General features: G+C 38.3%; 5 protein-coding genes across 5 annotated transcripts in view; 1 reads left to right on the top strand and 4 right to left on the bottom strand.

Annotated features, from left to right (window-relative positions):
- Positions 1–22,197, bottom strand: part of map7d1a (MAP7 domain containing 1a) — a 27,802-nt gene extending 5,605 nt beyond the window's left edge. Inside the window, exons 1-11 of the mRNA XM_033981446.2 lie at positions 21,843–22,197; positions 9,796–9,990; positions 6,349–6,417; positions 5,976–5,996; positions 3,945–4,108; positions 3,242–3,353; positions 1,972–2,079; positions 1,106–1,228; positions 887–1,032; positions 666–796; positions 42–256 (exon numbers count right to left, since the gene is read on the bottom strand). Of these exons, the coding sequence (XP_033837337.1) occupies positions 42–256; positions 666–796; positions 887–1,032; positions 1,106–1,228; positions 1,972–2,079; positions 3,242–3,353; positions 3,945–4,108; positions 5,976–5,996; positions 6,349–6,417; positions 9,796–9,990; positions 21,843–21,912 (1,354 nt within the window). The 5' untranslated portion in view covers positions 21,913–22,197. The remainder of the gene's footprint in view (positions 1–41; positions 257–665; positions 797–886; positions 1,033–1,105; positions 1,229–1,971; positions 2,080–3,241; positions 3,354–3,944; positions 4,109–5,975; positions 5,997–6,348; positions 6,418–9,795; positions 9,991–21,842) is intronic.
- Positions 22,198–29,194: 6,997 nt separating this feature from the next.
- On the bottom strand, positions 29,195–50,964 carry si:ch211-1i11.3 (mitogen-activated protein kinase kinase kinase 5). The gene is made up of 28 exons (XM_033980879.2): positions 50,513–50,964; positions 50,277–50,416; positions 49,445–49,632; positions 48,694–48,862; positions 47,577–47,683; positions 47,257–47,427; positions 46,333–46,445; positions 45,733–45,892; positions 44,264–44,414; positions 44,080–44,184; positions 42,903–42,952; positions 42,409–42,504; positions 41,719–41,803; positions 41,105–41,238; positions 40,242–40,369; positions 39,365–39,501; positions 38,957–39,062; positions 38,722–38,879; positions 37,765–37,966; positions 37,519–37,690; positions 35,861–36,026; positions 34,703–34,888; positions 34,504–34,609; positions 33,352–33,568; positions 33,119–33,234; positions 31,915–32,012; positions 31,768–31,844; positions 29,195–30,798 (listed from the first exon to the last, which is right to left on the bottom strand). Exons 1-28 carry the CDS (start codon positions 50,850–50,852, stop codon positions 30,702–30,704), a joined length of 3,975 nt encoding a protein of 1,324 aa, XP_033836770.1. The 5' UTR covers positions 50,853–50,964; the 3' UTR covers positions 29,195–30,701.
- A 1,847-nt stretch (positions 50,965–52,811) lies between these two features.
- snip1 (Smad nuclear interacting protein) lies at positions 52,812–55,661 on the bottom strand. Its single transcript, XM_033981651.2, has 4 exons — positions 55,360–55,661; positions 55,183–55,297; positions 54,185–54,774; positions 52,812–53,499 (listed from the first exon to the last, which is right to left on the bottom strand). The coding sequence occupies exons 1-4, from the start codon at positions 55,518–55,520 to the stop codon at positions 53,217–53,219; spliced, it is 1,149 nt and encodes a 382-aa protein (XP_033837542.1). The 5' UTR covers positions 55,521–55,661; the 3' UTR covers positions 52,812–53,216.
- A 407-nt stretch (positions 55,662–56,068) lies between these two features.
- dnali1 (dynein, axonemal, light intermediate chain 1) lies at positions 56,069–58,527 on the top strand. The gene is made up of 6 exons (XM_033981444.2): positions 56,069–56,185; positions 56,591–56,718; positions 56,809–56,978; positions 57,695–57,873; positions 58,241–58,405; positions 58,486–58,527. The coding sequence occupies exons 1-6, from the start codon at positions 56,105–56,107 to the stop codon at positions 58,525–58,527; spliced, it is 765 nt and encodes a 254-aa protein (XP_033837335.1). The 5' UTR covers positions 56,069–56,104.
- Positions 58,528–58,555: 28 nt separating this feature from the next.
- On the bottom strand, positions 58,556–68,056 carry gnl2 (guanine nucleotide binding protein-like 2 (nucleolar)). The gene is made up of 16 exons (XM_033980883.2): positions 67,828–68,056; positions 67,517–67,601; positions 66,894–66,988; positions 66,644–66,783; positions 66,003–66,187; positions 65,256–65,322; positions 64,452–64,610; positions 64,260–64,373; positions 63,845–63,973; positions 62,578–62,682; positions 62,237–62,395; positions 61,994–62,101; positions 60,319–60,788; positions 59,489–59,577; positions 59,061–59,128; positions 58,556–58,973 (listed from the first exon to the last, which is right to left on the bottom strand). The coding sequence occupies exons 1-16, from the start codon at positions 67,889–67,891 to the stop codon at positions 58,830–58,832; spliced, it is 2,181 nt and encodes a 726-aa protein (XP_033836774.1). The 5' UTR covers positions 67,892–68,056; the 3' UTR covers positions 58,556–58,829.
- Between the last annotated feature and the right edge of the window lie 3,619 nt (positions 68,057–71,675).

Here is a 71,675-nt window from a genome sequence, read left to right as displayed (position 1 = left end):
AATCTGTGTTATTTGGTACTGGAAAGCATCTTGTTACCAACCTCTTCTCTCTGGTGTGGCAGCCCTCCTGGGCTCTCTGACTCTTTGGAGGGGGGCAGGAGAGGAGGTGCGGGGGTCTATTCTTGCAGGAGTCCTGGCTCTCTTTGGCCGACTCTTAGGGGTGGATGGACTTCCCTTTGCTGAAGCAGCAGGGCTGGCCGGTCTGCCTCTGGATGTGGCTGGAGACGAAGGCCTCTGTCTGGATAAAGGACTGGGACTGTAACAGGGAAAGAACTCAATGTAAAGGACAAAACCTCTCTGATGCATCAGGACTAATGGCACATGACAACCTGAGAGACAAGACATTCAGTGCATTCTAAGAAAACGTGACCAGGACCAGTAGGTTCACATCAGACGCTATGTTAAAAACATGACATCATCTGTAAAGTGCACCATTGGTCGGTCTCTGCCATAAAAAGAAGACGCTTTTTGTTCGAGATTGCCTCCAGCACAGAGAGCTCTACTGTGCTCTTATAACCTTTTCTTCATATGTGTCTTTTTTCAGTCCAAGAGTGATGCAATTTCTGACCTCAGGCTCTGGACGTGCCTACACTGTGCAGCAGTCTGACTCTGATTAAAGGGCACATTAGGTCAAAGTTGTGTGTTTAAAAGTGAATCTTATTTACCTTGGGTCTGGCCTGTGTCTCATACTGGGCAAAGACTGTCTTTTCTTCAAAAGTTTTTCTTTACTGAGAGCACTTTTCTCCTTCTCATTCTCTAGCTCCTTGTCCTTCTTCTCTTTTCTGTTTTTATCCATCTGTAGAATATAAAAGACACATTTGAGCTCCTAAAGTATCACAGAACAATAGAATACATTGATGGAGGATAGCACTTCTGAGTGACGTACGGGAGTGGAGCTGCGTCTGCGCTGTGTTTGTAGGATGTCAGGGGTGCTGGACGTGACCCTCCACCGTTCAGAGCAGCGGTGGTGGGCTTGGTGGGAGCAGAGTGTCATAGGACTGGCTGAGGACGAGCGAGGACACAGAGGAGAATCTGAGGAGGAGACACAAGGCTATTATACAACTTTCGATTGCGGAAACATGGCTTTGGGTTTGTCTAAACTTACGTCCATCTTTGTTGCTGCTCAGGACACTGGCAGCACTGCGACTTCGAGCGAGGAATGAGAGAGTGGGAGTCATCAGTCGGTCAACAATGCTGCTCTCCCATGGACTTAGTGCAAGGCTACGATCTGGCAAGAAAAAGGAAACATTAATTTCCAAACAAGCAAAGGTTACCTAATATTCAAAAATAGAAGATTGGATGTTCAAACTGTTGAAGACAAATTCAAAAAAGAAAGATTGCGCACAAGATCAGGATGGCAATCTGTTGCCAAAAAACTGATAGATGGCAAAATTTAGGAATTTACTTAGCTTTTAGAGCCCATGTGTGCCATTTTTCAAAAACATTTTTTATTTTACTATTCCCAAATTGATTTCTCCTGAACAGCACACAAAACCGTTGTACCTGGTGTAAGACATTTTCTGAAAACATAATGTGGTAAAAATGCTCCCTGAATAACTTTACTGTCTTCTCTGACAAAAACCCACAACCTGCTTAAAAATTTATGCAAGATACCAACAGAGTTCCGAGGACAAGCTCAAACCCTTACAAGGTAAACATCAACATTCATGAAGAAAAGGGACCATGTACTTTAGGTAGAACACATCAGACAATGTGAAAATGGCATCACCACAAATGAAATGTATGAAAGTGCAAAGAACTTAAAATATACCCATGCAGAATAAATTACAGCCCAGGCACAATGTCACATGTCACAGTGTTTTGGAAAATGAAAAACAAGATTTCCATCACCAGGCATAAAAGAGGAAATGAAATATGAAAAGGAGGGACAACTCATAAAGACAAGTTCCTGGATTGGGAGAATGATGGACACAGTCATTTTGAGGCGGGACGTCCCACATGTGGTCTTACTTCTGCTGGGGGAGTTCCAAAGTGTGGCCGAGGACTTGGAGAGGCGCTTGTTTATAACAAGTGAGTCCACATGTTTGGGCAGGTTGACCGTAGACACAGAGCATCTGCCTAAAAAGCCAAGAGAGCGCCACACACATGTTTACACACGTCACACAGGGCAGAGACAGGAAAGGGAACTAGTGTGGCTCACAAGTCACACTCAAATGACTCCTCAGTCATACATAAAACTGTGGAGCGATTTAGTAGTCCAGACCATAGCCCTCAGAAACATCCCCCTGGAAAATATGATCGAAGACTATACAATATTAACTACAAACCAGGAAAAAAATGAATATTTTCATGTTGAATATGGTATGCTATACCATCAGCCCCAGTTCTGTTAGCATAATAATTTATGACATGCAATATGCTCTATAAACAAAATTTTATAAGCAATATCGAACAAGCAAATGAACAATTCACATTCAAAATGTTTGAGAAAAACCCAAACCCAAATTCTCCCCACTTGAACTAACGCCATCTCCAGGCAAGATTTGGTACTGTCTCCACAAGAAGCGTACACTAATCTTGTCCAATGGTGCAAAGACCTAGAGCCCTACTTAGAAAATGTTCTTTCTAATGCACTGTGCTTACCCATTCATCAACACTATGGTGGACAGTGTGCTAGTGGCAGAGGAGGCGGGGCACAGATTGCTTTGAGTGTCAATAATTCCCCTGGCATATGGCAGAGGCGATTATGTGGCACAAGATGAGACTAACCACTTTTAACAGCTCCAAGTTGCCAAGACAGATTACAGTGACTGAAGCAGGCACGCATCATCACTGTGCCCTGGTCTGTGCTTCATTGGCAGTAATAACAGAGAGAGTAAATCATTGGCTGCCATGTCAGGACAAATAGCCATTCAAAAAAATGGGTAACAGATCTGATAGGCAATAGTGATAGCAAGTGCAACAGATCATATGTGCAGTGGGCATGTTGTTTTCAATTTGGGATGCTGTCAATAGAATCTATCCTAGTTTACTTTAATTTCCACACTGGTTGTATTTCATGTCACACATTAACACTGTAATCTCTGTTACTACCGGTTTTCATTCTACAACACTCAGACTGGACAACCAAGCTTTTATGTTTGTATTTTACAAGAATTTTCATGTGCATATAAGATTCTTACAAGCTGATAGATATAAGGTTGAAGTTGTGACCCTGCAGTTAGTGAATTCCCCATCAGATGCCCCCAGAATCGAATATACCCAGTTGCAGTGTACTCACTTTCTTTCTGACTTGAGTTTTGGCTCAGCGCTCCAGCCCAAGACCATCTTTGCTGCCGGATTTCTGCCCATGTCTTCTTCCCAGACCTATTGATGGCTGCTTCATAGCGTTCCTATGGGAGAATAGAATGACTTGTGTAAAATGATAGCTGTAATGATACAAAAACAACCATTAACTAAATTAAAATAGCTTTTATGGGGAGATAAAGGTGGTGATGTATCTCTTGTCTCACCATCAGTTTATTCAAAGTAAATATGAATTTATTTTTAAATTTAAGGACCACTACTTGACTTTAAAGATGCACTATGTAACTTTTCTGGTGGGGTCCTCCACAATGGGGGTGCTAATTATTTTGCTGAAATGTTTGCAACGTATGGCATTAAACTTAACTATCTTCCACTTATTCTTCCATTTAATTACAGTTGTTTTCATTGCTCAAAAGAAAACTTGAAAAAACTCTAATTGTTCTTGTGAGTGGCTCGCCTCTCACAGACCTGGCTGGCAACTTGGACAGGTGGCATTGCATGCTTGTCTCCATGGAGATAGACAACTTTAAGGCTGTGATAGACAACAGTGCTGTGCTAGCCACTGTAAGGCCATACAGTGGCTAGCACAGCAATAAAACCTCAAGTACGTGACTGATGCTCAGCCAGAAAAGTTACATAATGCACCTTTAATCACCTTTTATTATAACACTTCTTACTTTGTTCTTCTCTAGTTTTTGTTTCTGCCGCTCCTCCAGGGCAGCTCGCCGTTTTTCCGCCTTCAGTCGCTGTTCCTCCAGCTTCCTACGACGCTCCTCCAGTTGTTGATCCCTCAGCTGCTTTGCCTTTTCCTCTTTCTCCAACCACTGGTTCTTTTTAGATGCTGATAAAAACATGTATGGCATATCAACATATCATAATTTTATGACAAAAACAAAGATGAAAAGGTAAAGGCCTACCTACTATACATTATGTTAGCATCTACTAAGTTTAAGTTTAGTTGCGTTTTAAGAACAGGCCAGTTCATAAAGATACTTTCTGCAGCTGCCCCCCTGTACCTCCTACTCACATTTTCTAAAGCCCCACACTAAAACCTCCATGAAAAATTGAGCTGTAGAGGGAATGGCATCTGTATTCTAAAGCTCTTGGTACAACAAAAGCGATCGGTCTCAGTTGGCGGCGACAGACCGCTGCAGACACTGGGTCACAGATTTATTGAGGCTCACAGTTCAGTTCAGTTTTACTTAGGGGGGAGACTGAAAGCTGAGTTATACCAAAGAGCAGCCTGCCAACACCTTGCGGCAAAAATAATGCGTGCAGCAGTGTGCGGCGTGCCTCAGTTCATCCCTGCACCACAGCAGTGATTTAAGAGAATCCTTGTGTTTATCCTTCTAGTATCAAAGCTTCAGAGATTTCACTCAAAATTCCAATATATAAACAGTGAGTAGTGATAACGCACAGCAAATACATGTCATCCATGTAGTAATAAGTAAAGTAATAGTAAGTAAGTAATAGTAAAAGAAAAATTCTAATCTGAATTTTCCCTTTACTGTTTTGACAAAATGTTTTAGAATTCCAACCCCACCACTGTGACTGTTAATGTACTACTGGCAGTAAACGTAGCCATCTTTTATAGTAACTACAATTACACATTATCACCATTGGCAAAAAGCATTTCCAGGATCGGTCCATAAAGTATTCATGGTACTACAGTGGCACAACGTCTACATATGCCAAACCAAATGCTTCACTTACAATAAATCGATCATAACTCCAATGGGACACAGGTTTTCTTCTCGTGCCTTTAGTAAAACTGAACTGGTAATGCCCGCACTGAAGGTTAATAATCCGTTCCTTCCTGACTCTTTCAAGCTGATATTGTAAACACACGCTTAAGAAGGCTTTCATCTTATATCCAAGTCTGAGGGAGTATTAGATCGTCCCCGGACCATCTGGACATTGTCGTGATCACCCAATTAAAGATATTTCTCTGAATCAAGTGTGCCAAAAAATCTCACTCTGTTCACACAAGAACAGAATATTGCAGTTTTATTGCTCATTGTGTTGTATGTATAATGTAAGATTTAACTATATATTAGCACATAATCTACTAGTAGCAATATAGTAAGAGATTTAGTAGATTAGTAGATTTTTGTTGCGATAAAACTGTATGTCAACATTGACTTTCAGATTATAGTCATCTTGGCTTTGTGGTCAGTTGTGGTTCAAACATGTCATCTACAGAAGCCTTAAGTGTACTGTGACATCTGCAGTCAAAGCTAGGTCATGCCCTGAGCAGCGCTGAAGTCAGTTTATAATGCAGTTACATTTTTGTATTTTGTATGCTCACAATCATTGGATAAGTGATTGATCCATACAAAAATGATTTATTATTTATATGTTTAAAAGCAATATAGTGTCAAAGTTGAAATTGTAAGAAATTGTGTAACATAAGTCATCACAATTTACACACATCTAAATCAGTGTATTCTAAGATTATTTCAGCATTTTAGTGAACTTATTGACCAACAGGAGTAAAGAACTAAACATATGCAAAATGTGCTAACCAAATTTGAAATAACATAAAGGAAAATTGAAATAACATAAAGGAGCATGTTACAGGAATCATAGAATAAACTTTATGAATGTAAACTAAATAATTTTATATAATACAAGCTAAAACAGTAGAGAATGTTTGAAGAGGACTTTGACCATCACCAACACCACATGCAGTGAGGTAAGTCGCTTACCTTGTAACTTGCCAAGCTCTTCTGTGGAGTGAAGGGGTGAGAAAAAAGACAGAAGCAACTGTCAATCATGCAAAGCAGCAATCCAGTGTTTTAGCCATATCAGAGAACCAGCCTTGTGCTTTACAACAGTTAGGACTCATGCAACAGTGACACTCATGTGATCTTATGGTGAGCCTCACATACGAGGGTTAAATATTGTAAGCTAAAGCATCACTCCAGCAACACAATTACTGACTTAGGTTATACTGTGTCTGTACTGCAAATGTATATTCCATAGTATCTGCAGACCATCTAAGTGCCATATGCATGTCAAACTACATCCTAACAGCAGGGGGAGCACTGAAGCCATTTTTCTTACATACAACTTACTTACCCAGATATTTGGCCTTCTCATCTCTTCTCTCCTTGGCAAGCTTTTGCCTCTCTTCTGACTTCATGATGTCTGGAACAACATGGAAGAGAACAAAACAGAAGTCATTCATTTTCAAACAACCAAACAACACAGGTAGTCAGAAGTAGTTACACAGTATTCATTTTCACAAATCAATACAAAGAAACAATATAACAAAAACACAACATTACAGTTAATCACAATGTACTACTATCAGCCTAAAAGTTTAATAATAAACAAAACCATGAAATTGTAATTGTAAGTGTAACCCGTGTCAAATAATGTCCCGCTTCCGGTGAGGAGTTGGTTGTGGCGGGACAATTTCCTTTATTAGCGGTGACGTCAGACGCCAAGATCTGTCTCATGCTGCTCCTGCTGTGGCTGATTGTGGCTGATTCTGGCTGTTTCTTTTGGCAATTTCATGGAAGAAAATACATAAAACTACATTTGGACTCGACAGATACTTACCGCTATCACTATCCGCTCAACGGTCAGGTTTTTTTCCCCTGCACTGAATCCCACGACAACCTCACAATAACCTGGATGGCGAGCTACCCTTTTCCTTCATAGACTGGTAGGAACAAACGAACCTTTTCATTTTCCTGCTTCTTGGATCATAACAAGTTTTGGATCATAAAGACATTACACATTGAACACAACCTTTGGAACAAATACTCGAACCTGGAACTGGAACGGGACTTTTTTTTTTGGGTTCTGTTGCATTGCATTTTGTGTTTTGTATTAATCATATATAAAGTAATTTCATATTTATAATTCATTGTGTATATATATATATATTATTATTGCATACCTGCCTAAATGACTAATATTGAACTTAATATATATATTTTTTGACTAAGATTCCGTGTTGATGTATTTATTCACACACACTGGCTCCCTACCGTACCTACATCTGGTCACATTGCAGTCAGGTCCTAATTAGCCCCTAGTTGCGTTACATAAGACACATTTTGTTTTTATAGTGGTTGAAAATATTTCTGGTCATTGCTTTGTCTCATTTGTATTGACGTCACATTTGACAATTATCTCAGATCATGTCTGTGACTGCATAATTATTTAGTCTGAGCCAGTGCAGAGGTGGCTTTCAACTTCCACAACAAGGGACTGCATAGTGCATACCATAAAACAATGACAGGAAACAGAGACTATTTGCACTGTTTGTGACCAAAAAGAAGCCTGTTGAGTTTTCTGCAAAGCTGAAGCATGTGGCTCTCATTCTGCTCCACCATCTGGATATGGTGCTTTGCTGACTGTTAGAAATAAAGTAGAAGATGGATGCACTTTTTTACATACATCCACATATTTCTCCTTTTTTGAATCCTCTTTTTGCTCCCATAAGGCCTTCCCTTTTCAGACCTCAGTGGAGAGACACCCCAGAGGTAGAGGAATGCATGTAAAAACTGAAGCTGCACCTTACATGAATCTGCTGCATTCCTGAACGTTATGTTGGCGAAAGGAGAGAACTACATTGACATATGTATAGATGTAATATAAAGTGGATTAAAATGTAACCAGTAGTGGCCCATAGCTCAGGATTGCCGATCGTACTGTGCTCAAACATTTGCTAATGGGACCCAGTAAGTCTATTTAGAGTATGTGTGAATAATAGATATGGGCGCTCTGTCTTTTAGTCTGGCAGAGAGTAACCTGTATTTAATATTTATGGCGCATAGAGTATTTTTAGATCTGTATTAAAATGCCTATAAATGTCTGAAGAATATCATGACAAATCATGTATTATTTAGGTTGGATAGTTACTTTTTAATATGAAATAAGGAATTGTAGGAATGTTAGAGAATTTGTCACTTCATTGTCAAAGTGGTATGATCTTAGACAGACAGCACGATAGCTAGTAACTTAAATGTAGCTAGCATGGTTGATGGTATGTTATTCTATTTTCTTTTTTTCTTTTTTTTTTGTTAATCAAACAATGAAAAAGTCATTGGTCAGTAAACACAGTTCACAGGAAACATACAAATACATTACTGTGTGAAAGCATCTCCTGGGCTTACACTGTCCTTTTTGGCAAGGAAATCACTTACCCTTTTTAATGTCAATATTTTGTCCATGTGATTGACTATCGTCAATGAAAAGAAATTAACAGTAACTTTTGTTCATGTCTTTTCTTAATCTAGCATACCCAATGATCCCGTGTTTTGCTACTAGCCTGCTAGTGTTTTGTATTACAACAGTGTATGTAAAACAGTTTTGCAGCAAGTCCTTGAGTACTGGCAATATGTGGGTGAAATATTGCCAAAAGTAGATTGTCCTTTCTTTCATTCTTCCTTCCCAGCATCACTATCTTAATTAAGGATCTGGCCCATTAAGTGCACTTTTATTCATCCGGCTACTCTGTGACGTACAAAACTCCAATGTATTAGCATTTACGACCCTGTGGTGAGAGAACTAATTTGGAGTCACGAGACAGCACATAAACAGACTTGAAGCAGATACGTAGCAAAGTTGTAATAATAAACACAATGAGGTTTGACTGCTACTATACTGAAATAAGGCCCAGGTCACAGTAAATGGATTAATGGATAAAGAATAAAGTGGGAGAAAAGAGGCTTAAGCTCCCAAAACCCACAACATGTTCCTTTGAGTTTACATGGATAGTTAGCCAGTGCAATGAGATAGAGTTGTCAAAAGATACTAATCAATACTAAGACTAGTATCGAAACTAGATTCTGGTTTCAGATACCGATATTAAAAACATTCACAGGACAAAAGTGAACCTTTCCTGAATTTAGAATTATCTTAAGTTGTGTCAGAACAAGTATAAGACAACACAGACTAATATACATCCAGGGGCCGCTATGGAACACACCGGGATGACTGAGGAATTACATAAATATAACACCATGTGGTACTATAAAAGAAAATACTATTATTTAATGTTAAAAAGTGTGTTTTTTATTACCATCGTGGTGTCAGAATCAGTATCGACTATCACGGGTATTCCTTGTAGTTTTCAAAATTGTTGTATCATGAAAACACAACAATGAGTTATGTGCTACATTATTGACAATGCCAATATGGTCAAGGTCAATATTAACTATGATTTTAGGAATCTCCAAAGGTAAATGTGCTAATTATACCTCTATTAGATACTTACCTGGCTGTGACAAACATAATAATAGGGCTAGTAGTAGTCCATACTACTTGTATATATTTTCTTACATATCAAATTTTTCCTAAACCTTTAAGCCAGCTGCCTTCTCACATTGCAGTTAATGTTCCAATACTTCACACTGATTGGATTTAGCCTCACTTCTGTGGTCACTATATTTCCAATACACTAGCATCATGTTGCCTTGGGAGGGCTACCCTTACCAGACCAGCCCTTCCATTTCACATTCCATTAGTTGATTTTCCTTTAGGCATTCCAGATACAACAAGACGTCTTACCTTTTTTAGATCTGGAGGCAGGTGATGCAGGAGACCGAGGAGACTGGGAGATGACATCTGCTTTGGTAGGTGTCTCCAGCCTGGGGTCCTTCTTAGTGGGGGTCTCCATTCTGGGGGTGCTTTCTGTAGTGGGGGGGCTGCTCTCCCCCTCAGGGTCCGGCCTGGTCTGGTCCACAGCCAGTTCTGGGACAGGAGCTGGTAGAGGGAGCAGACAGAGAAGTAATGAGTAAGAAACTGGAAACAAAGTAACAAAACACGGAGGTGACTCTCAACCAGTTGGGTGTCATTCCTGTGATGTGTCAGTGAAGTGAGATATGACGTCAACTTCCTCCAGACTACGTTTGGATGATGGGTGGAGACGGTGAGACACTTCAGTTTCTCATTCATGTTGCTGTTATTATCTAATATAGGATTTCATGATTTGCCCGAGAGCAGCAACTCTATACCATGAATCAGTTCAGTTCAGTTTCATGAAGCCAACATGAAGAAGAAATGACAATAAATAGCTATATCCATTTATACATACAGTCTATGATTGTAACATAACATCAACGGCAATTTGTAATAATTTAATAAGAATAATCATACAAATTTGCTTGATGGATTGACAGCTCTGCCAAACATAACCTGTATCTCCATTACCAGTTGGCTACTGCTAGACTGTGTTATTGACAGACCCAGCAAATACAGACCTCCTGGCCCACCGTAGCACTCAAATCATTTTGGCATTCTACAATAAAATGCAAAATCAGCATCTCATAAAGTAGGCAGGCATCATTTGGAAGAAACGTTGCGTCACCTGCCACATTTGCACATTTGTATTCTGAAAGATGGTGATGTAATTGCAGGCCTTCTGGTAAGCAGTTCCATCTCTGAATCTTGCCGTATTTTGGCCATGCTTGGACAGAGGGACAAAGAAACTTGTGGGTGGTTCATTAAGCTAAGTCCTTTCTTCTTTATTCCCTTGTGGAACCATTTTGAATCCCAATTTCTCCTGCTTTACATGTGAAGATATAAACGTGGGGCTACATGGCGTAAATTACCCAGGCTTTTGGCTAAAACAACATCAGCCGTAGGGAGCCGTCGCAGCAATAGAGCAATTGCATAGAAGATTTACTCTGCAAACATTGTCCTATTGAAGACCTTGCACAGAGGAGCACTGAAGAGAAGCGAGACCAATCTGGTGACACTTCAAAGGCCACTGATTATAGCTGTCTATGGAGTGTGTAACTGTATGCCAGGCTCCCCGAGTCATAAACACCATGGATCCAAGCTATAGTCTTTTCCCAAGCTGTCCTCTAGGCTCAAGTTCAATAAATAAAACTTGCAGACAAAGATCACAAAGAATAGCTGTCAAAGCGGGTGAGACTAAAACTCTTGTAACATTTGGTGGCATTGTGCTATGTTAAGCCTCATGGAAAAGATATAGCGACCCAGGCTAGACAGAGAAAAAAAATTGAAAATCTATGAAGTATGTTTGGTAGACAAGATTTTGTGCTTCCACTGTCAAAGAATGCCACTATTAAACAGGCATTCCTCGGGCAGCGATGCACTCCGACAGAGAAGGGGCCATTGTTGTGGTTCATGCATGGCAACGGGATGGCTGCCAGGACCCTGCAATGACAGGATCTGCTACAGAGAGATGGAAGTGAGTGAGATCAACCCAAGCCAGACTGTTGTTATTGGAACAAATGAACAATGACAAACCACTGTGGAATTATCATTGTTGTTTTACATGAGTCCACTTTAGCATCACTTTCAATGACCATCAACAAAAGCAGTACAATATTTAGGACTTAGCCAACACCCCTAAAATGCTATATAGTAAAATGTAAATCTGGTTGTCTCACATGGGCCACAAAAGTAAAAAAGACATAATGCTTTGGTCTACATCTACATGCTTGTGTTTGGGTTATACAAGAGTTGAGTTGTGTTGTGTAGTGTTGTGTTTGTTTGCACATTTTAAAAAGGTCCATGAGTCATTACATTTGAAAAAAGACTAAAAAAGGAGCTGCTGAACTAAACTAAACCCATGTTTTTTTAAGAGATGTCTAACTTTGGAGGAAGAAATTTGAGGTTTATTGTTTGAAGGCTAAAATATTCATACACAAAAAAGTGCACAAAGTAATTTTAAGTGCCTTTTGGTTAAAGAGCTAGTCTTTAACTAACTAATACCCCCACTTCAGAGCATGCTCTAATCTTAAAAAACAAGTTAAATGTCAATGTATTTGTATTTTATTTAGAAGTACAGTCCCAAGAACAATCTGCACACCCATCTAGACAGACAATATCTAACATGTAAATGATCTATGTAACGAGGCCCCTCATTAACAGCAGCAAGCACCATAAATTTTTCATTACAAAATTAAGTTTTATTGCTGAACTCTACTACAGCACTCATATAGTTTCTCACTCCAGGCGTTCAATCACAGGTAAAATATCACTCAACCTTTTCTGTCTAAATTCATTACTTACGAATTTCCCTCTGCTCCCTCAGGGCAAATAAGACACAGTGAGAGGAGGGTGATTTTACAGTTTGCCTTTGACAGACAGGTATTGTGTGTCATTTAGTTCATACTGTGTGATACTTTTATCCACCTGGGAACTGGAGCCTGCCGTGACTGAGAGGGTCAGGGTAGATAACCACAGCGATGTATGCAGCTGATGATGGAGGGGACGAGAATGGAGTGTCGTGTGGGATGTAGGTGACAGTGACAGTGAATACCAATGGAACCTGAAGCTCTCTGAGAGGCAGGACGAGCGCAGAGCGAGAGGGCGGCTGCAGCACGGCAGGGGACTGGAACAAGGACTGATTGATGGAGAGAGGATACGCCAATAGACTACTAAGAGAGTTTGCACGGCCAATGTCAGTGGCAAATTAGGAAATGACTAAAATTAATGCATGTCATCACTGGTGGGTAGAGGTGGCTGAGGCGATTATCACCTTGAATATATTATGGAAATTCAGCAAAAATACTAAAACATGCCTGTAAATGTCTTGGTTGAGGGTCAAGTATCGCACAAAATGTGAATGGTCTTTAAAATTACAATCATATTATTTTTATACTTGTTTTAAAATTTATAAGACGTTTGTTTTATGTATTTATTTTTTATCAGCTCTTTCTATAGTCTTTTATAGACAATACACTCAATATTTAAATTTAGCATACAGTATCTCCATAACAACAATTGCAATATTATCAGCTTTTCAATATATTGTCATCTTCTACTGCTGAAATACAGCAAAGACTTGAAAGGCTGATAGAAGTTGGATTCTAGCCAAATTGGCTCTGGCATTAGTCAATGTTGTTTCATTGTAGGTGTCTGAATGTGTGTTGCAAAAGTTTTATCATCTGAACTCATGGTGCCCTTACTCGTTCAGTGACACATGACTGCTTCTTTCTGCATATTTACACTGCAGCACCTTACCAGTGCCAAACCCAGAGATACCTCCAGCCAAAAGCCATTAGACTGTTTCCCTATTCTGACATCACATCTACATTATTCAAATGGGCAATCAATGCACCCCAACTTACAGAGTACTGCAGGAGTCTGCACTGTGCCGGGACATGGAAAATCGCTTTTATGCAGACTATTATTGGAAAAGAGAAGTCCTAACAGTTTGCATATCTCAACTAGGTTCCGTCTAAAAGTCCACTACAAGCCAACTACAACAAAATACAGACTAAATCGAACAATGGGAAAGTAAACAAATGAAGTCCATCTGCCACATGAATGCTATGCTAACAGAGCAATGCATTCCTTGTGAACACAACTTGACCGCAGAACGATCCGGTGATGGTTTATGGGCTAAAAAGCTGTATAGGACAAATCCAGATTTTTTACTGTAATGCAACAATTTGGGCAAAATGTGAATGGAGCATTTTTAAGATCTGAGACAGCTTTGGATTAATGGATTAATGAAACAAGTGTGAATGAAGCAGCTAGCTTGTGAATGAATACAAGCGTGAATGAATACAACTCCAGGTATGTATTTGTTGATGGGACAATATAATGTTTAAGAAGAATATAATGTTTAACAGCTATAATACATATGTGTCCTTCCAGTCACAAAACAATTTCACCATTTTAAAAATCTGATGTGAATATTTTGTCAGCTTGCAATCAACAATAATGCAAGTTGAGGTTGCTTGCATGCGGTGTATAGTTGGGACTGTTTAAAATTGGGTCATCATGGGAGGTTCAGGAATCCATGGCATCCCGATGTGATGACTGGTTTAACATGCCGTCACCACTGTTTAGCAGGCCCCTTCCTGTGTGTCCATGGGGCCTCTAGCTCCAGGTGTTACTAAAAGCCCAGGGTACTGAGCTTAATGCTAACAAAGAAAGAAGATACCACCTGAAAGTCAACTCTAAAGGGTATGGGCTGTCCTTCAGAACTGATTGCATGGATGAGCACAGTGTGGGAAGAGAAGGCAGGAGGAGAAGCAGCAGGTCACAGCGATTTCACAGTCAGAGACAGGTTGGACAGAAATAAAGCCAACCTGTTTCATGTACTATTTTAGAAGTGTATGACATAAACAGAGGCTAAAAACTGGGTCAACAGCTGCTAAATGGACAAAAAAATGGCTTAGTAGAAATTGTGTCCATGATGAGTCACTAAGTATCAGAAAAGCTTTAAATGGGTCTCCCGTATTGTTTTTCTGGTAGGGGTGGGCGTTATTAGCCATGCCAGCAAGATGAATTCTTATGATTTTTGTGAGTTAACAAACTCTTGAGAATCGGTCTTGATCAGGTCCAACTGGAACGTTTGCATGTGATAGGTCCTGACCAATCACAGGACATCAATGTGGTTTGGGCGGAAGCCAGTGGCAAATAAACCAAAACAAACATGTCGACGCCGGCAGACATACTTCAGCCTATTTTAGCAGAAAAACAGACTATTTAGTTTGTGAAAAACGTGTAGAGAGAAGCGCTTTGTGTGACGGGTAAGACACATGCTTTTTTCTCAACTGGATTTACCAAAAGTTAGATTGTTTCCTCTTGTTCCTCTGTTGTGGCGCTTTGAACAATCAACATGAAGTATTTGTTTGAGCGCATCCCCCAGATTGATGTGTAGAACCTTTTTCAAAGAGCCACATATATCCATCTGGCAAGAGTCAGATTAGGGCAATATGCCAGCCAAATGAAAAAAAAAACACTCTTTACAATTTTCTAAAGCCAATATCACAATTTCAGTTTTCATCACGATTCAAGCAGTTAGCAATGAAGCATATAATACGTTATTAAGAAGTAAATGAAGTGAGAGTTCGCACTTTACACTGACCAGATTATAACAGAGCCTGACCAATAGGGAGGGGATGGTCATCATTACTTGCAGATAAGGTTTCAACAATGGTCATCTTCTCTATTTTTGCACCAACAAATTGAAAATGGTTACATCTACATTGAACCACTCCTGGATGGATGAGGCATTACATCATATCATTATACTTTTTATACAACATTTGAGCTATGTATATTTTCTATAGATTGCTGCCCTGGTGCCAAAAATAGTGCAATGCAATTCAGCTGAGATAAATGTAGATAAATTGTGCATAACACAGATGTCTTTCTACCTGTTCATGAACGTCACAACTTGTGTTTACTCTTGAGTCTTTTCCAACTCAGCACATGATTCACTGTGATGCAACCTGCAAAGAATGACAGGCGGCCAAAACATTCTTCAGTCTTTGTTTACATATTAATAGCCCCAAGTGCGATACTTCTGAGCTGCAGACACGTAGCAATGCGTATAAAAAGCCAGATTGTAAGGGCCATGAAGCGGCTAGTCAGTATGATTACAGCAGTTTGTTTTGAATGCAACATCTGCACTTGTCGAGCCCGTATAGCAGCAGTGTGAAAATATAGGGCAAGGCATGGAATATTTATGACCAAGTATAACCCTTTTTATTCACCGCAAATGTTGAAAATGAGATGTGACCAAGTGTGCCAAACCACCACCATCACACTAAATGGTGGCAAAGACACAACACTACATTAAAAGGATTGAGATAAAAATAGGCAGCAAAGACAAAAAAGTACAAGTTGAAAAGGATTACCTCATCCTCAGAGTAACAGAGGCTAATGAGCTACCTCACTGCTAGCTTGCACCCCCATCCCGTAACCCATCGGCCCTTCACCAAATTCTGTCCCCCATCATACCGCCAATGAGCTGATGTAAGAGGACAAGAGGGGCCCAGACACACAGGAAGTGCAGAGTAAACAACTGGATACTGACTCCACGCCAGACCGGGTCCCATGTGGGTGGGAGTGTTTGTCAAAGATCAATATTACAAATATAAACAACAGCAGGTAATAACCTTGAACTAGAAAGTCTGTGATATATTTTTGCAATCCATTAGGGATCTGTTTAAAATGATCATGATCTGAGGTTTTAACCATGTAACAGTGCTATCAGTGTTACCTAATCATCACGTTGATTCATGAATATTGAAGTAATCTTATATATACATTTATATATATGCAGTGGCCAAAATGTGACCAAATGTAAAATTTATGCAGGTTTATTACAAAAAATGCATAATATAAAATAGCCTTCTTTAAATGTATTGCACAAAAATAACTACAAGAGATATCACTGTACAGATCTTTTACTGAATTAAAAAAGATTTGAGGCAGGCATATGAGCCCCTGTTGATGGATTCATCATGTGTCCACAGCAGCAGTTAAAGCTTCTACAGGAGACAGTAGTCGTCTGTGGCATGTCAAGTTGCCTGTGAATACCGGTGTCTGTAGTACTCTCATCACCTGGCCCGAGCTGTGGACAATGTCTTCATTTAGCTGCAGCCACACTGCCTGCTGCACTGATTAAATGAGTGTGGGATGAGAGTCTGCATATCTGCTCTTACATCACTGCAGTGCATCAGACGTTAGACTGGATACAGCTGTGTCTGAACTGTCAGTGGGTAATATTAACAAAAATACATACTGAAATTTAGGGGAAGCGCTATTCAAATCATATGCTTGCAATGTTTCAAAAATGTGCTATCGAACATGTATCTTGTAGTTTAGGTAGAGTTCAGTAGTTAATTGTAATAAAAATCAATATTTACTTATCTCTAATTGTTAATTGCATACTTGTGTCTTTTTAAATGTAGAAGTGGTATTTTGTGTTAAAAATGAACAAAACCTAAAGATACACACTGCAGGATAATTAGCCAGACCAAGCTCACACAAAAAGTGGACTACAAAATTAAAAACAAAACTGAAATTAAATTACCGGTACTATGAATTGTGGTTTAGAGGATTGTGTGTTCTTTTGGAATCTTTTTCTTGTTTTTGACGTCAATCCTTCCCTCTCTTGCTAACTGGCATGACAGATTCAGGCTCATGATGAGACAAAAGAACAGCACCAGTTTCTGGATGCCAAAAGTTGTCATTCATAAATGGATGTGTACACGCATGCTTTTCTGTTGCTCCTGACAACCCATACATGATAACCCAATGGGGGGCAGGGAAGAGAAAGCATGACATCATCCACACTGCAAGCAGAGAAACGTGTATCATATGTTGCATCCATATACGCTTTTGGTTTTCTGTCAGTCTCATGTGCTTTTAGATACTGAATGAATTCCCTCACCTATGTGGTTTATGAACACACAATATGGACACTATATGAATGCATAAATCATTTAATTTCCATAGGCCTTTTGTTGTCTTTTTTTCCCCCCGAACCACTCCTTGGTCAAACAATTATAATTTAAACGATCAAGAAATTGAGACTTTTTTGCAACAACGTATAATAAACAAATGTATGAATGCTCTTAGCAAACAAGCTCTACGGCTTTTCAGCACTGGTGTAATCACAATACTGATATTTCCAACAAAGTTTCTTTTTTCTGATAATGCAGTGTAATATATATTTTTGTAATACAACATTTTAGTTAAGTATTTAATATTGTTACATTCATCTTAAAGTAGATCATGTCCATTCTAAAACTATTCTGGAAAGGTCAGTATTTGTAGAGAGACTAAAGAATAGAGACTAGAAACTAGAGAAAATGTAGCAGATAGAACAATTAGAGCCCTGCACTTAAAATACAAAATCAGTCATCCACCCAAGCAGAAAAATATCACTTTACCCTACTTATCAGTCCTTTACCCCTTAAATGATTTCCAAATGTCCTTTTCCACAGCAGTTCAGGGACTAATCAATAGAGGAGGGTAATAGACCAGGACTCATTTTATCAGGACAGTCGTGTTGACATTCTGCTGTAGCTCTGATCATGTGTGACCTTGCCTGAATCAAACAACCACAGCACCACACCACACTCTGTCTGTCGTCGTCATCATATTTGCACAAACAGTAGCTAAAACCAGTCATAAACCAAGTCTTGAACATACAATTACCTGCAGTTTCGTCATTCAGCACAAAAGATCTTGTTTTTAAAAGCATCCAGGCTCTAGTTTGGGTTTCATAATAAGTAAGTTAATAATTATTTTTTTTTAAAAGTTTGCACAGATGTAAACTACAGGGTTGACAGTTTTTATGCAGAATAAGATGGGATATTTTGTTGTTTGTGGAGGAAACTATGGTATTTGGCTACAAAAATTGCAGAGATTTTGTAATTGCAATTTCGATTTGATCACAATTCATTTTGCAGCTTTGGTTTACATGCAAAGAAATGTGTGTATACAATGTAGGTTGACATAGAAACTACAGTTGTGGCCTTCACGTGGTCTAATATTAGTTACCGGTCTGGTGACTGGAGCGTTTTGATGAGTGTGAACTGCTCAGCCGACTGTCTGAGATATTTTCAGCCATGGAACAAACCGGCTGCTCCAAATCACTTCCCTTGCCATGTCCTTCCGTAGTGTCCCAGAAGCAGAGGTGTACCGGTGATAAAGTAGACCGGCATTCTGTGGCATTAACCTCCTTGTGTCTGGTGACACCCTGTTTTTACTGTGAGGAGATTCACTGTGAATGAGAATATTTTGTTTGGGCAAAATAAACAGTAAAAGTCCAAAGATGTTTCATAGCTGGAGTGCTGTTCAACTGTCATGTAAACTCCAATCTGCAAACTATCCTAGAGCCACCTTGTTTGTCTTTTACTCATAAGAACACAATGCTCTCGGCACAGTAAGGCCGAGAGCATTGTGTTTAACACAAACTATAGCTCTACTTTAGAACTGACCTATTTTGCATCATTTTATTCCAAGAGTCAGAAAACTAAGATCTAGATCATATATCAAAGACTACTCCTTGAATTTAGCCTCAGACCTGGAAGACAGGGATTACACAGTTAGCTTCAAGGAAGAAAAAAAGTGAAGCCCCTTCAAAAATCAATTTTTAAAGTCAGGTACATTTTTACTGTAGAGAAATTTTGGGGATCTATTCATAGCGCCACTGCAATTTAAATTAATATAAGACTAATGCATTCTAAAGCATCACAAAAAAGTACATGGCTTACGCACATCTTGTCAGTGTTGAACAGACATTATGTGTTAAAAATACTGAAGATTACGACTGCCAATCTTCAAGTAAATTATGTGTATCATAAAACTGAATACAACAGACACCTCATGAGCAATTGAACTTCCTGTACAGCACATTAGACAGAATAGATTGTGAGAAGCGGTTAATGGAGTTGCTTTTCCATCTTGAGATGCTAGCTTGGAGCTGTTTGCATTCTCCAGTGACCACATGCACAGTGATTGAATGGTGAGAATTACACCATCCTGGTGGGCAAGCATAATGTACTGTGTGGGAAGTGAATCTAGTCATCCATTTTTGGATTGTATGTCCAAAAATGCCCACACATAAACCTGTAATAGACCTTCAATGAACTATCAGTATCTGTATTTTACTACTCTTAATTAACCAAACAGGTCTGACAATGAGTCTATACAATAAGGTGGAGCTGAAACAATACCAAATGTGCCCCTGTTCAAGGCTGCGCTGCAGAAAAAAAGCTGGCATGAGTTCAGACGGACCCTTTGTGAGTCAGATACTCCTGATGTCTTGTTCTCAAACTTCACAGTGTTCTTCAACTTGGCCTTAGGAGCAAGAACAACCAAAGCCATTGGATGTCAGATCAGTAACGCAAGAGGAATTAACCTCTGTCTGATCGTTTTAGCAAGACAATCAGTTTGCAGAGTAATGTCAGATGTAACAAGAAATAAGCCCTTAGTGTTTTCATTATGAAAAAAAAACTTTTTTAGCACAAAAAATGCTAATCAGTCATTACTAATCAATCTTTTGCTCATTTCAAAATATAAAGGAGTTGGATCCATACCTGGTGGCGGAGTTATTGTGTGAATTCCCCCATATTACACAAATGATTATATTATCACAGCAGAATAATCTTGTTTTGTTTTGGGGTTTTTTGTCACACTAAAACTAGTTCCACCATTTGTTATTTTAAGTGAATAGAACTGTGGTGAAAACCTCATTTCCATTTTATACTGTTTGCATAGTGTCTAAATGGCCAAGTTCAAGTATAATCCCAGTAGAAGATCTGGTTTTCCCAGTTTGTATTTGGCCATATACATTTTGGGTGGAGTTTTGTCAGAACAAAGCACATAGCTATTTGCAAAATTTGGTGAATTAATAGTCTGAAGAGTAGCAGGTTCAAACTAACAGGGTTCAAACCTTTTGTGCTTCTTAGCTGATCCAGACAGCTGTTTAGTTAAAGAGGTTGAAGTGCATGACCACACAGGCCAACAGAGCAACATAGCAACGTATCCCCCAATAAGGAGAGCCAGAATAAAAGAGGGATTAAGATCACCTCACAAAGAATTTCTTAGCCAATTCCCAAATCATAGAAATTAATATTTAACTTTGACAATACTACTTTTTTATTTACTGTTTTATCATATATGTCCTGCTTTATGCATGGCAAAATCTTGTCCAAATCTTGCTGAAGAATCAAACATTTGCGTCAATCACCTCCTTTGTTTTGATTGGTAAGCCCTTAGTTATCTTGCAGTGTTTCACCCTTGTATTGGTCCCACTGACTAACACAATATAAACAAAGTATTACCATGGTGCTTTTGGAAAGCATGGAGGAAGTTGTCACTTGTCATATGGAGGTCAGGTCATTCAGTGTGAGTGTCCATCTATTTTAGAACACGGTGTGCTCATAAAGCTTTGACAACATCACACCAGGGGCTTCAAGATGACCGCTTAACTTACATTTGTTCACACAATCTGCCATGGATTCCGACACAAGCATTTTGGAATCCATTTTTTCCGGTCAGACCACATCACTGCAGTCATAAATCAGTTTCAAAGACACGATGTCCGCTTCACAGCTCACTGAAGTATCTATTTTTGTATACACCTGCAAGAAGGAAGGAGCAAAACATCCTCTGGCAAAGCAGCTTCTAGAGCGGAGATAGGAAACCCCTGCACAACATCTGACCGCATGATGTTAGTGGTGGGCTAAACGTAACAGTAAGGGGGATGGGTCCGGCAACAAGACCTCATCTAGCAGAAATTGTGTTATCTCAAGCCAGGAGATGGGCTGTGTGCTAAAAAAGCAATCAGCTGATAAAAGCCAGCATCAAGTGAGCAGTGCCAACCTGTGCTGAGTAAATTATTGATGATTGTGTCACATCAGCATCAACACGGAGGATAATTGCATGAGATTGACTTCTTCAAGTTCTTGCAATGTGTCAAGTCAATTGTCAATCCTTGCAGACAAATGATCAAACTGAGAATATGGCCTGCTTGAAAAATACAGCAGAAAAACAGGAAGGATGGGGAGCCATTCTCAAGTGCAATGACACAGGCTACCAAAGAATGAAGTTCAGCCAGTGTTGTAGAGTTAGACCACTTCCAAAACAGAAGTAGCATAAGATCTTTACCTTTGCAGTTAATGCATAAATGCGCAACAACTCAGAAAACAAGCCAAGAGCATTGCAAGGTCCCTACAAAGAATAGGCCATTTGGAAGCCAATGAAAATGAACTGGGCTTGGTTAGTACGTTGGTATTACGTGGTTGTAGACTTGATGGCCGAAATTGTGAAAGACTTCGATGACAAAGCGTTAAAAACCATGCGTAATGTTGAGTCAAACTTACATGGTGATCCCGGTAGAGTCGGTTCCTCCATGGCGAATGCAGTCTCCTCTCCTTCAGCGCCTTTGTTCATTCAAACCAGGAGCGAGTTGGGGCTCTTCCTCCCTCCGGCACTGCTTTCATTCCTCAGGCACAATGTGGAAAAACTTCACTCCACTCCACTTGGCAGATTCCTCTCGACTTGTGCGTAAAACACGACGAATATGACTCCCGCAGTGCGCCACGCTGGGTTTAAATAGGGGTCCGGGTATCCGTCGTGGGTCTAACGAAACTACGAATGAAAGACTACACTTAAAATGTGAAGATCAAATCAAAGGGAGAGCGGTAAGTGCGTCCCCTCTCGTCTCACCGAGTACACAGCTGATGCTGGGCTGGCGCGGATGCTCACACACTCCGGACTCAGGGTCGGACTGTACCATTATCACAAAGGGGTCCGTACGTGCGCGTTTCTTATTGTATCGTGAAAAAAACAACACATTTGAGGACTTTGTGCTATTAAACGCTATATATAAATGCGTGGATATCAATGGCGCACGATTGAATGTATTTTCTACATCTTTATAGTTGGAGTCCCCCACCTTTATCAATGGTTTATCCCCAAAACTATTGCCTGGAAACTGCAGCTGCCTGTCTACAGTTTGTCTGTCTATTATTGCTTTTAATATTTTGGCACTTTTCACAGGTTACCCTAAGCTATTTAACGCAACTAAACATTATTTTGCATTTTAAACAGGTGTATTTTGCATATTGAGGTATTTACACATTTTAAAGCAACTTGGATAGATTTATGTGTAAAGAATATATATATATATATATATATATATATATATATATATATATATATATATATATATATATATATATATATATATATATATATATATATATATATATATATATATATATATATATATATATATATATATATATATATATATTGCAAATTGCCAGTTCCCTATCAGTTGGTTAGTTTCACTCAATAAGATGAGTAGGTATTGGTAAGACAATAGGGCAATTTAAAAGCACTCAGGGGCAGGAGTGCTCATCTGCATAATAAATGATGTGAGTTCACAGTATCTTGAAATGTAAATATCTGGGCTGAAGAAGTTAAAAATAAGTTTCACTCTTAGAGACACTATTACAATCCTTGAGCAATTGATTTGTGTAATTTTAATGTCCTTCTTATTCTGTAAAGCACTTTTAATTACTTTGTGTACGAATTGTGCTGTACAAATAAACTTGCCTTGCCTTCTGTGCTCTCAGTTTACAATATGAGTCTTCCACATTATTACCACCTGTAAGCATTGTTGCACATAAGCTGTTGATCAGTCTTATCTGTGGGGGTGGGGCCTGGGGGTCGGCACGCTTAAGGGGGGACTCCCTCAGTGGGTTCCTTTGTGCAGCTGTTGAGTGGTGTTCACCCCGTCCCCAAGAGCCACCTGTCACTGCAACTGGAAAGTGGGGGTTTCATGTGAGGGGGGAGGGTGCACAGCCTTAATTTAAAAGTGAATATACACACTAATGGATATTATCATGTGCTTACAATGATTTATTACATAAGAGGTACACAATATTTTTAAAAGTCATGGTGTACTAGCAATTAATAGTGGAATTATTAGCTAAATATGGTTGCAAATTATTCAGTTAATTGAATAAAAGTGAAATACAAAAACACACACACAAAAAAGAAACCTCGCAAAACAGATTACATTTATGTGCAAATAAAAACAATTATTGTAATTTTTATTAATATATTTATTTATTTAAAAGAGAACAGGGACTTTTTATATATGGCATTTTAAATCAAATGCTGAAAGTGTAAAATGTCTCAGTATTATAAACAGGTGGTTGTGTTGTTGAGTTGTTCCTTTGTCAGGGTGCATTCAAAGCTACTTCTCCTTGAGCCTTAAGTCTTTTTCTTTCTTTCTTTCTTGTTCTCTTATCTCTATAGAAAAAACTCACTTGGCTGGCTGAAGAGAACATATGTGCACAACCCACTCATCCAAAGACACTCAGACTTAAAGGTGAAACAAAAGATTAAAAAGAGGCCTCTGAATATGAAAAAGTACTAGACGTTTTGTAGCCTCTAGGAGAAAGTTGAGTTGTAATTCATGATTTATTTTCATATTTCTTTTGATTTCTATATAATTCTCTATTTTTTGGCACAATCAGAGTCGCTCCCTTTGGGTGTTAAATATGCATGATGTAATAATGCATGAGGTAACTTAGAGACGCTGTGTTTTGAAGCTGGTAACGTCTGTTTACAAAAGAAATAGTGCTCTGAGAAAGAAAAGAAAGCACAAGAAGGTATTGCTCAATGGAAGCAGAAGCAAGAAGCAGGGATTTAACCATTGGCCTATCCTTTACGTGGCAATCATCTGTATATGCTTAAATTTATTCAGCAATATATTTTCAGCCTGACTTAATATGTACTTATATATGTAACAACTCTTAAACACCACATATCCACCGCAGCAGCAGAACAATTTGTCACCTCAACCTCTCAAACTCCTCCTCTTCACCACCATATTTAAGCTGCCTCACCCCTCATTTGTACCTGTCCAGAGCTTAGCATTTGAGTTACATAATTTGGTGTAGTATTGACTGCATCTCACTTATTTGCCTGTTTAAGTTTTTCGTGTTTAAATTATTTCTGCTTTTCTAACCCTTTGCTCACTCATCCTTGTGAGGAGCCCTGTAGTTTGAGAGCAGAGGTCATGTACAGTGAAAGGCGGGGTAACCTCAGCCTGGTAATGCAGTAACAATAGAAAGAATGTCCACAATGTGCCCAGAACATAGACTGTCATATAGAAATACTCCATGGCCTATGTTTGTTTTTTGTAAAGGGCAGTATTTAAGACAGAGGGTGGAGTCATGAGAGGAAGGGTGGATATAGGCTCTAATCACAACAAGGGAGCTGAAACAGTACGTGGTAATAATAGGCCTGGGAAAATCAGTATTCCACTACTTCCCCTCACTAAAACACACACATAAAAAGAAAATTTGATGATAATAATTTGCAAAATGTGCATTAAAATGTCCATTGCAAATAAAAGCATTAAAGCATTCATCAATACAAAAAACAAGTATTTATTTATTCAAACTGTATTTTTTGCTTGTGTAGTCTTTTGTATGTTGTGATGGATGTGCCGCGACTCCTAAGCACACGTCAGAGTGTAAAAATGCACGTGTAATGGGTGCAAGCGCGGGGTAAGGGGGGAGATAGAGTGTGGGAGAGAGGCTTGTGTCTTTGTACGCTTCTCCTCGGGGAGCTGGGAAAAGAACCACTGTTTCTACTAAATCATCCGGATTTGCCTTCAGCTCGCTTTGTGCCTCGCTGTAGTGCAGTTAAAAGGGTTTGTCTGTATTAAAGAGTAACATTCAACAGACGAGTAATTGCTGGGGTTGGTGTGTGCTGTTTAAGTTCAGCAAAAATACAAAACAAAGTCATTTATAATAACCGCTAACTGCATAACATGAATAGGCCTGCGAGATTAATCACCCAATGAGGAAAACGCAAAAAAAATGCAGTTATTTAAGTGATATAAGTTGCTCTGTCATCAACAAAATATCCCACTAAAACCTGCTGCCCTTTAGACCTCTATAATGTGTTCTGGGATGGATTTGATTCTTCTATGAAACATAATTTGGACAAAAACTGGACAGAATATTTTGTCTAGTTAACAGATTTTATATTTTTCTTTTGCTATGGATCAGACCTGGACAACTGAAGGATTACACAGATATTTGCAAATGCATATAAATGTCTGTTTACAAATCAATCCCCCCCCCCCAAAATTGTTCAGTCCTAGTGTTAAATATGTAAACCCAGTATAGAATATTTGTGGTGCTTAAACAATGCTGGTCTGGAAGCAAAGGGTGTACTCAAAATCAAGATATGCATGCAAAATATTCAAACATATAATATGCAACTTTTCTAGCGGTGGGACAGCGGTCTTCTTGTGTCCATGGAGATTTTATTGCTCTGCCTGAATGTTCCATGCAGTACAATATAACTGTGGTGTCACCTCTCCAAAGATCTGGCTTGTAATTGTAACTGTAATAACCTGGTTGCACATTACCTTGTCCCTGTGTATATGGATACATTTAATGTCGCAATATGCAGCAATCTGTCTACTGAGACAAGCAGATGACCTTCCCTCCACCAGAAGTTACACAGTGCACCTTAAAGAAGATGTATTATAAAACAGTAAAATGCAAATATTTCACGCCCTGGCCTTAAAACCCTGCAAGAAAACTCTCTGCCTATTGGAAGCTGATAAACCTTAGCAACAGCCTCAATTTACAGTCAATCAATACCAGTAATCAGTTTGCTTTGAGTGTTTTGCCATGTCTATTTTTAGCCCCAATTACATAACTGTCTTGCTCATATGTCATCCTTTTCTCGCGCCGGTAAACAAAGTCACGTGATGTAGCTACTCCAACAACAGGTGTCTTTACTGCTGGCTACTTTCAGTCTCACCATCCCCTTCCTCCCATTCTGCTGCAGTGTGGGAGAATGAATGAAAGATCCCCGCCTGGCATACCATGATGTAATGCGTTAAAACGTGTGCTTATACATCCAACCATGGCTCAAACACGTGGTCCTATCCCTGCGGGCCCCCTTTTACTATTCTCTTCTATCCCCTTCTGCTCCAGTGCGTCCCCTGTTTACGCACGCACCATTGCACCAAACTATAATAGACCCTCCCTCCTCCTGCTTTAATTACCATGACAACCCACAGAAAAGAGGGGGAAATAGCCAAGCAGGAAAAACGTGAATGAGATGGGGAGTTCCTTTCCTTGACCTCCGGTTTTATTTGTGACTGAGAGGAAAAGTTTCGATTAAGAGGCCTGGGGTTAAACTGACCGATCTGAAAAGTGCCACTATAAGACACTGCAGCCAATAGTAGTACAACTCTACACTTGTTAATGCCATAGAGACCAAGTTGTCAGAATTAGAGAAGGTTAACACAATGTTTTGTTTCTGCAATCAGCTGCATTTTTATTTTTTTTACTTGGAATGGCAGTATCTGTGGTAGAAGTGCACTATGGGAAAGTTGGCAGATAAATTCCTTATAGATCTTACCAATATATGTTTGAGCAAGACACTTGTGGCTATAGATGATGTGTAACTTAAAGAAATTTGAAGAAAAAAAAAGCAGAAAAAATAAGTGTATGAGTAGCTTATGAGAATAGTGTGACCTTTGACCTAATCATTTTATTGCTTCAGACATCTGTATGAAAATGTGTTAACATTAGCATATTAATAGTTCTAGATGAGATTTATGATGTTACAAACATTTTGACCTGTGAACCCAAACCTTATGGTGTAAAAATGACCATATATATTTTGGAGGATTCAGTGCATTCATTAGAGCAGTTGAACAGTTGTTAGATGACAATTCATTTTTCACTTTGACATGTTGAAACTGATTTATTATGGAGGCCCAAAATGGCAAAATAGTAAAATACATAATAGACAAAACTACAAATGTAAAAATGAAAAAAAAAAAAAAATAATAAAATAAAATAATAAGTTCACATATTTTTTTAAACAATATGGATCTTTCAAAAATTTAGCTAAAATGTAGACAAGTGTCAACAATTTTATGTATTATATTGTATCTCCTCCAAAGATATACTGCTGTCTGTATCAACCATAAACTGTAAACACCCCAGACTTCACCATGTCTATATAGCGCTTGGGATTCTGTCATTATACCTGAATTTTCAGTTAGCCTAATGTTTAATTAGTTTAGATTTTAAGATGCCAATTCATTCATTCAAAGGCACTTGGACTCTACAGTGTGATACATTATTACTATTACTATTGACCCATCATTTTATAGGGTTGTTCCATGACTCTATTGTTTACTTTTACTGTTACTGTAATACTGTTTTAGCTAATGGATGTTTGTCTTGCCTATGGCAGATTTTGTCAATATCATTTTGTCTTTTAATCCATAGTCATGTTCCTTGGAAAGTCCAGAATACTATCTCACTGTATTGTTTATACAGAAGGATAGGGTATAGGAGAAGTGTGTAATCTGGACCTCAAGAATTTTGATACCAGTGGGACCAACAACAGTCCCATTAACACATCATATTACAGCTCCTATTTGTACTGACCTTTTGAAGTATGAGTGGTGAGCCTTTATTTCACCCTTGATGGATTGATTCTGGCTTTAGAAGATATACTGGGGTGAAAAGTCTTTGGGTCAACCTCTGTCACACATATGCACACACAAACACACACATTGGCACAGAAGGATTAGATGTGTGGATTACAGCCAGGATTAATGCTGCCTAACAAAGACCCATACTGAGAGGACAGTGTTGGTCCAGATGTAACAAACAGTGATATGTCTGTGTTGTGTCTGGTTTGTGTGAATACTGAATTCCCCTACATGTTTCTTTTAATAATCCTCTCTTAATGGGTCATAATGTCACTAGGATATTCATGTTTAAAACCTTTTTTTGGTGGAATAGTGCTTGTAGTCAATATTTATCATACATCAATCAAATTGCCGTTTGTGAAGAAAAGTATATTTATGCTATAAGAGACCTCAATGACCATTCAAAAATGTTTTCTATCTAATACTTTTTTATATTCATGGTTGTACATACAACCCTTGTGTAAATAAATCTTTATAGCAGTTTGCATGACAGAGAAATTAGGTCAACAAATGCTGCCATGGGTTTGATAATTAAAAGTGCTAAAAAGTGCATATGTAGCCTTTGATGTGCCGAGGTTATGCGATCCAACACACAACCCCCCTCCCTGCAGTCCTTATTACAGAATTTATACTTAAGATTGTGTAGTAGAGGGCAAAACTATAAATATCTTCTCTGTCAGTATAAATAAACAGTGAAATGATTTTTTTCACATTAACTTCAGAAAGTGATGACGTTATTAAATCCCAAAGACATGATTTCTGTGAGTTAAAATTACTTTAAGGCCTATAATTAATATGGCAAGTATCCTATGTGTAGAGAAACTAACAAATAATGATACCAAACCTAACCAGAAACAGTGAATGTCCCATAGAGTTATACAGGCTCCTGCCATCCATCTGAAATTATGTCATTAAATTCTTGAACATGAACGCAACAATAAAACATCTCACACAAGAAGAACTGTAGAATGAATTATCTAGGATTTAATATTACTACAAAAATACCTTTGAAATCATCATTGCCATATATTTTTTATAGGCACTAATCAAATGAATAGTCCATAACAAATTTCCTGAAGCGGTATGAGCATGTTGTAAATAAAGGAAGTTATCATTAGTATGAAATTATTGTATACATTAACGTTTGTAATATGGCGATAGAAAAGGAGCCAAGGGTACATTACAAGATCATTTATTGAGTGTCAAGCTTTGTCAAAACAGGTTTAAATTGTAGTATCCTGACAACACATGTTAATAATCAGAAATGAAACATGAACTTAAGATGCTCAATGTAAACAAGCTGGTTAAACAGTATCTTGTATGGTTGTATTCTGTTAGTCAGCCAGTATTAATGCCATTGTTATTAAGCTTATTGTAAGACAGAGTGAGCTTTCAACACTCAACAAATACTCAAAATCAGTGCAAAAGCCCCTCCACAAGTGCATTAGACAAATGACCTGACATCGAATATAAAATATGAATTGGAGAATGGGACTTGAAGCTATCTGACTGATTCATTTTCACTGTGCATTCAAGGGCACTCTGACAAGATCAATTGTTGGGAGTATGCCATTTGAATGAGTGCAAAATAAATCCAGAGAAGGAATTCCATTCTCATCAAGAGAAGACATAACAAGATCAACATCAAGAAGACATAATGGTTTGATACAGTATAAGTAAGTTAATAGTGTTTTGGTTTGACAGTTGTAGACAAGACTGTTCAGCAAAAGATCCTAAGGACATATGTAGGGCAAACTTAATCTCTTTAAAGCCATTTCTAGCAATGAAACTGTAATTCCTACGCATGTCTATGTTTAGCTTTGAGACATCTTGTATAGCAATGTTTGGCTTGGTTGTACAAACTGTATACAGCTAAAAGGTGGGGTTTTAATAATATTTGTAGTTGTCTCTGTTTTGATCTAAAAATGTACAAAAAATATTTGTCCAAATTGCTACAAATTGCAACAAAATGTCCATATAATTTTTATTTAGCGTTCAGGTAGGGTCATAAGTAGTGAAATAAATTATTATCTTTTGGAATAGAGCTGCATAACTGGATCACCTTATGTGTACTTAATTATTGCACAGTAAATGCATCTATGCCTTTTAAACAATTGATTTCAGCATTACTAGTCTACAAGGCAGTATGTCTTGTTTCTATGGCAATGTCAACAGTGTAAAAACAGATTAGGAAACACATAAGGAATTTTTGCACTAGTCACCAGCTTCATCGCTCCATCCAGTACACACCCCACTCACCCATTACTGCTTGCACAAATGGACTTTATCATGCATTCCCTTTATTACCTCGAAAGCATCTTAAATACACAGCTTAGATCCAGCTAAGTGTTGTCATACAAAAAAGGCATCATTTGAAGTTAGTAAAAAGATAAATGCTTTTTACAGTACATGTACATAAAAATAGAAATCTATTAAGACAATTTATACAGTACTCAAAGCAGTAGCTAGTCAGTTCCTTTGTCAGTGTTTGTATGCAAGACACAATAATAAACTATTCATTCATTCATACACAAAGAATGCCGAGCCCAAATGGTCTTATAAGACACCATTAACAAAAAATATGTGTTAATATGTGTGTTAATTATGTGTATGTGTTGACCTAATAGATCCATGGTGTTGACCTCACAATACTAGTGTCCTTGGATACAGGAGGTGACTGCCATCAGAAGGCAGTGTCTTCTCTCTCCTCACTGTGAGTGCTCAGCTGTGTCCTCCGGTGAGACAAGATGGTCGCCCACAGTCGACACAACATGCCGCCTCTGAAAGACAAGTGACCCCAAATGACATTGGATTAAAAGGTTCAGGCACAGTGAACATTTAATTTAACCTAACAAAAGATTCAAACTGTATGGTGAAAATGTATTATAAATAAAGTTATATTGAGCATTCAACTACACAAAAATATATGCCATTATTCTAAGACCATCAGTGGTACATACAGTACAAAAGTCCAATCAATCCTATCTTATTTAATTTAAGGTAAGGCACACATTATTGTTCCCATAGAGAAATTTGTCCTTCACATTTGATACATCCTTCCATGCTGCTGGGACTATCTGTCTGGATTAAAGAGCAAGGCTTGGTCAGGACTACCTGGGTGGGAGGATTTTAGTAATCTAAAATCCATATGTTGATGTTTTGTATTACTGGGAAAAATAAGAGTACCAATGAAATGTTCCAGTGATTGAGTATTATGTGCATTTTAACAGTATAACCAACTAAATACGATAATATACTGCACAATACACCTAGACTGATTTCTGTCTCCACCAACAAATGAACTGTTTCCAACAAAACTGAGAAAATACAGTGCAGTCTACATTTGCTAAGTAGGACAAACAGCTCAAAAAAGCAAATAGAAAACTGATGCAATGTTTAACAAGGAGGAGAACTCCTGGATATTATTAGGCTAGTGACTCAAACCTTGTTTTTGACAAAATTAGCAAGATATGAAACTTATTTCACTTTAATAAAAGATAATCAAAGACAAAAGATTGAGAGGATTTAGGCTTAGTAACTAGTTTAGGTGTTAAGGTATTAATTAAGTAGATACTACACAATTCATTCTTTCATTCTTAACAAACAACTTGTCCATTACAAAATAAGTCTTAACCCAAACAATACAACATAACTTTATTGTAGAATGGCACTATCTAACTGTCTCTGCATCATATTGCATTCCCCTCTCGGTTGTGCATGTCTGGCTGCGTGAGGTTGGACCAGCTCACCTTATGCCACAGTACATCAGATCGTCCCTGCAGGCCACGCCAAACAGAATATCCAAGGTGAACTCATGGAACACGAGCTAGAACAAACAGCAGCGTGAATGAGCAATGAGTGGGTTACACATTCATGCATTCATTTTTTAGATCTACCTTATCAATAGTGTCTTTATCTATAGGGATAGACTTGAGCCAGCGCGCCATTGCTCTAGCCTCAGGGGTGGAGTTGTTTTGAAGAGTGAAAATGTCATCTGCAGAAGAAGCACAAAAGGTATTAAAAAAGTTATTGTTGTTAAAAACCAACACTCAAACAGACAAGTCAAGTTTGAGCACATTTGAGCTGACTGGAGCCTGCAGACAAGGTGTGGCTGGGATTCAATAGCACAAGTGTGGAGAAATGCTATAACCGCAACTGGCTGTGAGTAATACAGATGTTATACAGACTATGGTACAGTTTGAGTGATTAATCACCAATAGAATTTGTGTCCTTTTGTTGTACTGTTGAGCTATGTCTACAATGGATTAACGGGGAGGGAATTGAGCATAAGGAGTCATCATTTCCCAAGATTTCTCCATGAATAAAAACATGACGGGAATTACTAAAGAACGGAAGACAAATTAAACTATGAGCTTTTAATTATTGTTGTGAAATAAAAACCCTGAAGACTATTGGGCAAATTCAGGTGTAGAGAACATATCTCATAATGAATATTGATACTTTGCAGCTGATGTCATCAACATTGCCTGGGTGTGCGAACCTAACTTTAGGCACTGCTCTGTCTGAAGTTCTGTTGCTTAAGTTAGACTCTAATCTGAGTTTTGTTTTAAAACAATAAATAACTGACTTAGGTAGAACTAGACCAAGTGAGCTGATTTGTGTTGTTAAGCAAATCCTTCTAAAATAACATTGCAGTCACAAGCTAGGTAGTATTAGTCATCTGTTTTTCAGTTAGTGACACCCTTTTGATGAAAATACAGTAATGCACATAAACAGGATCATGAAAATGTATTAGTCAAATCCATTTGGTATTTTCAGACAAATTTCAAACTGCTGAAAATTCATACAACATACAAAGTATCAATAGTATCACTCAGTTCCTTAATTATAAAGAATGTTACAGGTTGAAGTAGTTTTGTGTGATGCATTTTCACAACAGATACCAACCAATTGCAGTATCTTTATTATGTTCACTATATAATCATAATAATGACTATAAATTTGTATAGTACAGAATTATTGTCTTAGGAAAAAGTGGATTGTAAAAGCAGTTAGCTAATAATTATAGTACATACACAAACTACTCATTTATTGGCTGTGACTTACATTACTAGGACAGTTTATAGTACTTCATATTACCAGGACTGGTGCTTGTTGAGTCCTTGAGTTCATCTATCTGCTGCTGTTTCCTCTGGAGAGACTTTCTCAGTAAGTCCTGGTATTCATGCTCCTTCTCATTCAGCTGTCTCAGCAGTCTGCCGCATAGAGGAACAGAGCTCTTACTCAGCACTAAGCACCATCAATATTGTTCCATGTTAATCCCTAGTTTGTCTCCACTGGAAATCTGTGGCTTTATAATTAAGTGAATGTACCTGCTTGTCTCTAGTCGCAGCTCTCTCAAAGACTCGCTGAGGGGACAGTTCAGGTCTGAAGGGGGACTTGGAATCCCATTGAGCGCTGGTGTGTGCTGGTTGTCAAACTGCACCCCCTGCTTGTCAGGGCCATTTACAGGCGTATCTAAATCTGTTGGTTGCTCCTCGGGACTGCTGTCTTCGACCTCAAAAGATGATTGCAATTGCAGTTTGAGCTCTGTAATAAAAATATACATTCAGTGTTATTGTATTAAAAGGGGTTGTCCAATATTTTGTACCTGTTCACTTCAGTAAAAAAAGTTTAATTCTAAGTCTAATGAACCTAAGTGAACAAGCTATTATCGTGCACACGGAGAAAACAAACACCAAGAACTGAAGGAAGGTTATATGGTATGAGGGAAGATGTGACTTTTCCATACCTAAATATAAGTCATAAGTTTAAATATGCATTCATTTAATTTTAACTTTCATTGAGGTGTGTACATAGACTGCATAAAGAAAAGGACTAAGTGAGTGTAATGTCACTCATAGCGTTTGGCTCCAGTCAAATGAAGCTCCTCGAGGCTAGTTATAGGGGTGAATTTGGAGCCGAGCTCCATATTTGGAATTCAGACCGTGAGTATCATGGCAACCAAAGAGCCAATCCAGAGTGAGGCTGTTGAAGGTAATGCCCCTTCCCGTCCACACTGCTGGTTTAGCAGGGAGCGGGAACTTCGCAACACTGTAAATCACACCTGTTGCTAGAAGGAACAACCTTGGGGAAAGAAAGTGACTGATTTGTCTTTCAGTAATGTTCATATCTTAATTTATGGACACAATAGAATAAATAAAAATACAAGGATTATGTAGAGCGAGTTAATGCAAACATTTTAAGACCAAAATGACGAGGCTCATTGCAGCAGTACAGAGACAGGGGTGACAATTTTTGAATGTAATGTAAATTGATTGAGCCGGAAGCACGCCCATTTATATATACAGTCTATGGGTGTGTAATACAGTCTATGGGTGTGTAATAATTATTGCATATCACAATCACTGTACATAATGTAGTGACGTGTGTGTGAGGTGAGGGGTGTAAAGCTAATACAAGAAACATATATTGTAGCAATTATGTAGCCGTTTGAAAGTGTCAGTGTCAAATTGCCCCATTACCTGGCAGAAGAACTGTTATGGCGTCCTGCACAGCTTGTCTCAGCAGATTATCCAAAGCAAACATCCAATGAGGCTTTACCTGCTGCTGCCTTAAGACTTTTTTCACCTACGCACGGGCACAAATGTGGAAAAACAATGTTACTTTGGAATACAGCCAAGTGCTTTGACCACAAGGAAAGTGTGAGCTCTGGCGACTTACTGCATCCTGGAAGCTGAAGAGCACCACCTGCAGGCTGTTCAGAGGTACTTTTTTAGAGAGCAGCCTTTTCCGCAGGTTCAGGAGGTTCGTGGTCAGCTGTCTCTTGTCTGGGGAGCGGATGTTGTTTCGCAAGCAACTAATGAGTTCAGTGATGTCATCGTCAGAGAGGCACAGCCCATCCCCAATCTATGAAGAGATTTATTATTATAAGTTCTGAACAAATAAATAAAACCTGCAGTGCAGTTTTAGTTAAGCTGCCTTGGGAGCAGTTATGCTGGGGAAAGTATGATAACCTGAGTATTTCCTCCTACTTTCCCTGTCAACAACCTTCACTATTCAGTTCATTCGTTCGTTGCTATTCACAAGTTGTTCCCTATCTCACTTCCCTCTGGGGAGTGCAATTGTTTCAGATGCCTTGCAGCTGACCACCTTGTGATGGCTGGACCCTAGATGCCCCTCTTGTGCCCTAATCCTGTTACGTGTCCCTCACTGGGCTGGATGACCCTATACCTAGCTAGGATGACCCTTACCCTACAGTGGATCTCCCTCTGTCCCTTAGTTAAGTGGGCTCTGGCCATACAGACTTGAACTTTATCTGCAAATGAATGTGCATTAGTCCTGGACGCATCTGCAGCCTGTGTTCACTGTGGTTCTCTTTGAGGTTTCTCTTTTTCTTACTTGTTTTTTCTTTGCTGAGAAGGAGGGTCTAAGGACAGGGGATGTTCTGGGGCAGTTCTCCATTTTCTTGTTTTCTGTTGATTAATTTGCTTGTCTGTTATTGACCAATGTCTGTCTCATTGTTGGCTTTCTAACTTTCTATTAAATCAATTATAATGTTCTGCCCTAAGAGGCAACTGCTGTTGTGATTTTCGGCTTTTCAAAAATAAATTGAACTGAATAGCAATTAATAATTCAAAACAAAATAATATAATTTCATAAAATGTCCTCAAAAAGCCACAGAACAGGAAGTTTAAACCAATTAATAGGCAATTTTGTGGCATTTTATAATTACCGCTAAACCAACTTGATTCTGGTACATACTGTACTACCTGCAAGTTAACAACAATAAAAACAGAACAGCTGTTTGGTAAGTGTTCCAGGATACGAACTATTTACAAGAAAAGACCATGACGTAACAGTACTGATGGCGTGTCTGACCTGTGGGCCAGACTCCTGGATGTTGCTGACCACCAGGTTGATGTAGTCGGTCAGGACCCTGTACAGAGTGGCCCTCCTCTCACTGTCCTTCCGCAGCATGAACAGACCCACACTCTCCCCCGTGGAGCAGGGGCTACTCAGGTCTGCAGGGGACTCCTCAGGGATCCTGCATAACAACAACAAAAAGTTAGCAAATACTAGTTATCTGGACTTAAAGTCCTGCTTTTTTAACTGCAGTGGACAAAATAACTAAGTTGGTATAATGTAGGGATATGAAGATAACTGGTATTACTGTATGAATTGCCATGGTATCAATACTGTGATAGAAGCACTTTCTGACTCTATTGATAGAGCGCATGCATTTAATTAAATTTGTGGAAAAAGCAGCGCTTCACACAGCCTTGGGTTTATAAATGAATTATTTTTTGGTCATCATATACACCCATCACAACACAAAAAATGTAAAGTAGCCCTACTATAACGAAGGAGAAATATTGGCTAGCTTAAAGCTTATTCAGTGTAATTGCATAATGCAAACAGAAATAACTCCTGTGAAGCTGAAAATATATAATAGCAGAATACTTGATAGATGTTTTCAGTGCAGAGAAGCTCAAGTGACATTTCTTTATTGTATATGGGAATGTAAATAATAAAAAAAACACCAGGCAGGAGGTGATGAACAAAATCAGACACATTTTAGCTGTGCATCCTTTGTCAAGATAATAATATCACTCCTATATCCCCAAAAAATTTAATTAGGATCCTATCAACTTAAGTTTAGAGACTATGCTGTTTTGCAGGCAAAATGCCTGTTAGCTCTTAACTGGAGAAAATCAGATCCTCCTACTATTGCAGCTTGGTTCAAATCAATGGCAGATTCTATGACAATAGAGACAATAACATATTTTCATAAAAAACAAACTGTAGTTATATGAAGATATTTGGAAACCCTTTGCAGAGTTTATAAAGAAAGCAGATATTGGTCGTTTTTTACTGTAGAAGTTTCTTTGTTTTGTTTATGTTTTATTCTTTTTTTAATATTTGAATGGAAATCATTCAATGAGTATATGTTTATGTTTTACATACCATGTAGGCTATTTTTATTGCATTTTATTTATTTACTTATTTATTTATATATATTTGTTTCTTTCAGAAGTGTCAGAGTGGCATCTGGGTGGCGTAGGGAATAAATTTCAAGATACTGTCAAATTCTGTGTGGAATATAATATAGATTTTCACAACAGCATACAATCAGTAAATAGTTAAATATAAATTCTCAAAAAAACAACTGATACATTGTATAAAATTTTTCTTTAAACTTAAGAGTCCTTTGTTTCTGTTAAGCATTTTAAAGTACCCAACTCCACTATACACTGTGGTGTTTTCAGACAAAATTGGTAAAATTTCATAGGAGTCATCTCAAGTATAATGTCATAAATTATATCAAGACAAAGACATGCAGTGTTTAGTGCAATAAAACGTGATGTGAAACTATTATGAATATGACACAAATTCTGATCCAAAGTGCACTATCAAAATCATAAGTTACTGACAGTTCATGCAAAAACAATGCCCTTTATGCTGAAGCAGGAAACCACCATCTTGTAGAAAACCCACACTTTCACAAGTAAGGTGATGAATTCACAGGTACAACTCACGACAGGAAGCTGCTGGTGCTTGTAGGACTTTCAGACATCTCCTCCACTTTCAGACTCGCCATGGTTCTTCTGAGGTCCAGAGAAGAGGACAGGTCCACAAATCCAGAATAGGAATCTTCTGTATCTTCTATGTGGATGGACACAGGCACAGAAAAGCTCCTCTGGTAGTCAGCTGAAAGGGAAATAACACGAAATAATTAAAATGATAAATCAGTAATGCTAAATGTATATTCTTCCAAGTCTCACAAGTAGAAAGCGGATCATTAGCTTCAGGTTCTTGTGGAGCTTTCTGTTTCTTTCTATTGGATGATTTGAGGAATGTGTCTGCCAGCAGCCCTGTGGATGTGGCTCTGTCGTCAGGGTTCGGCTCAAAACATCTTATGATAAAAGCTTTGGCCTCGTCCGACATGCACTCAGGGACTGTGGGATGGATCTTGAACATGCCAACCTAAACACAAGAGATTCAGTGCTTAGATGGTAAAAAATACTGCTAAAATATACAGGCGATTAGACAGATAATTCCAACGATTAAACTCAAAATAGGCAAGTTTACTAAAGACTCATTTGGTTTACATGGTCAGTTAAAATTAGATAACTAAGGATAATTACAATAATCATATTACCTGCTGTGTGTTTACATTTAAAATTACTCTTTCAATTTCATTAGTTTGGCATTTCCTGTTTAATTTTCCTTATCAAGACATGCACAGGTATTATTACTCAGAAATAAATCAGATTACTCACACTACCAACATTTCAGTAATCCGATCACTCCAAATATCAGAATACGATCAGATTTTTGGTGTGCACATAAACATAACCAATGTCTTTCACTGCCAAGAAATTCAGAACAGACTGGCTTGCGTTGCAGGAAAAATGTTCAGAGTTGTTTAAACATGTATTGTAAAGTTCTCATATAGCACCAATTTTATTCAAAGTCTTAGGGTAAAGGAAATGGTCAAGGTTAGGGTTTGGTTACATTTAGGATTACAGGATTACAAGTGAGAAAAATGGTTAAGGTTAGCTAACATATTGTTTGCAGAAATAACTTTAAAAAACAAATTTGTCACGTGTTAGGATTATCTTAACATACACCATAAAAAGCAATTAAAGCCAACACGATTAGGTGTGGCAGCCAGAGCTATGTGATCACTTCCATCCCTCCAGACCAGACTATATAGTGCTAGCCGTCTCTGCCTTTACCTTAAACATGGCTGCCTGAGGACTTCCCAGCTCATGAAATGGCGTCTTGCCTGTTGCCATTTCGATGATAGTGCACCCCAGAGACCAGATATCAGCTGGTTTCCCATAACCTCGTGGTCCCTGGTCAATGATCTCTGGGGCCATATACTGGAGTGTTCCTAGACAAAAATACAATGATGTTAGGCACTTCAAATACATGTAAACATCCCAAGTGCATTGTTTGTCATTATCTCACCAGCAAATGTTTCTGTACAAGGATTGATTCCAGCCAGTCTTTTTGAGGTTCCAAAATCAGAAATCTTGAGCACACCACTATATGTGTTGATGAGGACATTATCACCCTGCAAGAACACATCATATTTAAAGATTGTTCCAAATGGTTGGTTTCTATTATACATCTGTTACATTACAGCTGTTTTTATTACCGGTACTAAAAATACCTTGAAAAGCATGCAATATTATTATGAGAAGGGTCACCTCACCACAGAATTTACCTATCATCTGCTTGTCTCTGCGTAAACAGAATTTCAATGCCTTACTGTGGTCCTTCTTTGTAAAGCTATAACATCTCCATGGAGACAGACCCTTCACCCGAAAAGTTATAATAAACATAGTAATTAGTTGTGAAGCTATTTAGTCTTGCCTTTATATCCCTGTGCACAATCTGGTTGTCATGGAGATATTTAAGTCCTTCCAGGATCTGTTTGGTGTAGAAGATAATGGTGGCTTCATTGTCTTTCAGTGGACCCCATTTGGAGCGCAACAAGGAGGACAAACTTCCTATAGGAGCAAGAAGATAATTTTGATTTATAAGTTGCGAAACAATTACAATTACGCAACTTGTCAACTTAGAATTGAGTAATCCAGCCATGTACAAACAACAGTAAAAGAACTATAGGAATGACTCAATGGAGAATTTAAAGCAATACATGTAGGCTATTGTTCTCAGTGTTGTGTATAGCTGCTGCAGCAATCCCACCACTAGGGGTTAGAAGTGCTGCATTATAAAAAGCCTGATATAATGTATTAAATGTGTGTGGGGAAGGGAATTTAAAAATATAAAAAAAATACAATTAATTTAAAGCATAAAACAAAAATCATATACAGTAATTTTCAAATACTTTGAATGTTCAAACATATTGAATCATCATTTTGCAAAAAACTTACACTCCTATTTATTGTGCAATGGAAGTACAGTAGATAGATTAATTTACTTCATGTGGGAAAGTGAGCAATAAAAATAAGAGTAAGCTTAATAAAAGTTTCTATGTTATTTGTGCCCCATGACATTCCACTGGGTTATGCTAGTCCAGTTAGCAGGATGCCACTGTGCTACTCACTCCCTAAAAATGACCTTTCAATTTCAAGAAGTGCTCAGTATCATTGCTAGCTAAACCCTATGAATGGTCCCTTATGTATCATAATGCACCAATTACAATATTAATAAAAATTTAATAAAATCACTGGCTGCATATGATGTATCCATGTATCTGCATTACAAAGTGACTTATCCATAGTACCTCCAGGGACCTCCTCCATGAAGATCTTGATAAAGCCATCTTGACTGACTGAGCCTAAATACTGGACAATGTTTCTGTGCTTCAGCCTTTTGTGCAGAGCTATTTCTTCATGAAGTGGCTGGGAATATCTGAAGAAAAACAAAAGTAAATCACTGAGTATATTTTTTGCATATACAGATAGAGAAAGTAATGTAGTGCTGATGTTGATACTGCCACTTTGGACAACAGAAAGGTTTTGTTTGTATTGTTTTGTCAGCGAGCCATGACCAATTTGTGTTCACCTCTCCAACTGACAGCCAGGAAGAACAAATATGTTATTTGTATTTTATGATGTGAACTTAGTAAAGAAATCCTTCCTTTCCCCCCAAATGTTTAAGGAAATGTTTTATACTTTACATTTGCATGGTACATATCTATTACTTGGATGAGTAGAAAGTATACACTGTAAGTAGTAGAGTATACACTGATCTGAAATCATACTTATGTTTTGTAAAATAAAATCTCCCATTACTAAACTGTCCCTTACCCTTTGGTGGTTGTTCATTTGCTCTGTTATCTTAGTTCAGTGTTAGAAAAGACCTGTTATTTATTTTGACTTAGAATTTGTTTAATTCATATTTATTCTCATTAGCCTAAACCTTAGTTGAAGTGTTTTCCAGCCTTTTTAAATAGTATAGAAACTTGATCTTGCTCCAAAAATGCTCCTAAATCTGCAACTCTCAGTAGATTTGACTATGAGACAAATCAAAACATTCTACTCTCCCCCGTGAGAGTCATAAACCACTGACATTCCTGGCATGTACATGATTTGTCCAAAATACTTCCCATACTAGGAGGTATTCTAAAATAATTTGATCCCTTACGTTCTGTCCTTCTCTGGAATCTCCTTGATAGCGATGCGGACTTGGTTGCTCAGGTCCCTCCCAGCATACACCACTCCGTACGTGCCTTTTCCGAGCACCACCTTGTCTCCATTCTCATTGGTCTCATAAATGTACTACAGATGTGCACAGAAAGAAAGAGGACTCTGTCAAAGGACGTTTCCAGGCAACAAGAGGAATTTGACAAGCAGGCTGGAAAGAGAGACACTAAACAAATATAACAGTACTTAATTTAGAACTACACAAAATGGAGTAAACATTATTGCAAGGTAATAATAATTCATAATAAATAAAATCAAAACTTCTACATTGTAAAAATATCTTTTGTTTCGATATATGCACACGTTAGGCTATTAAAAAAATGACTTTGCAAAAAGAAAATACACTGTTTGCAACCAGAGACAGGCTGAAGGGAATGAAGTCATTTTCTAGAAGGGAAAGGAAGAATGAAACAATGTGACTAATGCCTTCAAAGTAAGTTTAAACAGCTTCGTACTTTGGAAATAGAAAAACATAGGAAAAATAGAAAGTATCTTGGCTTGATTAAATGAGTATTTTGACTGTACTGATTGAATGTAGTTGTGATCGTGTCTGACCTCCAGTATTCCATTATTCTGGGAGTTCAAGACTGGATCCAGGTCGTCAGCCTGCAGCAGGAGAGAGTTTACCAGTTCACAGAATCTACAGGAAAGACACACGCAATATTTATGTGGGAAGTACAAGTTTTACGCAATACTTTCTGAAAATGGCGGTGGGATGCAGGTCGAATTATTTGAGATGATCGAGGGGATTTCCTTAAAGGCGGTAAAGGAAATGTGAATCATGTTGATTACATAAGACTTGGCAATGGCACAAAAATAAACAACAGTGTTACAAACTCTGTCTACAGTGCACAAGGTAGCACCAGCCAAAAAACTATATTTCAAAGACTGCATAAACATAAACTAAGACTGGATTTGTCTAATCAATCCATCTATTGTATGGACAGACATTTTGAATTTATTTTTTGTATCATACTATAAGAAAATGGCAACATGTCAGATGTTGAGAGTTTAATTGGTTACAAGTTAATCAGTAATATATGAATAAGATCAATCTTTAACCACATAAAATTGTAGTCAGGCTTATGTATTGATTAAAAAGTACAGGATATAACTTTCTGGAGGTGGCACGTCGCCTGTATGATTCCACAGAAATGGAAAGTTAAAACTATACTTGGAAACATGGAAACCAGCAGACCAAACCCTGCCCTAGGACTTATTCATTTAGTTTGTTGATTCACTCACCCTTTGCAGTGGGCTTCAGATGGGAAGCAAAGTTGAAAGTCATCAGAGTTGTAGTGGACATAAAGGAAACAGCTGCGCTCATCAATCTTTGAAGCACTGATGAGGAAGAGTGATAATGAGTAATCAGCCACTGTTTGTTTTAGCAACAGCTTGAACAAAGAACTCTTATAACTCATATCCAACTTAAATCATTACACTTGCAACAAAGGACCTATTTGACTCGAAAAGGCAGTGCAGGTGAAATTTTTTACCTGAGGACATAACAACACAAGCTTGCACAAGTTTTGCTTAGCCCATTGCGCAATATCATGTCCCTTAAAAGGACAATTTGATATCACTGAGGACCATGGACTCAATGATGTTTGTTTTGTATTAATTCAAGATGTTGACCTAACATCGTATTATATCGACTGAATATAAATGACCTGGTAGCAAAGGCAAAATACATAAAATTCTATTTAGAAAGCATCATTATTATATTTTTTTGACTCTACCTGACTCCACGAATTTCAGAGGCTGGGAAAGTCCACTGATGCAAGCCTTTCTACAAAAACATTACAGTCATATTGTTAGACACATTCAAACTGATAAAACTGGATTTGTTTGCATAATCATAATATGGAGGGAGATTAAGGGATTAGCCAGCTAATAGCCACTAAACCATAAGCAGGGGTAAAAAGTAACCAATATTTATTTGTTACTGTGACTGAGTAGATTTTTCAGTTCAGTTTAATTTTTATATTTAAGAATAATTCTAACATGCAATTGTAATTAGTTACATTATAAATTATAAACACTGACGAATACAATGATCCCTCGTTTATCGTGGGGGTTATGTTCTAAAAATAACCCGCAATAGGCGAAATCCACAAAGTAGTCAGCTTTATTTTGTTACAATTACTCTATATGTTTTGCAGCTGTAAAACTCCTCACCACACACTTATACACTTTTCTCAGACAGGTGTTAACATTTTCTCTCTTGCTTAAACACTCTAAAAGTTCAAACCTTTGTAGATTTTAAAAAATAAGTACAGGATTATAGAATGAAACCAAAGTTCAGGCCCAAACATTTGTTTGAGAAATAAAAATATATACATTTTCCTATACTGTAAATAAAAATGCTAGTGATCGAACATTTATGTAAATTTCGCTGAACACATTCTGTACTGTACAGGAGACACTGCACGGAGAAGTTTGATTGACAATATTCTACAGTCCCTTTGCCAATCAGGAGGCAGAACACAATGCGTGTTGCACAAAAAAATTCCCAGAAACAGCAAGGCCGCAAAAGGTGAACCGCATTATAATGAGGGATGACTGTACTGCCAAATCCCCATTGTCCTAATGTTTCCTTTCTATGTCTACAAATAAACATAACAGAACTGCATTTCCTGATAATGTTTAGTATACAAAAGATGATCTAAAGTGCTACAAAAATTGCATTAAAAAGTAACTAGCAAATAGTGGTAGACATCAGTGGTAGTTTTCGTGAGTACTTTTTACTTTTACTTAAGTACAAATTTGGCGCAATACATGTCTAGCCAAGTGTACTTTTTTTTGAGTACCAACTTTCAGTACTCTTTCCGCCACTGACCACAAGTCTTCGTGAGAATCTTCATAGCTTTCTCCGACTATAGTATTGTATAAGTGGTGTGGGTACTGACAGCATACCTCCTGAGGCGATACATGTTTCAACTGGACAGTGCGGCCATCGTCCTCCTCATTCACACAAACTATGGCAGGCTGGAGAAGTTTGCTGGGCTCAAGGATAAGTACCTAGAAACAAACAATAACAACAAGACTGAGAGAAGCAGATCTGCAACAGGAATATCACGTTCAGAATGTGTTGAGTTACAGGGCAGCGGCCTTTCGACATGGTGGGTTTACAGGTTTGTAGAAGCAGCTCCATCCAGAAGTCCATGGTCTCCTCTTTAGGGCTCCTCACTTCAGGTAATTTGGCAAACTGCTGGTACAGGATGAATGTCTCCATGATCGAAGCTACAAACCTAAGAAAAAGATCATTTTACAATACGCTCACCAATTTCATTAAGCAGTATTATGGCTAAAGTCTGCCCGTACATTTATCTTTTGGTTATTTTAAAGAGTAAAACAAATGTGGATTAAACATTTTAACTTAATACTTTCACATTATAACAAAAAACACGGTAAAAATAAAACGTAAAAATTACAGGTTTTAACTAATTCAGTCTCACATTTTAACATAATTTTCTCATTTTAATGTGAACATATTAAGCTCATATCAAATGCAATGACTAGGGGCAAGTCACTTTAAGCAGGTCTGAGTGTGCAAACTGTATAATCTGTAGCAATGCGTAGGAGAAGATCCAGGAAGCGCTTATGATTTTTTATGTTTAATAACAGAATAGACTGGATGAAACTCCTAGTCCACTGACTTGTAGACAAAGGCCTACTGTAATAAACTTCAGGCATGCCTTTTAGATGTGCCAATGGCCTGGAGATCACAGCGCACACCAGGAGCCAACATCCAGAGTATGTCTGTCTGTGTGTTAACAATGCCACACATACACCTTTACAGACTCTGGGCTGTTGGGCATGTCAACGTGCATCTTAATCAAAGGTTGGTGATACGTGCAGATCTAGGTCGGTGCCGCACAGTGGTCAGCCACATTTCCTCTGTTTGCAGCTCACTTGGGGTAAAGGCTTTCACACTCTTTGGTGGCACAAGCAAAGAAGCCATGAGGAAATCAGAGGCTGTAAACTGGAGCTCTGAATCTACACAGCATGAAAGATTTTTGGACCAGCCTTTTTTCTTGAAGCACAAAATATAAAGCAGAATTACGTCGCATTGGAGTGAGTGAGACCAGTGTCTGGACACACAGGCCTGACTGTGCCAAATGCAGCAATGCAGAATAAACACAGACATGCACACGGACAACCTATTAATATGTTCATGTTAAAATGAGAAACTGATGTCAACTGATTTCATTAAAATGTGAAACTTTTCATGTTAAAACGGGACTGACGTTATTAAAAATTGTAGGATTATGTTTTAACAAAAACATAATAATCCTTAATACTAATAATGAAAATGTCAGTAAAAATGTTTAATTCATGTTTGTCAGTTCTACGTTGCCATCATTTTCAAATCCAACATAATCAATTGCAATAACAATAATAATAATAATTATTATTATTCTAATACAAAAATCCCCCCATCTGGGATTATGACCTCATTACTTTCTAAAATCTGAAAACCACCAATACACAAAAGATAAATCATGTTAAACTGCCTAGAATCATTGCTATAAATTGGTAATCAATATCATACATAACATGTCTTACCACATAGGTGCTTTGAGTTTGTACAGTTTCTCAGAAGCTTCAATGACTTTCCTGGGCTCCTTGATCAGAATGTTGGCCCCCAGATAGAAGCCCACATCCCAGTATTCCTTCATCTTCTCCAGGCTGCCCTTTCTCCCAAGCAGTGTGTTTATGGTGACACCTGGGATCCAATAAGATAATAGTTACATATTTAACCACCAACTAGAAGCACATTCATTAGGTTCACATGCTGCTGATGAAGGCTAATTACGTAATATTCATTGTTTTCAGTTTCCTATTATAGCTATGTACCATTGTGTGGACGTTTGACCAATGAAAAGATAGACTATTGTGCTTTAAATTGTTAATTGCTACGGTAATGACCCTAAATTTTCATCACTCTGAAACATATAGATATAATGAGATTTTGTTACATGGCTTTTTGTTTCTTGGATGAACAGGACTTTTTTATGAAGTTGGTTACAATGAATCCATCACACGCATTAGTGAATTTATGTCCCAAATACCTGATTTAACACTTTGGGTAGTGTAATCCTTCTTAATAATGTAGCATAACTAGTCGTAAAGTTCTGGTATAAAGAAAAAACATAAAACACATACCGATTTTACGTAGTTCAATAGATGTGTCAAATTCATGCCCAGCTGCCATCAGAAGGACCACATTGTTGATGCCTGAATGGAGTGTGGGCTCTGTCTCAAATGCTTTGCCATACCTATGAATAAACCATTAGTATTGCCAACAGCAGAACAGGCCAAATACTCTGATAACTAGAATAATCAGATAACGCAATAATAAGATCTGATTAAAGCTGGTTGTTTACATGCACAAGAGAAATCTACTTATTAAAAACGCCTAAGATGTGTCAGTTAACCAATGGACTTTTAGTGGAACTGTTGTATTTGGAAGATAAGCCACATCATCCTAAAATAACTGTCAGTCATTAACATTTTCTTGTAATTTTGCATAATTTTCTAGTCTAAACATGCACTAGTGTGAACAATCAGAAAGAAATCAGATTACTGTTTACATGCCATTCCTATAATCTGATAACTTCAGAAATCAGATAATTATCAGATGTCTGGTGTGCATGTAACCACAACCACTAGCAATACAATCGACTAAAGAAATTCTTGATAGACTAAAGACATGTCCTGCCAATTCAAAAGAAGTTGTAGGAGGGAAGACATTTCACTGCTCATCCAAGCCGCTTCATCAATTCTGGTCAGATTGTTGGTGGACGCTGCCTTATTTCTATCTGAAGGGAGGAGCTAACTACACTGAAAATAACACACTTGTTATACTATATATCAGGCAGTGTGTACCAGCAGTCTGACCGGAAATGAAGAAGCGCCTTGAATGAGCAGCCAAACGTCTTCAATCTAAAAACTTTTGAATTTTTGTTTTACCACGGAGCATACCTGGACAACTGAGGGATTACATAGACATCCTGCCAATTGATTGTTCAACTTAAACTAAAGATCTACAGCCCTAACAACCACTGTTTAATTTCACTGTGTTTATACCAGTAGCTGGCTTGATCTCTGCTTTGGTGGTCTGTGAACCCTGAGCTCATGAACATATCTTTGTAAATGCGCCCACACAGACAGAGGACATCAGATGCCACCTTCTCTCCAGACTGCACCAGGGGCAGGATGCACTGTAAGGCCTTGGCTCTGTCTCCTGGGTGATTCCTCCTGGGAGGACAGATTAGATAACATGACGCACCTGGAAACCAACCTTAAACATATTATAGCCACACACGGATATTCGATAAGGGATAAAACACATGACTGACACACAAGATGCAGTCATTGTCTCGCTTTAATCAAATAGTAGCATGTACCTGTTCAAAGCAAAGATGTAGTGAAACTTGATATTATGGTGTCTTGCTACGAGACACATGGGCAGTTTGTTCAAGGTCTCCACCAGATTGATAATGGAATCGTAGTCCTGAAAACAAAGGGAGTAGGGTAGAATGTTGGGTCATTCATCTGAAATGCAACCGCTAATAACATTAGTGCAACATTAATACCAGTAACTTTAAGTAAGCCTAGGTAAAAGTACACCCTGCAGCACACTCACATTAATACACAACACATGTATTTAACTAGCCTTTTAACATGTAACTAGTCTGAATGATCTAAGCTGTGCATGCAAAACTATATAAAACTACATTGATTTTATGCAATGTTTCCTTCCTCTGCTACTGTTTGCAAATGTATCGTGTTGCAAGATGGCAGTGCTTCCTTTGTCCAGTATGTAATTTAATAATAAATAATGACTTTATCTATATCTTCATTACCAGCACTACTCTCACCAGATACACACTCACAGAGAAGGTTTTTTTTTTTTTTTTCACTGAGTTATACAACACTGTTTACCTAAAACTACTACTACTACTACTTCAAATTCAGGTGCACTCAAATAGGAAAAAAATGCTGTGTAACATTACTTAAAAGGCCAATGCCTGATTTTGATGTATTGTTGTCAAGAAACGTGCTCTTTACATCATGCAGGCACAAAGAATCATGGGAAACTCTATCTCAGACACTTGATCCTTTGTCATGATACATTTTCAAGAGTGAAAAAAAAATAGCAGGAACAGATTGGAGAACTATAAGAAAAACAACTGCATGACACTTGTTCCTGTGTCATGGTGCAATATCACAGTGGCAGGGCTACAAGTTCAAACTAAAACAAATTCCTGACTAATGGTTTGAAATCAGATACAGGCCCTTTGAGAGCAAAGCTTGTAGTATGTTTGTTTGTTTTATATGTTTAAGGTCACTCATTATTACTGTATAGGATGACTACTAGGATGGCTACTATTATTTCAGTCATGCAATTTGGTTAACCATGGAGGACATACATGTAATTAACCAGTCCAGGAAATCATGTATGGGTTTATAATGACAAACTAAAATACTACATAGCGTGTCCTCGCACAAGTCACTTCTGACCTGGATGTCTCTGTAGGACAGCAGCAGATTCATGACGATATCAGGCGTGAGCAGCTCCACACTATCCAGTCGGGCCTCGATCCTCTTCAGCTCCTCGGTCAGGGAATGTCCTCGGAAACGCTCCCTGGCCATCCGGATGTCATGTCTGATGGACTCCCGGAAGTACTCACTGTAAAATCACAAAAGTGACATTTTAAAACATGAAAGAAAAGATGCGTTATGATACTGTATGATACTAGGGGTGCAACAGCTGATCGGAATAATCATGACTAGTTGACTATTGAAATAATCGTATTTTGATCATTGTTATCTGGACAATACAGACTAACAAAGACTGATTGAAATGCTTCACATCTTTCTAGCACTTATTTCATTGTGTTTTTATTGCCTAAATATACCTTGAAAAACATACATGCTTATTATGAGCAGGGCCACCTCTCCACAGATCTGACCTGTAACTTGGCCTAGTGGTGTCATCTGCTTGTCTACAAGGATGTCTCCTTGTAGACAAGCAGATGACAGGAGACAGACAAGTTTAATGCCTTACTGTGCAATATTCTAGGCAAAGCAATAATGTGGCTATGCCAACAAGTAAGAGGCATTAATTCACCATATCACTTATTCACTTATTTGGTTAAACATGTATTTAAAAACTCAGTGTACAACAGAAATAACTTGATTAGTTAACTACTAAAATATTGAGTTAATAGTTGCAGCCCTAGTAATGACTTAAAGACTATTCTATTCCTACCTAGACTGGACTTGCACATTGTTGAGCAGGTGGACCAGTCTTTCCACAAGAGGAGTGAGGAGAGGCTCCAGCTGGAACCTGGGCTGCATGAGTTCAGTAATGCCGGTCATGATGGTGGCATCACAAACAAACACTTTACCCTGAGGTGACACTACATAGGGGATGAAGGTATAACTGACACACTGCTCCTATGGAACAGAAACACATGGAAAATCACCATAATGACATCAAGTTCAACATGCTTTCAACAATTTGAAATGAGCCATGCTGAATGAACCAGTGGCATTGTTAATATTTCTACTTCCTTGGTTTGTTTTGAAAGATAAATATACACTTAATCTCTTTTTATCTTTCACATCTTCAGAGAACTTGTCTTATCTAACATAAACAAACCTAATGTGAACTCAACGCCGAGTTTGCAGAAAAGGTAACAGGACCATTTTGTGCCCTTGATGCAGTGAAGGGACCATTTCTAAAACCACTAAAGCAATGTGTTTGTAGACAAGGCTATCCACTAATCCTGTGCAGGTAGGCTAACCAATATCCTTATTTAGCTCTTTGTTTTTAAACCTCATTAGTCTAGTCACTGGTCAGACTATCCACTCATTGACATTATTGATGCTTAAATCTTTGGTCCATTCAAAACACGTCAAAGCAAAGATAAAATGGCAAATACATCCCAATACTTAAAATGAGGGAGCACACCGTTAAATACCCTGTAACGTCAATCAGTCTAAAAATCAACAACTTTATTAATGCCAAAGGGGTGTTCAGTTCACAGATCATGTACATAATAATCATGTACATACAACCTGGGCTATAACCTGTGTACCTTGACCGCGTGTAGGTCACTGTCCTGCTTGTAACAGTAGAGGATTATGTTGTTGGTCATGCTGAAGCTCTCCCTCACTCCCAGGTGGTAGAAGAGAGAAGGCTGACAGAACGTGTCACTCATCTGCACCACTGCTACATCTGTTTAAGAAAAACATGCAAAACGTGGTTCAGGCATGAGGCTGGGTGACGGGCGTAGTCTCCTACCCCGGGTCATGTCAGCATGCCTGCACTTGCCTGAGTTATAGAAACTATCCAGAATGTCAGTTGTCCCGAGAGAGATCCGCTCGAAGGAGATGGTGTTGAAGACTGCGTTTGCGTCTGCGCACGCTTCTTTTACGCATTTCAGTGACAAGTTCTCCTCGGTCTGTGGCACTGATGCGTCTTCGTTGACGATGTAGGCCACGGACACGGGTCTAGTCCGACTCCGCGGAGAGATGAGCTGTTTACAGCTGGAGCCGACTTCCAGCGCCAGAGAGTCCTGCCACAAACTTCCAGCGGTAGTGGAAACCCAAATTGGATCTTTCCTCTTGTTGTGGTCCCGCAGGCTCATGCGCCTCCGCTCTGTAGTGTACATCCTGGCAGCTTTTTCGAGTTAAGACATTTTTCAGGGAAAAGTTGAGTTATGAGTTGCTGTATAGTCCCAGGTGTGTCACCGCCTCCCCTCACAGCGTATCCCGTCAGAGAGCGCGCTCCAAAGACCTGCCCGCCCTGCTTCTCCCGGTGCACACTCCGCCCCCGACACTCATGAAACACGAGAGAGCGACCTCTGCAGTACAACATGCCTCCCGCTATTTGAGACGCATAGATAACACTGGGTTACAAAAAAAAAAACATTTTTGAAAGTTGTCTGTGTTTTTTCAACTGAATTAGGACCATTTAGCCCCGCTGAATCAAAAAATGATATCCATTTTTCTCAGTCAGGTCAGGTTTTTATGCTAATTTGATTTTGAAAAATCCGATCTTCTGTCTAAATTGATTACAATTTTGTGACATTATCAGTTGATTTTCTTTAATATTTCTCATCCAAAAATGTTTTAGGAGATAAAAAATAGTTTTCTAACAGAATGTATTAATTAAATGTTACGTTATGTTAATTGATAAAGGTAAGTACATGTAAACTGGAACGTTACGTTATCATTGTGCAAAATTCAGGACATGAACTTCTGTTTTTATGAACCCCTTGAATGCTCAGCAGCAGGGATGTCTCTCTTCAGAGTCCCACAGTAATCAGCCATCATGACTGCATCCCAGCATCCCTGATACCTGGTCTCCATCTCTTTTATGACCTGATGGAATCTCTCCACCTGCTCATCACTCAGTGATCCCAGATTCTCAGGAAACCTGAACATTTAGCTCCTTTTGGGGAAAAAGGACGTGGAGCATCATCATTAAAACCACACTGGAGGAATCTTTGTCACTGATGTCAGGAACTTCTACAAAGACAGGTACTGGAATTTCATCACAGTGAGCTACAGGACGACGTGCTGATTCACGGTCAGGATACTTGAGGCTGCTTCGGTTCTTTCTGTTGATCCCAGTCACTTCAATAGCCCAGACGTAGCTATTGATGTCGGCTCCCTCCAAACCATGGGAATTCAAACTTCAGACAACTCTTCTTGCCTTTAGTCCACTGACGCAGATACTCGGTGCATGACTTGCATGCCATGTGTGGCGCCCAAGCTTCATCTTGGTCACCAAATTTAATCCCAAAATAAGCATGGTAAGCACGCTTTATGAAACTTGTGACTTGACTCCTGTTAGGAACATTGGTGTATTCACCGCAGATGTGGCAGAATATGTCAGGCTTATTTTTGCAAGATCTTCTAGTCGAAGCCATTTCATTCACTTGTAATATATATATATATATATATATATATATATATATATATATATATATATATATATATATATATAAAAAACAATTAGTCATAAGTTGGCACATGCAAAATCTTCAGAATTTGTTTATAGCGAGAAATATAACAGAACTTTGCATCATATGACGTGAAAATACTCATACATGTAAACAAAATCGTCCAAAAACAAATATGTAGCTTAGTTCAGAACGTTGACCTGATTGAGCAAAACCAATGTGATTTTTGGATTCAGCACATCAAAATTATCCTAAATCGGCTAAAAAATCTTAGACAATAAATTTAGTGTTGACCAGTGTAATATTTGAGTCTTGCCATTAGGCCTAGGCTTACATTCTCTACACATGACTTTTTTTTTGTTAAGACACGTGGTTTAGATTTTATTCTTGTCTCTCTCTCACACACACACACACAATCACTATTGTAGTGTGTGTGTGTGTGTGTAGTCTGGAAAAAAGTTTACTGCGGGTGCAGTAAAGCTAACACGTTTTGAGATTGTATTAAGACTTCATGGGAGGCATGTTTAAAAATAGACAAACTGTGTGAACACTGAACACTAAACCCTTCTGAAGATCAGTTACACTCATACAGGCAGTAAGTGAGGTATAACTGGATCCACAGGTTGGAACTGGGATTGTATCAATAACAAAGCTCAACCAATCAAAAATGTTCCACTGGTTTATTTATAGTAACAAAATTCTAATTTACAATGCCCAAGTGGACCAAAATAAAAGAGCAAGCCTTAAGTACTCCACTGTGAAGGGACAGACCACAGCTACCTTGCAAAAAAAACAACATTGATCACGTAAAGTGTGACAATAAGGGTTACATTCCATACATTATGTACAAATGAGAATGAACAGCAATTGTAGTTATTTCCGGTCCGTTAGACAGTGGTGCCAAGGTCCAAAAATATACATTTTGATTTATGTGGCACCAAATGTAGTCTACTATACAACCTGAGAAGTAGAAGTCTTCTTTGAGACAGCTGTGGCAGGTTTAGGCCATTAGGGAGCATACTAACCAGCCATTATGTAATTCCACTTTCAGAGAGAAAGTACAACGAATCACTCATTTGGCTCTTGGCCTGCCTCATCAACCCCCTCGTCTTCATCCTCCTCCTCACGCTGCTGGGAATCCACTTCGCTGGTGTCAGAGAACTCGTGCAGTAGGACGTACTCTCTACTGCTGAAGCCAAACTTCAGCACGTCCTTCTCCTTGAGTTCATAGAAGCGCTGGGGCTCAATGCGCTGGTTGTTCAGGTATGTGCCGTTGCCAGAGCCCAAGTCGATGATGTATGGTCTCACCCTCCGGCCAGAGGTGCCATCGGCACGAGTGTACTCTACCAGTCTGTGAAACAAAATTAAGAAGAGTCAACGGTAACACATGGAGGTGTGGTTTAATATACACAGTTTTGTGTATGTGTTGATTTCTCTGAGATTATGATTTGAACATTAACAGGTTGATAAATTACAAATGGCCACTCTGGCTCAAGTCCCTAATTTTAATCAAGAATAATTCCCCAAAAAGTGATTACAAAATTATCAATGATTTGTCATTTATGTCAACACTAGAAACTAGACCACTAGAAAACAATTACCTGAAATGTCAAAGACTACAATTGTTTACTCTACTTTACAAAGACGTGCCCTTATCCAAGATTTCTGATAGGATGATATGGACAGGTGGATCAATCAATAAGAGAAGCACATTTCATCACAACAAAGGAAGAAATAATATATTAACATCAAACAGAGAAACAGCAAAGATAATTAACAACAAATAAGATACTGTGATTGTATGATTGTCTGATGCATTAGTCTGGTTTCAGACCCTTCTGCATTTAAATCGAAAGTATGCCTGGCAGGCAATCCAAAAAAGCGTATTATAAACTCCCAAGCTACTGGATCATATACAGCTCTTCAAGAAGCAAGTAGATTTTTAGTAAGTTGAATTCTGATGACTGATGTGAGGGAAAATCTGAAATAGTTGAAAGCTACAATGTTGCAGATAGAGATTTGGCGAAAAAACTCACCTGTATTGAAAAACTGCATGCTGCTTTGAGCACGATGGGTGGTCAATGGGAATATCAGCAATTCTTCTCATTCGTCCCATCAGATAGGCACTCTGCCTGTGAATGTACATGACCGGGAGGGGCTCATCATTCTTAAAGGGGTAGAGCCGCCATCTCCTCTTAGGAATACGGGCTTCTGGTGGTTCGTTGTATTTGATGACCACTCCTCTGAATGTGTTTGTGTCTTCTGTAAGAGCTCCAGACAGCTCAAAGTTTGGCTTCTCTTTGTCAACAGGAGCTGAGCCCTCACTGTTTTCCTCAGTTTCACCAGTTTCCCCAAACTCATGTTCTTGGTTTTCCTCACGTCTTTGACGGTGTTCCCTCCGCCGCTCGTCATGCTGCTGCCGCTCGGCCTGCTGGGACGCAAATGCATCTCTGTCCCCCCTCCTCTCTCGGCCACGATTTTGGTCATGTGACTTCATTCTGTCTCGTGACCGGTCTCCCTCTCTTCCTCTGTCACGAGACCTGTCTGTTTCCCATTTGCTCCTCCTCTCTTCTGCGGGGTCATTTTTTCTCCTCCTCTCATCACCACTCCGTTGCACATCTCGCTCCTATTGAAATTGGAAATAGCAAGTTACATCATAAATAGGCTTACTGACAAATAGAATGCTACTTCCATCCTATGGAGTGCGGGGTATTTTAGCATTTGACGTATACATTTTCCATATCAAGCGGTCAGGCTCACTAGCTGATAAGGAATAGTGTGGTAGTGATGCATGAAAAGCAATAATTAACATTTACAGATTAAGTGTTTGGATAATAATATCAGCAATACTAATCAGAGCGTTAGGGATATTTTAAATTTCCATTCTGCAAGAAGAGGACAGTTAGATCTGCACTGGCTAAACAAATAGGCTTAAGTTATGAAAAAACATACAGTAACAGCTTACGTAACACTGCTGATGTGTATAGAACGTATGACTATTATAGAGTATAGGCTATAATTTGAAATGACTGACGCGTTTGATCGTGAGCTCGGCGCCGCGGTGTGGACTGCGGCTTCTTCTGTGTCTGGGAGACCTGCTGCGAGCGGCGGGCGAAGCTTGGCGTCGCTCCTTCGTCCTCATAGGCGATCTAAAAAACATACGTTAATAACCCCCTTAAATACATAACTTCTATTATGTTGATGTAATCACCTGCTGGTTCTTCTCCTCGGTGGACTGGAGCTACCGCTGGATCTGGAGCGGGAACGGCGTGTTCTCTGTGGCCTAACAGGACTCAATCTTTCCTGCTTTATTTTGACTTTAGTCTCCCGCTCAGGAGACTCCCTCCTCTTGTGTCGCCTCTCTTTGCTCATGGTAAAATATTCGGTCGATATAAATTAAAGAATCATAGCAACAAAAAAAAGAAAGTCGTGTCAGAATAACAAAACAAAACGTAACAAACTTCCACTGTTGCTCAGATCACGTGTTTCCCGTGGTACGCAAATAATGTCAGCCGGTGTGGTGTCCGGGTACCCGTCGTTCGTTCCGGACCTACTTTGAATCAAAACTAGACCCATATAAAGCTAAACGCTAAGAAACTTACAATTGTAATAATAAAGCTTGAATTTAATTTAAATTGTAATATTTCGACTATAATGTGGGATAAATAAGAAAAAGAAACTAATCGTAACTGCTGAAATTACACAAATCGGTTGCTGTTGTGGGCATTTGTGTATTTAATTGTTTGATATGTATTCAAAAGCATCATTGATATTACAATAACATTATTTTTCCACTCGGACTAAAATGTAACACACAAAACGCCGTTTCCATGGTAACGCAAACATCTACTCCCTGCTTTTCTGTAACCGTCTACTGACAAGTTTGCATCCAGTGCTTTACATCTTTTTAGACAGTTTATTTAGCATCTACAGTAAATAGTTTTTATGTTCACACTATGATTCCACCGGCAGACTCACTGCTCAAGTATGACAACCCGGTGCTGGTCAGCAAAAGCTCAGGGCTCAAGTCTCCAAAGGTGAGCTCTACACAAGCTGTGAACAACGCATGGGATTGCATCATATTGTATTAGTTCATATTCTGAAAGGTTTTCAGAAGACTCCCGCACACTGTCTCATTCTTGGTTTACTTTTATTAGTGCGACGGTCCAGTGCCTCTGACCTTCCTCTGGTATCATATTAGTTCATATTCTGTCTTTTTTTTTTTTTTTTTTTTTTTTTTTTCTTAACTCAACAAACCTAAAAAGTACCACTTTACCACAAACAGGACTATCTATCATTTTTTTTTTTTTTAATTAAAAAAAAAATTGTGTGTGTGTGTGGGGGGGGGGTATTGTAATTGAGTGAATATAATATATATTACAATATATAATTATTTGTCATAATGTAACAGAACCTGGTGTTCTTGCATCAAATTCCTTCAGGGCCGCAGTTTTAAGGTCAGTCCCCAGCAGTCTCCAGATACCACCCCTGTGCCTCCTCCTCCCAAACCAAAACCAGGTCCAATTGAACAACAAAATGAAGAGATCCTCAATTCCATACTTCCTCCTAGGTAATACATTTTCTATCAAGGAAATACACACAAGATAGCACTATAAAAGAGCATTGTTTATTTTATTGTTATTATTTTTTTCTTCCACAGAGAATGGGCTGAGGGAACTCAACTATGGGTGCAGAAAGTGTCTAGTGCCCCTTGTACAAGAACAGAAGTGGTTCTGCTAAGTGAACAACTGGACACAAAGCTACAACAAAGACAGGCCAGGATCACAGGCATCTGCCCAGTGCGCCGGGAACTATACTCACAGTGCTTTGGTGAGACTGAGACCTACATGAGATTTTAATGTTTCATATGGAGGGCAAGGGCCTATATAACTCAACTGGAAATTCTCTTCAAACATGGAACCTTCAGTAGTTTTTGTTACAGTTTGGGTCCACTCATTAATCTTATGCCCTTTTCAACTGACAACAATGAAAAAAAATTTAATTTTTCTTAACAGCACAAACTTTAAACTTTCAAACATGGGCTCAGTAATTAGAGATATAGTAACCGTAATTCAGAACACAACAGTTAAACCCCAAATACTAAGAGAATCATAATCTGTCCGATCCCTCAGTTTAAAAAAAGAAATGGTGCAGCCTAGAATGTTGTGACATCATTTGAACCCAAACTACCTATAATTTAGGGCTGTCAAAAGTATATATAAAAAAATTAAAATAAAATCAGATAATCAACACTAAAACTAATATTAAGTATAAACACTGCAAAAAAGTCTGGAAAAAAGTGAACTTTCCTGAGCAGTTTTAGTATGATTTAAATGAGTACAAGACCTCACGCTCAAATAAAGAAGGAACTATTAGTTTGTGTTGAAAATTACATTCTGTTACTTAAAAAGTAGCATGTTTTATCTTTATTGTTATCATTGGTATCATGATCGCTATCCAGTACTGAGTCAGCTCCTTAGTATAAAGTTTGAAATTTAAGTATTGTGGCAACAATAATATATTTGTGTTTTGTGTTTTCTGTTCAGATGAGCTGATCAGACAAGTGACCATAAACTGTGCGGAGAGAGGTCTGCTGCTGTTACGAGTGCGAGATGAAATACAAATGACTATTGCAGCGTACCAGACAATCTACGAGAGCAGCGTGGCTTTTGGCATTAGGAAGGCTCTGCAGTCAGAACATGGCAAGGCTGACATGGAGAAAAAAGTAAGTTACATCATTTACAGGGTTAGAACTGTTAATAAATTGTTATTGTTGCAACCAAAGCCAATGTAAAAATGTAAAAAAAAAAAGTCAAACTGCATGAAATCAGTCAACTCTAAAAGTCAAAGGTATAGTAATTAAATTTGATTTCAAACTAAATATGCTTAGTAAGCAAATTGTCACATAGTAACCAATTGTGGTACCCAATTCTTCCTCTGTTTTGCTACTAATTAGTAGTTATAGTTACAGGAAAACCAGACTACATTTATTGTAATCCTGCTAAGTTTCCAGCAGATGGCTCTGTTTGTCTTTTAATGTTCCATCCTATGTTTACACTAAACGTTCTATCCCATACCACATTGTCTCACAGAACGCTGAACTGGAGAACGAGAAGCAGGATTTAATCAAGCAGCTAAATGAACAGAAGGCCAAATGTGATGCTATAGAAAAGAGGGAAGCCGAGAGGAGACAGGTGGAGGAGAAGAAGCACGCAGAGGAGACCCAAGGTCTGAAGAGGACTAACCAACAGCTAAAGGTACTTCCTAATCTGTACGGTTGGAATTTGTTATAGTTAAGCCTTTTTAAAATTGAATTATAACTGTATTATTTTTTCAGACCCAGCTAGAAGGAATTATCACATCTAAGAAGTATCATTAAAAAAAAAAATCACCTTTTATTTTTTTTTGCCATTTATTACCAAATATGATATCAAATACAGTTTTATCAACAACTGTACACGGTGGTGTTACAGCAAGGTCTAAATACTGTAAACTGCAGTATATTTTCAAACCAGCATAAGGTTTGCCAGGGTAAAAGACAAGTCTGAACAGCTCCAGCCTTTGTCCTCTCTAAATGATAACAGTGAAATTAAGGCATCACGTAGACCCTTGTCTCAACTGGTTAAAATTCCAGAGTAGAATTAAATAAAGATTTATTAGTTGTGTTGCATATTATCCAGTCTAGTGCTTTGATCTCTTGGCTTTATGGCCTTCTGTAGCAGATGCTGGCTTCTTTCGGTTTTTGTTCTTGTTTTTCACATTGTGTGTTTCATAATAGCGCACACCCACTTTCTTATCTTTCTTCGCCCGCTCCATTGCTCTTTTCTGTATAGACAAAAATATAAAGGAAAAAAAAAAAAGTCTTCTGGTCATAAATGCATTTTTTTGTTTAATTTTTATCTATTTTCCTACCTGTTTTGATGTCAGTCTGGGGGCTTCAGCAGGCTCATCATCATCTGCTTTCCTCTTGTTATTTCGTGCTGCAGTGACATAATTACACATATATATTATCACATTTCAATCAATCAGTATTTTGTATTTGTGTCAAATAAAAAAAAATATATATTAAACATTTCATATGCTTTAACTGTGCACTTTTATTTGTGAAAAATGTCTACTATTCTAATGTGGTGAAACTATAACAAAAAAATATGTTGGGGTGTTTTGATGAATACAAATGTAAAACATGAAAAGTAGCTAATAAGTAACTAGAGAAAAGAATATTAACTAAAAAAATGTTTTAAAAATGTAAAATGCTCTTGGAAAATAGTCACAATAATAATAGGACATGTGACTTCTGATATAAAAGTACTATCCATGTAGTGACTACTACAGAGTACCTCTTCTCTGTGCTTGCTTAGCTGCCTCGGATGCTTCTTTTTTTTTCTTCATGTCCGCTAAAGCCTTGTCAGAGAGAGCCTTGGGTATCCTGTCGAGAAGAGACCACAGTCAAGCATGACCAAACAAGGCAATCATTTTAATCCATTTCAAATCTCACAAAGACCTATGATTCAATGAAGTTTCCGGTGAAAAGAATACAATTTAATTTTACTTTGTTTTTTTTTATATGTGGGATGCCATTCAGCATGTAACCACTGATTGGAAAAGACTATTTGTGGCTGTCGTGATGGGCTTAGGCTGTGGCCACCCACGATGTTAAAGTGTTTATGACACATTAGACTACTAATTTCGCAAAACACAGGAAACATTAGATTTTACTAAAAATCTTTCCTATTTTTTTCATTTTAAAATTTTTTTATTTTGGTAAAGTTTATATTTTTACTTCCTGGTTGAATAGGACATATGTAGACATGACATACATAGTAGTTACCCAGCAAGCATACTGTAAACAAGGGCAATTTAATTTACACAATAGTTATGACTAGATTAATACAAATAAAAGACAACACCCTTATTTTTTTTAAATTAATGTTTAAACTGCCTTCCTTGCACATAAACAGTCCCTACATTTTGGATAGAATTTTCTGTTAATGACATAGGTAAAAGTATTCTGTTTTAGAACTCACCGCTGCTTCCTTCTTTTTCTCTCAAATTTATTCCACAAATTGCTACTTAACTGATGTAAAACTATGATAAATATTTAACACTGGTACTATTCCACCAAACTACGTGACAGTTAGAAAACCATGAAAACAAACAATGCACTGACCGGATAGCAGAGAAGCGTTTGGATTTGGCCCGGTCCAGGAATTGCTTGTACTTTGAAATCTTTTCGTCGAGCTCTCGGATGACCTCACGTGACCCCTTGTTGCTAGGCTCGGTGGTAGAAGACTCTTCCACTCCTCCATTGCTGGGTTCTGCATTGTTGCCCTCCTCCTGCTCCTTCTGGGTCTCTTCCTCACTCTCCTCCTCCTCCTCACCACACTCAGAGCCAGAGAAGTCGCCCATGTCCAGGTCGGGCATCTCTACGGGAATCAGGTCCTCCTCGTTGAATTCAGGCGCTACATTGATCTTGCCAAAGTTCTGCCGTACGTTAGCTAACATCTTCTGGACTTCTTCCTTCTTTTTCTGCTTCAGTTTATCCAGTTCATCTGGTATAGCTTCTCCATTGTCCAACTGTTCCTCCTGCACACTGGTCATTGTGTCTGGTGGCCCTTCAATTGGCAAAGGTGTCTTATCCTGAACAATAAAAAATCATGGGATATGACCAGACAGTTAATACAGTTATAATGGTGGTGGAGCCAGATTAACTTATTTGCCGTGTCAGTTTTGGCATTTGTTAAGTAATAGGGTGCAGACAGCAAACTAAAACTGGGGAAAATATCTTTGATATTAAAAATGTTATTTATAAATCAATTAATTATTTTGATTCAGTGAGAGTGTCACAGTTTTTCTCACCTACAGATAACTACATTATTTCCCATTGCTCCTATAACTGACAAAGCTCAAAGGTTATATGCAATATCATTTTCCTAAACTTAAGCAATACATACTAAAACAAATTAAAATGGGCAATTATTGCAATTTAACAATAAATAAATAAGATGTCTGAGCAATCTGTCAACTGGACAAAAAGCTGTTTAAGTGAAGATGTTTTGCTGCTCCTCCAAGCCACAATTCTGGTCAGATTTCTGGTGGACACTTCTTTATATCTACAACAGAGGAGCCAACTACACTGAAACTAACACACCTATTGTTTACAGTTTCTGTTTGGTAGCTAGCTACACCAAGTGTGAAATGTGCCCGAGTCATATTTAGCAGAATCATTCAGGTCCCTGATGAGTGCTCTCACACCTATTAGCATATTGTTTTCCTTTATATTTAGGCCCGAAGATGGAATTCTAAATAGGAGATAGATGATGTGTAAGGACTTCAGTCCTTTACAATGGTTTGTGTTTTCTAACAAAAACTGCCTCTTTAATTCCTCTCTCAAACCATTTTTTCCCTTTGGCTCTGTACCTCAGTATCTTCAAAGAAATGGTTATTGAGATGGGGATGTATGTCAAACTGAGGTCCCGAGGAGCTCTCGTGATCTTGTTGGCACAACATTATGGAGTGGCTGTTTAGTTTCTCCTATAGAACGCTCACTGCAGTCTTCACTACACTGAATGGAGTGGATGGCTTGGACAAGGAGCGAATCATCTTCAGTCCAACAATTTTTTGTCCAGTTGACAGATTTGACTTTTTCTTTTCTATAAAAATTAAATATATAAAAGTCTTGCTAAAATTTCTTCCAAAGTCCTCCTTTCACTGATAACTGGCTGGCCTCTTGATTAAACAGACCCAAGTATATCACTGGCAATTAGAAATGACTGAATCTTGAACTCAAATAAAATTCCATTAACTGCACAGCGTTATTCCAACCTCGGTTTTAAAATACTCACCTCCTCGTCTCCCTCAGGTCCAGGAGGCTTAACAAAAAATGGGATCCGTCCTCTTTGCCAATCATTCAGCACCATTTTGGACACCGTGCTGAGATCCGGCTCTCCGCCCTGATCAATAAAACATAATGGGCTGAGGATAAGTGCCTGGATATAACAGGTCTTTCTTTTGATCTAGGCATTACATTGTGTACTAGACTGATAAGGCTAACTAAAGGCTCAAAACTCAAACATGCTTTCATGTACCTTTAATAGTTTTCCTGTCCGTTGAGCCAGCTTTTCCAGGAAGTCCTCAGCAGAATTCCATGTGGGAATGCGATAGGTCTTCTGGATGTATTCTGGCTTGGCTCGCTCTAGTACTGCCCCAATGTGCTCCTCTGGGTTTTTAATCTTTTCCACCTGAACCTATATTATGAAATGAACAGAAATGCATACAATACAATATAATTAATATCTAGTAATGTTTAATTTGCTTGTGGTTGAGAGACTGCAGCACCAACGTTGAAATATTTCTACTAAACAGAATGTCAGATCAATAAAACAACAACAAATATAGTGCTATTGTGGTATAGCACAAAAAAACCTACCACTCCTTTGAGCACGATGTCTGTCTCACTGTCTTCTGAAGGATACACGACTCCTGGGCAGTCAATGAGGAAGATCCGTCGCATCAGAGTGATGTACTGCCACACCTGAAGACACAGTGATAGTTGTGACACTTTTCTGGATATTTTATTAAAAGTCTCAATTTGAAAACACACACTAAAAAATACAATTTAGAGCTTTTGTGAATGGTGCTGAGGTGGGAGTGGAGATATATAGAATTATGGAAGACATCATTGTTTTATTTGTATATGCAAAATTTGATTGCCCAGTTAGTATATAGTCTGTCACATACAGACTATAAAAAGGGCTGAATAAAATTTAGGAGAGCAGCTTCTTGATGGTGGATTTCTGCTTTTTTGTGGTTTATTTTATTCCAGACACTTTTTGTGTAATAGTTTAATCTCAACCAAAACATTTACAGGAATGTTTTAACACATTTCTGCAAAATTATCATTTAATTATCATGATCAAGGTTATTAAAAAATAATAATAATAATAATTACTCTTTTGTCAATATTGCCTACCCCATAGCTAAAGAAGGTACAGCCACCTCAGTGGAATGGAGGCTTAGTTTGACTCAAAAAGGCCATATATAGTAGTTGAGGAAAAATGTAGGAACTTTAGAACACCGCAGATGCCTGGCTTTTTACTTTGAGCAGTTGTAACAATCTAAAGATCTAATCAGTAACAATTTGCAAAGACTTGGCAAAGTCATTACTTAATTCCTGGCATTCATCTATATTTATAATAGTTTGAGATGAAAATACTGTTCATCTGCTCTTTGTGAAGCAGTTAAGCAAATTCAATTATAAGTTATTAAAATGCCTTGCACAGCAACATAAATATCTGCATTTTCATCAGGTCTTGCTTTTTGCATGCCCCTTCTGCCTTATTTCAATCATAGGATTTACAGCAATTTCTTTCAAACAAACAAAAACAAAGCCGAGGCCGAGCAGAAGACACTAGGTATGTTTGACTATTGTGCTCTAAACCCATTTTGCTGACTATCAAAGATGGAGTGGGATCAGGAGGAGGGCTGGACATTGGCCCATCAGATTCTTCTGCTCGATCCAGATTCACAGCTTTGGAAAGAACACACTCGCAGTTCAGACGTTTACTGCTCTTGCCCCTATGACCACTCTTTGGACAGCAGTGTCTAAGCCTTCTCCAAACAGTGCAGTGCAAACATTGTCTAGGTGTGTTTGATCTACTTTTACTGTACAAATGCATTTGGGCTAAGAGCTTTACCTTGGTCTCTCCTGCGAGGGGGGCCACGTTGCAAACCTTTTTTGACCGCAGTGTGTTGATGACTGAGCTCTTTCCCACATTGGGGTAGCCAATGAAACCTACACTTATCTGTTTCTTGTCTGTGTGGAGCTGTGGGAGGCAAAGAACAAACAATCTTGAGCTTGTCATCAGTTCACGCAAGGCACAATTACACATAATCCAATCGGTAAATTTGATTTTGCAGGAAATGCACGACATATTGTAAACTACAATAAAAAAAGTAAAGTTTGTAAAATCTTATTTCCACTATCCAAATTTTCTGTCTCATCATTTTCCAAAATGTTGAAAATATTACTGCTGATAGCATCAAACAGGATTTTTGTTGGTTTTGTTTTAAATGACAATGCACAAATATTGCCAGATAAATCTGAGTTACCTTTCCAAACTGCCTGAGCAACTGGATGAGTGAACCTTTACCAAAAGAGTTGGTGAGACTGGCATGAAAAGCCAAAGTGGGATATTCCTGGGATAAAACAGCTACCCATCGTTTCTACAAAATTCAAATAGAAGATTTTTAATGAGTGTGTTTCAACTGTAAAAAAAAAAATGTTGAGCTGTGGTGTCTTACCGTGACCCAGGTGGGTATGAGGTCACATTTATTAAGCACAAAAATCAGATGTTTCCATGGTTTCTCTTTCTTCAGATAGGTCTCTATACTTTTGGAGCGAGTTCCCATGGGATCCCGGGCATCCAGGACTTGGATGATGACATCAGATGAATCAACAACCTAAAAGAATTGACAGAACCATAGAACGTTACCGTGTTCCAGTCTTTAGTGGTCACAGTTGTATGCCATGTTTACTATTTCTGCAACTTTGTGTTTCCAATAAAGAGACCTTGGCAATACAGCATAATGCAATTGTCCCGCCACAGTTTCAAAATGAATCAAAAAGAGATTATAAACTTGGAACATTGTTTTTTGGTAAATTGTTTTCATATGTCTACTGACATGACCTGGGCCTGTGTTTACTTCAGAAGTTTCTTCACAAAGGATGCATCAATCCAATCCACTGGTACGTGTCCGTCACCAGTGCAAATGCTGTACAAACCTGTGGGAGGGTGAACTTCAACAACTCTACATGGACATATCTCTGTAGTATTTCTATCTTGCTGTGATAGCTGCTTAGCCTCAAAGTGCTCAATGGTAAGGAATACAATTTACAGCCAACAAAGACAGCAATATTATCTCTTTGCAGCAGACCATCTTGCACTGTGTAGGCCCACTGTCTGGTCAAGATTTAAATCTCATTATTGATTTGTGGTGGATTTATGTGGCTATAATTGGGAAATGTTTCAATGACAATGGATTTAATTTGGTAAAATAAACAAGTTCCCATTAGTGTGCATCAGTATTATTTTGTCAAATAAATACCTTGTAAAGTTCTCCCCAGATCCTTTTGGACTGTCCTTTTTTGAATATTTCCTCTCGCGCTTCATTTCTGTAACAACATTTGTATTGCATTAAACACCTACAGTAGAGTAACTTTAAAGAGGTGGTATTTTACTTTTATGGGGTGGTAACTGCAAACACGTAACATATTTAGATCACCATAGTACTCTTTGTACCAAGGTGATCTAAATATGTTATATAGCTGAGTCGAAAGACAAAGCCGGTCAATCTACGTTCCTACCCTCACCTATAGTCATGAGCTTTGGGTAATGGCCAAAAGGATAAGATCACGGATGCAAGCAGTCAAAATGAGTTTCCTCTGCAGGGTGGCTAGGCGCTCCCTTAGAGACAGGGTGAGGAGCTCAGTCACACGAGAGGAGCTCGGAGTAGAGCCACTGCTCCTCAACGTCGAGAGGAGCCGGCTGAGGTGGCTTGGGTATCTGTTTTGCATATATCCTGCATTTTCTGGGTGTCCCACCAGGAGGAGGCCTCGCGGAAGACCCAGAACATGCTGCAGGAACTAAGTCTCGGCTGGCCTGGGAATGCCTTGGGGTCCCACCAGAGAAAAGGGAGCCCAGGAGAGATTGCTAAAATACTCAAACATGCAAGGATGACATCTAAAACTTTAGGCACGTTTTTAATAAGGGAACAACGTTATAACATGGTAGCAAGCTCTAAAAAGTCGATTTTGCATAATACCCCTTCTTTAACTCTGTGTGTAGGACCTACCGGACTCCAGAGTCCTCTGTGACCAGGTCTTTGTCATTTTCAGCATTGTAACTCAGGGCTGAAGCCTCTGCCTGCTCCAACAGATTCGTCATATCATCAGCATTAAGGTTAGGCTTCTTCCTCTGAGCTTTGGGCCCAAATGTGGTCTCAAAACCTTCTGTATCCAAAATATGTACCCTGGAATTCTGGAACAAACAATGTTGCGGTTTATATAGGTGCTGAAAATTATTTATTGGCATTAAATAATTTAAATTGAATTAACAACACACAAAAATGTATTGGTTTATTTGTTTTTATAGAATATTTTAGATCATGGTTCAAATACAATTATCCACTTGAACCAGATGAAAAACTCTGAATCAGTTTACAAGTGGTCATAGTAAAGGTTATAATAAAGCAAAATTGTCTTGAAGAAAGATACTAATTGGACATGACACCTCTGCCTACAGCCAACGCTTCTAAAGAGTGAGACTAAATCCTTTTACAATTTACCTATAACCTCAATAACCAAGCTTATATAGCACCTTTTAAATTGTTTTGTCTCCAAAAATGATACATTCAATAAATATCAAAGCATCTAATTCGATTCCCCAGAATAAAATGTTTAAAATCATAAACATTATGACACGCAGCTTACTCACATGAGCTTTGACGCGGTCATGTAAGAGGGACATAGGCAGTTTGCTCTGTTTCATCACCACACGATATGGGTCCTTCTGGATTGCTCCCATCTCATCTTGAAACTTTTGAAGTGAGGACTGCTTTATTACACGTGTATTTGCTGCAATAAAAGCATTAACAAGCTACATTTTACAATTTACAAAAAACTTAAAAATACAATGTATGATGCATAGTAAAGGCTTTGCCTGGTAGAAATATTTTTAAACTCACCAAACCACTTTATGTTGGGTTCAACTCTAGCAACAGTTCCAGGGGCTACTGTGGACTGGTACTGCAAAGGCTTGATGACTTTCCCATGTTTATCACTGAAACAGAATTACAATGCATTGATGACTAGAGCCACCTTTGGGAATGACTATGTTGTGTAGACAGACAACAGTACACTTCTGTATAGACCCTTTAAAATGCTATGTCAACAAAATGTTCAAAATTCTTGAATGGCAAAATTAAGTAGACCATAATATACTTACTGACGGTCTTTATAACAAAAATAAAGCAACCATTTTGCATCTCCAGGGTAGAAATGACAGTTTGCAATAAGGTTGTCAAATCTATCAAAAATTAGATTGTCAAACAAGTAACAAGCATCAGTTAAGCAGGTATTGATTCTAGAAAAAGATACATCTGTGATATGTGTATCATCACAAGCTGAAAAAATTTCTAAAACCATCTTAATTTTTTTGTTGTGATATTGTGACGCTAATCCGAATTTCCCAATTGAAATCACACGATGTTCCACTTCAATTTTGCTCCTGATTGTATTCAATACGGAATTTAAGATGTGTTGTTTACAAGCATTTAAGGGGTCTACAGGACACACATTAATGACTTGCCATCTCTTCTTCTGTCTGTACATGTTCAGACGCTTGATCGTGGCTCTGTCCCTCATGTTACTCCCTCCAGCCCCCTTCACCCGATCTGTAAATAAAGTGATCAGTTTTATGACATTCATGAGATCTTGCTGTCAGACGACATAGGTAGTTTGAAAAGGTACATTTGAGAGGCTTTACACAACTGGCATCACATCATCTGTATGTATGTTGCGACAGAAACCACTACTGATGTCTGTAATAATGTAAATCTTGTACAAACGTTTAAAAACTGCTGTAAACAAACTGCAATGCTAACGCTAAGGCTAGCTCACCGGGGTTGCTGCTGGACGTGGAGGGGTTTATCGAGCTCTTCCCCTTGAACTTTGGCTTCACCATGTTTGCTGTGGCGCTGGGACAGTCCAAGAAGATCTCAATCTAAATGTACAAAGCGGGTGATATTAAAGCTACAATTTATTTACTGTAATTTCCATCTGCTCCAAACTGTGCCTCACACGTGTGTTACAAGGAGGCAGGAAACCAGCAACGCAACGTCATCAATCTGCGACACAGAAGAAGCAGTGGACCAATCAGGAGCCGATCCGACTGTTTTGTTTCGTTAGTCCTCACAGATCTGATTAACTACAAAGCCCTAAAAAAAAAAAAAAAAATCTTGTTAAGTACACATTGTAATAAAATTAGTATTAAAACTGTAATCATAATTAATACTGTAGAAGTAGAAAACAGTCACAGATTTACTTTTTCAAACCTGCAGTTTTCATTACTTCCAAGAGAGGGCGTCGCTAACGCTGTATGTGTTAAATGTACAAGACAAATCTCTATGAAATGACATGTTATAATTGAAAGTATTATAAAGGCCATATGTTGGCTCAGAACATGTTCCCTCTGTGGTTCATTGCAAAGGTAAACGGGGACAGACTAGACTAAGGTCTGGAGAGGCGCCACATAGTGCTGAGTTTATACACACAGACCCAGGAATGTTCTCTGTGCAGCTTCATACGGGAGGAAATTGGAACACAACATCAGCATTACACTCCAATAAATGATTTCTGAAAGTCAAATAGATAGATCCGTTATTGAATGCTCTTTAGCAAACGAAACCAAAAACACAACCCGTTATCAAATATTCTGAATGGCCTTTGGTGGATTATTCTAGTCTAGTTTTCCATAGCAGCTTTATTTGATTATGAATTGAATCCTGTGCCAAGAACACTTCATAATTGATACATGAAAATCAAAATTTAATAATAATCCTCAACTGGAAGTCATTGCTTTTTATTGGGACCATACTTGTCTAAGCCCAGTACGGCCCTCCTTCTGTCACCACACTGCCTACTACATCCCATCTACATCCACATGCACCACACTGACTGCCCTCTCCATGACCTCATCTCAAGAATCACACTTAGACATCGCTACCAAAAACCCAATCATCTGATAGGCATTTTTCATCATTTGTATGGAACAACAGCACCTGCTGCGCATCTTTGTCAGCCCTGACACACAGACCACAGAGGATGATGGATCATCTGTGGAGAAAAAAGAAAAAAAAAAGACTCAAGCGGCAACTTTTACACTTTCAAAACTCACAGTACAGTCATAAACCAAAGTCAGGGAGCATTATATCCACATTATATGTCAGTGAAATGTATTTTAGTTTCATAACAAATCAGTTTTCTCATGCACATTGGAAAATCACAAAAAAGGAAATCAAAATTTTACAAGAAAATGAACTGCAGTTTTAGGAGCGATTGAATACATCATTCTGCCATTCATAGACTTTATAAAGCCATATAAAATGGGAAAAAGCTGAGGACAGTGGAGCACAATGTTCCCTGGCCTCCTATCAAGGTATTGGAGCAAGAACTCTGGACAGATGATGTGAAAACCTCTCTCTTTGCATCAGCACTTTGTTCTACAATGTGGGGCAGGTTGTATCAATTGTAAAATAAATAAATAAGTTAATAAAGTTACCGTCACAGTTAATTTATCAAATATAACTCATCAAATTTCCATCATATAAAAAATATTACAACGATGCAATTAAGATAATTTTTCAATTATCTTACCCCACCTAAATTATTGCATTGGACTCTGACAAAAAAGCCAATCTTAAATTAGCTGAAACCATTTATTAAAAAAAACAAAAACACTCAAGGTACTAGACAAAAACTGAAGAATACTTGAGAAAATTACAAAAATACAAATTTCATAAGTGGCAAACGCAATCAAATGTGCTGATAATTTTTTAACATAAAGGAGTTTGTGAAAATAATTTCAAACCAGACAACAAGAGCAGGTTCTAGAGCACATGTGTAAAACACTAGGCCCGCGGGCCAAATGTGGCCCTTTACATCATTTTATGTGGCCCTCGACAGAACAAATTATAAATGTAGATTTTATCAAGAGATACGCTGTTAAACAGCCATATTTTTACATCTATACAAATGAATACTCAATATTTGTAACTTGAATAAGTAATAAATACAGAATCAGTTAATTAAAAAGTTAAAAAAATTGTTACATTTATTTTACATCTGGCTCTTTGAGGGAAGCCGTTTTGCTGATGTGGCTCTCGGTGAAAATATGTTTGACACCCCTGTTCTAGAGTGTCTGCTCTGTGCTGTTTAGAAAAAGTGCTTTTGGACAACTCTCTATTGCTTATGGAGCAGGGCAGATGTGGAACACACTGCTGCTCATATACAAGAGCTCTCAACACTATCAGCATTTTCTAAATCTCTAAAACAAAGGTTGTTGGAGAGTCAAATGTGTCACCATGTGTAACAATAGTAATTTTTAATATTGAAGGATTGTTGGTCAAACTTCAAATGAACTGTTCCATATTATTACGTATATGCTGAGTGTGCTGGTGTGTTGCTTTTGTGTGATTGTTGCTGCTCGTTTCATCAACAACAACATGGACTGAAGAATGAAGCCATATTAGCTATAATCATTCATTAATATGTGCTTTCCATTAACAAACAAATAAATTAAGAAAAAAAGTTACGAAAGATCAAATTCTTGAGGTTGGTATTAACAGTTTTGGCTTTAAAACAATCCTGTCTGAAAGAAAATGTAAAAAGGTGATGTTATAAATATATATATTAAAAAAAAAAAAACATCTGGAAAAAAAACAAAAATACATCCAGGAATAGTTTGCCCAATTTGCGCCTCCTGCTGAGACATCGTACCACCTCACGCACAAGAAGTTGGCTACATTGCTCCTATCAAGCAGCAGCGGCTCTACTCCAGCCTATTCTTCATTGTAGTGTTTGTATCTGATGTGCCCTTTTCAAGTGGTTACAGAGGTTCAGAGTGGTCCACAGTTGTCTTTGATATGATGCCACTCCACTAAAAGAAAAGAAAACTGCATTGAATTAACATGATTGATGCTCAAACTTCAAAACATCAAAATCACAATCATTTAACTTTGAAAAGCAATGGAATAGAATAAGTCATATGAACAAAGTGTTAAGAGATTTTTATAGTAAATCCATTTGTAAAAGTGTGAGTGAAGAATAAAAACTAACAATGCTGGAGGGAGGTATTTTGTTATGTACTTTTTCCAAAAACACCAGAGGAATAGGTGAAATATTGATTTCAACATGGCCGCGGTCAACTTGCCCTCCTTGTGTGGAACAGAACATGGCCCGACACACTATCTCAGTCTAGAATCTAGAAAGCCTGTGTAACTTATCGCACCACTGACATGAAAAGTGCTGCCTCATGTCTGTCAAATGAAAAAATACAATCCCTCATTTAAAGGTGAATATTTGTGGATAATATTTCAGTGTGGCTCACTCAATGTGTCTCCTCTTTGAGTCTTTGAGAGTTGGTGACAGCACCGGACCCACTGCAGCCACAAGTTGACAAATTTCCTTACATTTCCTTCTTTTACAGTGGAGAGGAGGCACCTTCCATTTTTCCAGTACATGAGTATAAGGGTTAGACTTCATGCAGGGTTGGTTACCTTCCCAAATGACACAGGCTGGGAACAAGGAGAGGACGATGGACAGTGCTGCATGCGGTAAAGTGTTGGGGAGGGTGAATGGGAGGGAGAAAGTGGTGACTGAGCAATGGGACAGTTTTGGTTTGTACATGTCTAATAATGTAAATGTATATATGTTTCACCATGTTAATTTACACCTCTCTATTTTTTAAG

This window comes from Periophthalmus magnuspinnatus, chromosome 16 (genome assembly GCF_009829125.3).
Source record: "Periophthalmus magnuspinnatus isolate fPerMag1 chromosome 16, fPerMag1.2.pri, whole genome shotgun sequence".
NCBI classification, from domain to species: domain Eukaryota; kingdom Metazoa; phylum Chordata; class Actinopteri; order Gobiiformes; family Gobiidae; genus Periophthalmus; species Periophthalmus magnuspinnatus.
Note: the sequence above shows the minus strand (reverse complement) of the source record. Positions and strands in the feature narration are given on the sequence as shown.

Bases quoted from the DNA above. Each gene is read 5' to 3' on its own strand.
- dnali1 (XM_033981444.2), top strand. From the start codon at position 56,105: ATGATTCCACCGGCAGACTCACTGCTCAAGTATGACAACCCGGTGCTG. The intron at 56,979-57,694 runs GTGAGACTGAGA...TTTTCTGTTCAG, and splicing joins ACTATACTCACAGTGCTTTG to ATGAGCTGATCAGACAAGTG. The intron at 58,406-58,485 runs GTACTTCCTAAT...TTATTTTTTCAG, and splicing joins GGACTAACCAACAGCTAAAG to ACCCAGCTAGAAGGAATTAT.
- si:ch211-1i11.3 (XM_033980879.2), bottom strand. From the start codon at position 50,852: ATGTACACTACAGAGCGGAGGCGCATGAGCCTGCGGGACCACAACAAG. The intron at 47,428-47,576 runs GTACATGCTACT...CTGTCCTCCCAG, and splicing joins TACATCTTTGCTTTGAACAG to GAGGAATCACCCAGGAGACA. The intron at 39,502-40,241 runs GTACTATGGATA...TTGCTCCTATAG, and splicing joins CATGGAGGAGGTCCCTGGAG to GAAGTTTGTCCTCCTTGTTG.
- snip1 (XM_033981651.2), bottom strand. From the start codon at position 55,520: ATGAGCAAAGAGAGGCGACACAAGAGGAGGGAGTCTCCTGAGCGGGAG. The intron at 54,775-55,182 runs GTCAGTCATTTC...CAATTTCAATAG, and splicing joins CCGAGCTCACGATCAAACGC to GAGCGAGATGTGCAACGGAG. The intron at 53,500-54,184 runs GTGAGTTTTTTC...TTTGTTTCACAG, and splicing joins CATGCAGTTTTTCAATACAG to ACTGGTAGAGTACACTCGTG.
- gnl2 (XM_033980883.2), bottom strand. From the start codon at position 67,891: ATGGTGAAGCCAAAGTTCAAGGGGAAGAGCTCGATAAACCCCTCCACG. The intron at 66,784-66,893 runs GTGAGTTTAAAA...CTTTTATTGCAG, and splicing joins ACCCAACATAAAGTGGTTTG to CAAATACACGTGTAATAAAG. The intron at 62,683-63,844 runs GTAAAGCTCTTA...CTGTGTCTTCAG, and splicing joins CCCTCGCAGGAGAGACCAAG to GTGTGGCAGTACATCACTCT.